Here is a 72,089-nt window from a genome sequence, read left to right as displayed (position 1 = left end):
AGTGGGGAGGTACTTCGTCAAGGCTTTAGCGCCTCTAAATTGTCCACTATGGACCAGTTTTTTCTTTTTCTTTGTAGGTTGAGGCAGGGATTTCCTGAGCAGGATCTTGCAACCCGTTTCCATGTATCACAGTCAACAGTAAGCAGGATCTGTGTGACCTGGGTAAATTTTTTGTATTTTATGTTGGGATCACTTCCAATGTAGCCTTCAAGGAAAACTGTGGATGAACTTATGCCAGATTGTTTTAAATGCACGTTCCCGGCTACTAGAGTTATATTGGATTGCACAGAAATTCATGTACAGAAACCTAGCTCCAAGGTCCTTAACTCAGCGATTTATTCACACTACAAAGGTAACACCACATTTAAGGGCCTAATAGGCATTGCTCCCTCAGGTGAAGTGACTTTTGTCAGTGATTTATATACAGGTTCAATATCTGACAAAGAAATGACCAAAAAATCAGGTATCCTTTCTGTTCTCGAAGAAGGAGATATGGTAATGGCAGATAAAGGCTTTCTCATCAAGGACCTTCTCTCTGAAAGACAGGTCCCCCTTGAAATCACTCCTTTTTTAGGCCCAAGTGGACACTTCACTGCAGACAAAGTACGAAAGACTCAAGCGATAGCAAGACTGCGGGTTTAGATGGGGGGTGGGGTCAAACTTTGAGACCGACCAACCCCTTTTTCGGACGTTGCCAAAGAGGGCGAGTCACGCGGGGGGCGGCGTGAGCTCGTTCGCTTTGGTGAAAAGATTCAGCGCAGCCGAGATTCGAACTCAGGTCTCTGACGTGAAAGTCTTAGAATCCACCACTGAGCCACAGGGGGTGATTGGCAGATAAGAGCTCTTATAGTACTTAGAATGGTGGCGTGGTTGATTCCAGGCATGAAAACCGCGCTGTTGTGTCTGAATCACAGAGAAGGTTCTGCGTGATGAACAGAACGGAAGGGAGCGGTAGCTCTCTTGTGTTGTAAAGAGATAGCCACGTGCACATCTGACCGCGTGCTTCTTCCGTCGCTGCTTAATGAGGGAAGGAAGCGGGCAAGCGCATGAGAGAGAACATTTTCAGAGAAAACGCGCTTCTGTGTGACATGCAAAACGGAGGGCGGGGTAGCTCTCTTGTGTCGTAAAGAGAGCTAGCCGCACGAACATCTACCTGTGCGCTTCTTCTGTCGAGGCTCGACGAGGGAAGAAACGGGGGGAGCGCGAGAGGCGGTTTGCCGTCCCAAAGGAGAGCTAGCCGTGAGCGAAGGATGTAAATAAGCCGATCCGCTGAGTGAGACAAGACCCGCCGCTCGAGGGAGGGGCCCAGGTCTGCCTGAGTGAACAAGACCAGCGAGTGAGACTGAGATGGGGAGAACGAGACACGCGGGGACTTGGCAGACGTGGGCTCGCTCACCTCCATTCTTCGGGCTGCGGCGCTTCTTTTTCGCGGTGTCACCATCGTGCAGAGAGCTAGCCGCATGCGCAGTCACAGAACAGGCATACTCTCAGAGAGAGCAGCCTCCGGCATAGAGTGCAGGTACAGCATGGGGGGTTCCCAGGCATGTGACGCACTTCGTGTGCCCGTATGCCTCGTGCAGATGGCATCCGCACGTGGCGCATGTAGAGTGAGGCATTTGTAACAACGCTCACGCTCCTTAAGCTGTGTGAACGCGGCGGCGAACACACAGGAGCAATTAGCAAAAAATAATGCAAAGGATATAGCGTTTGTCGTTGGATAGCGACAGCAGAGCGGCGACAGGGGAAGACGACTTCGGTTGGTGAAGGCGTAGTCCGCTGTAGAACTGCACGCTCTAACCGTGTGACGGCGAAGACTTGCAGAGGGTTCAGAGACGTGAAGTTGTCGCTGAAGGAGTAAAATCTGCTAAAATGGCGTTTTCAGGGACTAATATGGGCTAAGGCCACGCCCCCTTGGCGGGCTCTGACGTGTAATGGCGCGCTGCTAGCTCATTGGCGCACACGTCATTGGATATGCAGTTGACACAGCACAGCCAATAGGCTTGTTTGAGATGAGCAAAATCTGTGCAGAACCGATCATCGGTGATCAGCGCAAGATGCATGCCGGTTAGAAATGTGTCCGAGTATGGTCCGCCTTGCTCTGATGTCATGCTGACGTATGTTAAAAATCTCTCGCGAGCGCTAGGCGGATGTGTCGGATTCTGCAGTCGAGCGCAGTTGCTCTCCACCGACTGCACTGATCAAAAGCACGATGGGAAATTACTTGCTTGAAGACACATCTTAATGCTCATTGGTTTAAACAACTGTGATGTATTGTTCTCTTTTAAAATGTTTGATTTTAAAACTCTGATATCAAGTTTTATGTGTATATGTTATGTGTGAATATTCCCAACTTACAGTGCGATCTCTTTGGGTTATGCAATTTAATTTTTATAAAAAAAATAAATAATAATAATTAAAAAAAACATGTCTGTATTAAAGAAAAAATGATTGATAAACATGTATTTGGAATGGAATTAAATAACAAGTACTTTGGGTGTCTTGTTCATTTTATTTATTTTCATATAAAAGCGACAGATCTTGAATTACATCCAGTTTATTAGCAACACTGTGCACGAGCGTGAATCCCGCGATATCCATCTTTGATCTCGCAGCAGGTGTCCTGATCCACTACGAGAAGAGAGAATTGTCCGGCTTGCCTGCACTTTTTTCACTCCTCTCAATGCAGCCGCCTACTCTCGCATACATTTCAGGCAAGGCAAGGCGCATCTCAAACAAGCCTAATGAGTGAGCCAGACACTCACTGTGCTAGCTGTGCAGCTGCAAATGCGTTTTACATTTTAGGCTTCAGTAAATCGAGGAAAAGGAGTTTACCCACTGCGTATAGCTACGCAATACGAAGTGACCGTTCTCGAAAGGGAACTGGCTTTACCTTCACATTGTAGAGCACAGCATCTTCTCAACATGATGCTGTCCATTATCCACAGGAATCAGCTGTAGGTTTGAGGTTCAAGTTTTCCCTGGTGTCTGTGCACGCAATAAGTGGGTGGGCAATATGCTAATGTTTCATTTTGACGTCACAACGAAACGGCTTATGACTCGTTTGAAAAACAATTCATTTCAGTGACTCAGAGTCGACTCTTACTTTTGAAAGACAATAACTTTATATACGGTGCACTTTCAAATTTAAAACTTTGCAGGATGTTTTCATTCACTTAGAGCTGTGTTGCACACTACATGAAAGGTCATTTTCAAAAATCCATAATAGGGGCCCTATATAATAGAATAATATAACTCGCCTATAGGCTGCATTTGTTCAGATTCTTAAACTTACAGTGAAGTAATATGTTTTTTAATGTCATGTCAGCATCTCAGGCTCTCTTTGCGGCAAAAACCGAGTTACAAAAATACAAGAGTTGCATAAAATAAAAATAAAAGACAAAAAGTACAAAACAGCAATTATTAATATATAAGATGTTTTACATTACCTTATGATAAAGAAAAATCGCACTAAAAAAGTCCTTAAGTGAGCTTACTACATAAAAAAATGTTGTCTAAAAGTGGGACAGTCCACTAAAATAATGTTTAATGGAAAGGGGGGTCTTGCAGAAATACACAGAGTTGGTTCTTTACCGTTACACAAAAGTACATGAGTCAATCCTGTATGACCTGTATGTGACATCTAGTGAACACTTGATCAAATCTTGTTTTAAAGGAGATTAAAAGTGTGTTGTGGATTTCATGATGGTTTTCTTACAACTTCTAGACTGTATGTTTTAAAGCACGACGTTTACCTCTAACTAGCCAACTCATTGTCGAGAAGATCCTCCTGAACCTCCTTCACTGAAGCAGATCTCTTATTTTTATAAAGTTTTGCTCTTATGGTAGACTTAAAACATTGAATCACAGATTGACCAATAGGACAATAGGACAAGAGTGATTCAGCTAAAGATCTTCCACAGCTTACATATCACACCTAATAAATTCAGTTCATTCTCCACTCTTCTTCAAATGTAAGAAACAGGAGATTACACATGTTGTTTATGTAGCCCAGTGGTAAATTTGGGGTATTACAGTGTAGTGGAAACAGGGTAGGTTATGATTAATCTCTTACTCAAAAATGAGTCCCATGACTATAAAAAAAAAAAAAAGTAAACGTTTATTTACTTTAAATAAATAATAGGAAGCACTGATTTATAAAGATCAATATTTATGATTTTTATTTCATGACAGTGATTAAAATCAAAGTTTAAAGTTTATATTATTTAGCTAAATAATATTATCAGAGGTTTTATGCAGTAAGCGTTTTATTACTCTATTTTTATTGTTTTCATGTTATTATTTTTTATTGGTCATTTGGGTATTAACGCTGTATAGTCAGTGTTTGAGAAGGGATACACGTGACCGGAGGAGGAACCATGAGAGAGGGTGCGGGAAGTTTTTCTCTCTCTTCTCGTCGGACTGGGGATGAGCACAGGTCGCTGGCGCGTTTGAGAAAAAATTAGCCTAACGCTAGCAAGAGTGAGTAAAGCTGTTGAAACTGAACTGGGTGTTCAGATACGAGGATCGCAGACTCTGGGTGTTTTTTTTTTGCGAGAAACGAAGCTGGAGACCCGTCGGACGGAGCGGGAGAGAAGCAGCGGAAGCGTGATCGGGGGTAGCCGAGATAGCTATAGTTAGCCATGGTATGCGCTCATGTTGGCGGACATGTTGGTGAATCGCGCTGCACGTGAGCATCCGGACCGAATTTCCACGCTCTCAATGTGTTGCAAGTGTTTGTTCAGCGCACTCAATGTTTTGCACGACCAACACAGGCCTGCAGCGTGTTTTTCCTTCGTTCAAAGCAGTACTGTGAGTAAACTGAAACGTGTGTGTATGTGTGAGTGGGCCCACCACTGCATTTGCTAAGACTTGTTTCAGGACACGTGGCAACGTTTTTTGTTTATTGTAAAGATTTCTGTGTAATTTCAGTTGTTAGGAAAGAGGAGATAACTTTTAGATCAGTTATTCTGGTGTAACAAGTGTGATTGAAACTATTGAGGTTTCTAGCTAAATTTAACGAGGCTATCAGTTGAGTATTTGGGGAATTTTTTGGTTATTCATTTTGTATATTTGTTGATATTTTGTTTTGGGGAAAACTTTTATATTCTAGTTGCCAAATTCGTTTATGTAAATAAACCAGGGCATTAACCCTTTGTTTGCTAAACTAAAAACTATCTCTGGGTCTCATTATTTTAAATATTTTATTGTCAAAAGGTTTTACAACTTATTAGAAACTTATTAGGTGCACCTTCGTGGTATCCACCTGAACTACACCGAACCCAAGCACCCCCCATTCTCATGTAAGTAACGCTCAGAGTGGCTGTACGGGTGCTACATAAATAAAATGGAGGCACCGCTGGGATAAATTTAGTTCCAAAGTAGTTTTAAATCAGATTTAACTTTAGTTTGACCCAGAGATTTAAATAGTTTGTTTAAAAAATTGTTTCGAACCAAAAGCTGGCTAGCCGTTAAAATACATGTAAAACCATATTAAAGAGAATCTATGGTGAAGATTTTAACACTACAAAAGTAGAGTTCTACTAAGCATTGTAAGTAAAGAAAACGTAAATTAAGCTTTATTTGTGTTAAAATACAACTAAAACCTACCAAATTTAGTGCTGACAAGTGATCACTGTAAGCGCACAACCCGTGGGGATGGCTCAGTTGAAGAACTGGTGTTTTGGAGAAGGCATAGACCCGGTGAAAGCCTTGCTAGTTAAAGATGTACCTCCGGAAACTGAAGTTGGTTTCATTGAAGAAACAATACAGACTATAAAAGCACTTGGGAGAGTCAAGGTGAGAGGAAGAATGTATGATCCACAGTCTCAAAGTTTGACCGTGCTATGTGAGTGCAGGGAGAAGGTGAATACAGACGCCATTCCTCTTGATGTTGTTCCGGAGGGGTTTGCTATGACCTGGAGAATCTTTGGACCTTCTAGACAGGATGAGGAACCCCAAGCTCAGGCCGCCTGTGATGGTCAAAATGTGCCGCTGCCAGATTCCAGTCTTCTCTCCCCACTTCAAGCATCCACTCCTGAAGCTATCATTCGAGCAGTTGGTGAGGTCCTGCAAATGACAAGCAAGCCCACACACGGTGACAACAATCTTTACAGAAGACTGCGCACTTTCTCAGGGGTCATGCCCACACCCCTGGGAGAAGAACAGTTGGAAAACTGGGTTGAACAAGCCAGACTTATGATTGAAGAATATGATCGCCCTGAAAGAGAAAAGAAAATGAGAATAATGGAAAGTGTAAAGGGTCCTGCACTCGAAATCCTCCAAGCTGTCCGTTTCAACAACCCATCTGCAACTTCTATGGACTACATTGACATTCTCTAGACCACCTTTGGCAACCCCGAGAGCGGTGAAGAACTTTACTTTGTCTTCAGAATGTTGTGTCAACACCCCAACGAGAAACTCTCTGAGTTCCTGAGACGCCTTGAGAGAGTCCTAAATAAAGTTGTCCAAAAGGGTGGACTCCAGTCATCGGCGGCAGACAAAGCACGTCTTGACCAACTCATTAAAGGGGCCATCAGGTCTGACATGATGATACTAAATCTCGGATTGAGAGACCGCCGAGACAGTCCTCCTACTTTTCTGGAGCTGATGAATGAGATACGCCTGGAGGAGGAGCATGAAGCTTCACGTCGCAGACTCCATCCACCCAAAGCCGTCTACGCCAAAAGTGCTACTGTTACCTCTGACACAGAGTTAAATGAGTTGAAAACCGAAATACACCAACTCCGAGCACAAGTAAGTGAACTCTCTACTCCCGCCGCCATGTCAAGTCACCTTTCGACGAGCACACTGCTTTCCGTCACTCCGGCGGCAGAGAACGCAGAAGACAAGAACGTGCAGGCTTTAAAGAAAGAGGTTGTCAAGCTCCGAAAGCAAGTCTCTGTCATGTCAGTCAAGCCAAAGTACAGTCTTGCTACTGAGCCCTGCCCACAAGAGACCCAGTCAAGACCCTGGCAGCCAAGACCTTCTACAGCTAGAGACCCAAGTGATTTCTTCTGCTATCGCTGCGGTGAAGACGGCCATTTTGCCAACAAGTGCACTTCTCCCGAGAACTATCCCAAAGTTATTCAGAAACTGCTGCAAGCTCAAAGAAAGTCCAAGCAGAACCGCCATTCTGATAATGAAACCAGAACCAAGACCACAAATACAAGTGTCAAGAGAAGTGCGGTAAACGTACAGAGCAACAGTTTGCCCGAGGGACTCGTGGGACCACCCTCCACTGCTCAAGTCAGGATCAATGGCAATCCCTGTACAGCGCTGATGGACAGTGGATCTCAAGTTACCATCATTTTTGACAGCTGGTATGCAAAACACCTGTCACACATCCAGTTAAACTCTGTGACCGGTCTAGCCATCTGGGGCCTAAGTGAGTCAGAGAGCAGTTACCCGTACAAAGGTTACATCCAGGTTGAGTTGGAGCTGCCACAAAAGTCTAAGTCCTACAAAGTATAGTCTGTCCCTGTCCTGGCACTGGTGTGCCCCGATCCACGTTGCTCCGAGACTATACCTGTCCTGATCGGCACAAAAGTCAGGGGGGTTCAGCCTTTCAAGTCCAGAGGAAAGAAAGAAGACCTGGAGAACGTCAACTCAGTCAAAATCCAAGTTCAAGAGAAAAGACACTTACCCGTTCATGCAGGGATGACCACAAAAGGCAACAAAGACTCACCTGTGGCTGAAGTTAAGTGGTCTGGGCCTGGTCCTCTCAGCATTCCTCCTGGCAGGGAATACGTTGCTATCTGCAAAGTTAAAGGAAAACAAGACATTGGAGACAGTATACTCATCATTGAACGAGCCCACTCACCTGCTCTTCCTCCAAGTGTACTTGTCCAGCCAACTGTGTTGTTCTCCAAGATGCTAGATCCAAACAACTTCCTGGTGCTCCTGCGTAATGAGTCTCTAAAGCAAACTGCCATTCCAATGGGCACCGTGATCGCTCACCTTCACGTCGTTGACATGGTGACAGATGCACCAAACCTTAAAGTCGACTCAGTTCCAGCTATGGATCCTTCTTTGTTTGATTTCAGTGAGTCACCCATCAGCAAAGAGTGGAAAGAGAGGTTGAGTCAAAAGCTGGCCAAACACCCTCAGGTGTTCTCTATTGAAGAATGGGATGTCGGTTTGGCTAAAGGGGTAGAACATCACATCCGTCTGAATGACAACACTCCCTTCAGAGAGAGATCTCGACGGATTGCCCCTGCTGATTTGGATGACCTTCGGCGTCACTTGCAAGGTTTGTTGGCGGCTGGGATTATACAAGAATCAAGTAGTCCATATGCTTCACCGATTGTCCTTGCACGTAAAAAGAATGGTCAACTTCGTATGTGCGTTGACTACCGCACCCTGAACCGGAGAACTACCCCAGATCAGTACACTGTACCACGTATCGACGACGCTCTCGATTGCTTGTCCGGCAGTAAGTGGTTTTCAGTGTTGGATTTGCGCAGTGGCTATTATCAAATCCCAATGGCAGAGGAGGACAAAGAAAAAACGGCTTTCATCTGTCCTTTGGGGTTCTTCCAATTTGAGCGGATGCCGCAGGGGATCACCGGGGCCCCTGCGACCTTCCAACGGCTCATGGAGAAGGCAGTCGGCGACATGCACATGCTTGAAGTCATAGTCTATCTAGATGACCTCATTGTTTTCGGTAAGACTCTGGGAGAGCATGAGCAAAGACTCCTTAAAGTCATCGCTCGTCTTGAAGAAGCTGGACTCAAGTTGTCCCTCGACAAGTGCCAGTTCTGTCACTCGCAAGTCACCTATGTCGGGCACATCGTCTCTGAGAACGGCATCGCCACAGACCCAGACAAAGTTGAAGCAGTGACGCGGTGGAAGCAGCCAACCGACCTTCCTTCTCTGCAGTCATTCCTGGGGTTCTGCGGCTACTACCGCAGGTTTATAAAAAACTACTCCATCATCGTCCGACCCCTTACAGAGCTGTGCAAAGGGTATCCTCCCACCCAAAAGAATCGAAAGTCTGCCTTTTCATCAGACAAGACCTACTATAAAGTCAATGAGCCTTTTGATGACCGGTGGGACCAGTCATGTTCAGAGGCATTCCAAAAGATCATCCACTGCCTCACAAACGCTCCAGTGCTGGCATTTTCCGACCCCACCAAGCCTTACATACTTCACATTGATGCCAGTTATCATGGGCTTGGCGCTGTACTCAACCAAGAGTACCCCGAGGGTTTGAGACCTGTGGCTTTCGCCAGTCGCAAGCTGAGTGCATCCGAAAATAACTATCCAGTGCACCAGCTCGAATTTTTGGCACTTAAGTGGGCAGTGGTAGACAAGTTCCACGACTACTTATATGGAGCACAGTTTACCGTGAGAACTGATAACAACCCCCTAACTTATATTCTCACGACTGCCAAACTCAATGCGACAGGTCACCGCTGGCTCTCAGCACTCGCCACGTACCAATTTACACTGCAGTACAGGCCTGGCAGCAGCAACATCGACGCCGATGCCCTGTCACGCAACCCTCTTCCAACCACAGAAGAAGGCTGGCAAAACGTACCGACTGAAAGTGTTCAAGCTCTGTGTAAGCAGATCAAGTGCTGTGAAACTCTGACAGAGTCCACAACTATTGCTGAGTCACTCGGAGTGTCACCTGATGGTATACCAGAGTGTTTCGTCTCCCCAGTTCGGCTGGATCTGGGATCTTTGAGTCAGCTCAGTCACAAAGACCTGGTCACCGCTCAAGATGTTGATTCCACTATCGCTCCAGTCAAACAGTCACTTCATGGTGGTCCATCATTCACCAGCCCCGACAATCCAACTTCTGTCCTGTTGAACAAAGAAGCAAGCAAGCTGTTCATTCAAAACAATCTGCTCTACAGAAAGGTTGAGAAACATGGAACTGAGGTAAAGCAGCTGGTACTGCCCAGAGAGTATGTCCCGATGGTCCTGAGATCTCTGCATGATGAGTCTGGTCACTTGGGCATGGACAAGACCATCGAACTTATCAGAAATCGGTTCTATTGGCCGAAGATGGGAGTTGAGGTTGAGCAGTACATCAAAAACTGCGGCAGATGCATCACTCGCAAAGCCCTTCCTCAGAGAGCTGCTCCCTTAAAACAGATCACCAGCCAAGGCCCTCTAGACCTCGTCTGTATCGATTTTCTGTCACTTGAGCCAGACTCCCAAGGTTTCGCCACCATCCTGGTAGTGACAGACCATTTTACTCGATACGCCCAAGCTTTTCCAGCCAAAGATCAGAAGGCGGTCACTGTTGCCAAGATACTGTGTGAGCGCTACTTTGTACACTACGGACTCCCTGCGCGCATACATTCGGATCAAGGCCGTGATTTTGAAAGCAAACTGATCCAAGACCTTCTGATGATGTTGGGTATACGTAAGTCAAGAACATCGCCTTACCACCCTCAGGGAGATCCGCAACCAGAAAGATTTAACCGTACACTATTGTCAATGCTTGGCACCCTTGATCCAAAGCAAAAACAAAAATGGAGTCAAAAGATCAGTCAGTTGGTCCACGCCTATAACTGTTCTCAAAACGATGCAACTGGTTATTCGCCCTACCTGCTAATGTTCGGCAGGGAAGCTCGCTTACCGGTAGACATCTGTTTTGGCGTGACTGAGGACAACCAAAAGACAAAGTCATACCTTCAGTATGTTGCTAAGCTCAAGCAAGATCTCCAAAGAGCAGGGTTCGAATTATGATTTCATCTTTGTGGGGGTCTCTTAAAAAAAAAAAAAAAAAAAGAGTAGCCTATGAGCAGGATAATAATAGTAGCTTAATAATGTAATATAAAAATATAAAAATTTGTAAATATAATACAAATTTAATAAAAAAAAAAGCGTTGGTAACACAATTCAATTTAAATAGTACATTTGGTTTAATTTGTCGTTTAATGAGGTCTAAGATGTTGTGAGTTGTAGAATTTTCACGTGAGTAAATAAATAGATCCGTCAAGTTTAAACGTGTACTTAAGTGGTCCAGTGGTAGAACTTTTGCCAAGCGTGTAGGAGGTTCTGGGTTCGAATCCGTACTCATATAGTTTTTTTTTTCTTTTTATCAAATCCGATTATGTTTATCAGTGGTTGTATATCAGGCAGAGACACGTTTGTGTGCATTTTGTTTTGTAATTTCACTGGAACGAATAGAGAGTCTCCACAACGGATTGAAGCGAGTGAAGACTGTGCGCGAGCCACAAACAAACACAGTATCCGCGCCACTGATCGCAGCGGCAACGAGCACTTTGATCACTTGATTTAAGCATAAGGATGTAGTGTGATGACGATCCGAGATCCCGTGAGATCCATGTGTTTGGCATCTTGTCCTATCTTTTAAGTCACGCTACAGTAGTCCGAAGGAAAAAGTGCTTTATTTGTAATTTAAAATAATGGTGCTGATGATTTTTAGAGACCCCCACAGGTGTATGATTTTACTGCTTTCATGGGAGCACATCCTCTCTCTATGGGAGCTCAGCTCCCACTGGCTCCCACGTAATTCGAACCCTGCCAAAGAGCCTACAGTCTTGCAACAGAATCGTCGGACAAGAACCACCAAAGAAACAAAAAAGCACACGACAAGCACGTCAAAGAACAAGTCCTTGACAAAGGCGACAGGGTGCTACTGAGAAACTTTGGGGTCACAGGCAAGCACAAATTGAAATGCAAGTGGCGATCCTCACCATATATTGTTATGGAGAAGCTACCCAACTTACCTGTCTACAAGATCAAGCCAGAGAGAGGCATGGGAGCAGAAAAGACTATTCATCATAATCACCTGTTACCCATTGGTTATCTGGTGAGACTCCCTGTTGACGAAAGGGAAGTGGGGCCACAACGAAGACCTGTGACCAGAGCATTTCAGCAAAATACAAAAGAACCGGTACAGACAAACAACCACGATGAAGACGTGTCCTCAGAGTTAGAGTACGACGAAGTATACCTGCCAAGACCCGTTGAGTTAGACTGGGACAAGTTGCTGACATGCCCAGAACTGTCCACAAAGCAATCCAAGCCAGTCGTCACTGAACCTGAAAGACAAGCTCACGACCCGGCAGAGATAGAGCCAGTGGTCAATGATCTGCCAAATCTGCCTCCCAACGCTGATCCAGAAGTCAACGTTCTAGAAGAGGGAGCAGACGTCAACCCCTATCCAGACACTCAAGCTGAGATTGAACAAGTTGAGCGTTCAAAAAGAGTCACCCGTCCAGTAGTCAAGCTGAGCTACGATGAACTTGGCAAGCCTTGTGAATACCCTGTGACAGTACTAAGCCATGGAGTGTTGGTGGGAAGTGGACTCTACGGAGATTCCAGAAGCCGTCTATGTCGAACTTTCTGGTGCCACCCCATGTCGTTGTGTTTCACTTGTTCAAATCTGGCCTCTACCCTTGACGTTAAAACTATTAGAGTACTCTAAGGTTTATTTTGATGAGGACATCAAAACTGTCTAGAAGGGGGAGGATGTAGCCCAGTGGTAAATTTGGGGTATTACAGTGTAGTGGAAACAGGGTAGGTTATGATTAATCTCTTAATCAAAAATGAGTCCCATGACTATTAAAAAAAAAAAAGTAAACGTTTATTTACTTTAAATAAATAATAGGAAGCACTGATTTATAAAGATCAATATTTGTGATTTTTATTTCATGACAGTGATTAAAATCAAAGTTTAAAGTTTATATTATTTAGCTAAATAATATTATCAGAGGTTTTATGCAGTAAGCATTTTATTACTCTATTTTTATTGTTTTCATGTTATTATTTTTAGAGCCCGACCGATATGGATTTTTGGGGGCCGATGCCGATATTAACTCGAAAAGAGCCGATTTATAAGCCGATATTTAGATTTTGAAAATAAACTGGATATTAGACCCATTTCCTATAAACTGCACTTACACAACATTCAAAATATCTGCCTGTTCTATGTATGTGGGCTGTATAAATACAACCTTAAGATATGAAAAGTCCTTTGAACAAAAAAACAACAACAACAACCAAATCAAAGTTACCAGTTTTAAAAGACTTGGTTCATAAATATAACCTTGAATAGGACTGGAGACAAATTCTGTTAAGTTCTGATAAATAACAACAACAATCTCTCTCTCTCTCTCTCTCTCTCTCTCTCTCTCTCTCTGCGTCTCACGCACGCACGCACCTCTCTCTCTCTCCCTCTCCCTCTCCGTCTCGCGCGTGCACACCTCTCTCTCTCTCGCTCGTTCTGCGTCTCGCGCGCACCTCTCTCTCTCTCTCTCTCTCTCTCTCTCAGCGTCTCGTGCGCGCACCTCTCTCTCTCTCTCTCTCTTTCTCTCTCTCAGCGTCTCGCGCGCACCTCTCTCTCTCTCTCTCGCTCGCTCACTCTGCGTCTCAAATTGTAAAAAAAAAAAAAAAAAAAAAAATCACTTGTTACAGTCGGTATAGAGCTGGTAAGTCCCGCCCCTTCCGCTAATCCCCCTGGACCTCAAAGTTGAAAAACCGTCAATGCAAGTGAATGGGAGAAAATAATTATTTTCTGGTCCCGTTTGAATTTTGCCATGAATGTGAACATATGTTGTCTGTGAATTTTTTATAGAACTTTTCGTGTAAAGAATGCTACAGTTTAGCGGGTAGAAGTTTGATACGGTTAGACTTTGTGTGAAAGCACTTTGTGGACTACAACTCTTCGCTGCTTTCGACGCGTTTGAAACGCCACCACCACTAGCACACGGCTCTAGCTCACGGATCCCGCTAAACATGACTGTGTCTTTGGTGCACTTCACCGCCTTCTTTCAGGGAGAGGACAAAATCGTTGAGGTTGGTGAAAACCACGGGTAAGTCAACTTTATGGGGTGACGTCACATAGGCGACATGTAGTCTTTCTCGTTATGTCTTTTCCACAACTGCTAGCCGACGAATCATACCATATACTGTCAAACTTGTAACATGAAAGATTATATAAAAAATTCACAGACAACATATGTTCACATTCATGGCACAATTCAAACGGGACCAGAAAATAATTATTTTCTCCCATTCACTTGCATTGACGGTTTTTCAACTTTGAGGTCCAGCGGGGTTTTACGGAAGGGGCGGGACTTACCAGCTCTATAGTGCATAAATCAGACCTTTCAGGCTATAGCGAACGCAAATAAGCCTTATGCCAACATTATTATTCGCCTACAACTAAATTGTCGCCATTAAATAAGAAAACTAAATAATTGTGTAGATGCATCACACATCTACACATGCTTTGTGTAACCCGACATTAGGCCGAAGTATTTTTTGCACACAGTGCCGCGACCAATTCTGCTTCCTCACTCCTTTATGACTGCCTGCACATTCACTGTCCTCGCGGCGGCTGCAACTTGCGCTCTCTAAAATTAGCTTATCAATGCATATCTAAATTCGCGCCTTTCTGTATCTTTGAAAAAAGAAACAAAAAAGATGCCGCAGCCAATGAGCAGCCGGCGGGGGCTGGCTGCAGCACGACTCAATCTCCACGGACAGTTTTTAATATTTTATCAGACAATATGTACTCAATATTTTGCTTAAGTGTAATTTTCGGGACAATTAAGGCCGGATTCGGGACAACAGCTCAGATTTCGGGACTGTCCCGAATTTTTCGGGACTTCTGGTCACCCTACCATGAACTCACTTAACCGTTGTTCTCTCTGCGTGACTCTGGCTGGATCAGCCATGCGATGTGTGGCGCATTATACAGGAGTGTTGTCAATTGGGACGTTGTATAGCGCCCTCTGGACGACAAACTATATATCGCAAACACACATAACATGGTTGAAGGCTGTTTCGTCCGTTTTTTTTTTTTTTTTTTTTTTTTTTTTTAAATCGGCCGTTATAAATGCCGATACCGATAGATTGGAAAATGCCTAATATCGGCCGATAATATCGGCCTGCCGATATATCGGTCGGGCTCTAATTATTTTTTATTGGTCATTTGGGTATTAACGCTGTATAGTCAGTGTTTGAGAAGGGATACACGTGACCGGAGGAGGAACCATGAGAGAGGGTGCGGGAAGTTTTTCTCTCTCTTCTCGTCGGACTGGGGATGAGCACAGGTCGCTGGCGCGTTTGAGAAAAAATTAGCCTAATGCTAGCAAGAGTGAGTAAAGCTGTTGAAACTGAACTGGGTGTTCAGATACGAGGATCGCAGACTCTGGGTGTTTTTTTTTAGCGAGAAACGAAGCTGGAGACCCGTCGGACGGAGCGGGAGAGAAGCAGCGGAAGCGTGATCGGGGGTAGCCGAGATAGCTATAGTTAGCCATGGTGTGCGCTCATGTTGGCGGACATGTTGGTGAATCGCGCTGCACGTGAGCATCCGGACCGAATTTCCACGCTCTCAATGTGTTGCAAGTGTTTGTTCAGCGCACTCAATGTTTTGCACGACCAACACAGGCCTGCAGCGTGTTTTTCCTTCGTTCAAAGCAGTACTGTGAGTAAACTGAAACGTGTGTGTATGTGTGAGTGGGCCCACCACTGCATTTGCTAAGACTTGTTTCAGGACACGTGGCAACGTTTTTTGTTTATTGTAAAGATTTCTGTGTAATTTCAGTTGTTAGGAAAGAGGAGATAACTTTTAGATCAGTTATTCTGGTGTAACAAGTGTGATTGAAACTATTGAGGTTTCTAGCTAAATTTAACGAGGCTATCAGTTGAGTATTTGGGGAATTTTTTGGTTATTCATTTTGTATATTTGTTGATATTTTGTTTTGGGGAAAACTTTTATATTCTAGTTGCCAAATTCGTTTATGTAAATAAACCAGGGCATTAACCCTTTGTTTGCTAAACTAAAAACTATCTCTGGGTCTCATTATTTTAAATATTTTATTGTCAAAAGGTTTTACAACTTATTAGAAACTTATTAGGTGCACCTTCGTGGTATCCACCTGAACTACACCGAACCCAAGCACCCCCCATTCTCATGTAAGTAACGCTCAGAGTGGCTGTACGGGTGCTACATTTATAATGGGACTGTCACATATTAAAGCCTCTTGGTCCAAAGTTGTCCTTGAATTGAGTCACTTATTCCTTGTAAATTAATTTCCAACGAATGTACCAGATGACTTTTTAACTTGTTAACTATTTGGAAAAATATTTTGATGTCTTGGATTAGCGATTTCATTTAATCATATCAACTTATATTGTGTTTTCATACTTGATTTTGTTATTATTTATTTTCCCCCTTTGTCTCAGGCAATGTTTGCTGTGTTGTAATGTTTTGAACTTAAAATATATATATATTATTTAAAAAAATTAAATATTTTTGAGCATTGCATTGTGAATGTTATTTAATCTATGAGGTATTTCTTGAAGGGACATTATGTTCCTAGAACAAAAACCCTGTAATATGGAAGCAGATTAGTCTCAAATATAATTCACGCAAAAAACATGATTCACAAATGCGTAGACAATTTCACATGCATGAAACCTAATTCACGTGCGTGAAAAAAAAATACATTTCACAAATGCAAAACACAATTCTTAGATATACAACTGTGCACAAAAACCTTTGAATGTTTAAAATGTACGAGTGTATCCTTGCATTTGAATGTGCAAATCGTCATTCACGTATGAATCGCCTTAGATATGTGTGTGTGAGTTTTTGAGACTTTGCTGGCAGCATAACACTCGTAACACAGAACAGTCATACTCTTTAGCCAATCAGATTTAAGCTTATCAATCGACCAATCAGTATCACGTGAGGGCGGGCCTACCTACATGTTACGTCATCAGCTTTCGACCAGTTCATGGCTGAGCAGAGGTAAGTGCAGTTAATCGTTCATTTCTGTGTTAACTGAAGTTAAAGAAGTTTGAGATCAGTTGAAGCAATACTTTAAGAACTATTAACTGATGTAAGCAAGTGCTGTTGTAATCAGATGTCCCATATCGTGTCAAAAATGAAGAAGAATGATGCTTGTTTTGTTGTATTTTAGCTGAAGGTACAGACAGCTCTCACAGCTACAATCACGCTAATGATTGCAAAACCATCATCTGTGGTCAATACCCATCGAGATTGTTCTTTAAATAGTGAATAGACCTATTTTAATAAGCACCCAGTGTTTTTTGCCATTTGTGTATGATGTTAAATTATTATTAACACTTGTTTCCCTGCATTTTATCAGGATTACTCACCTTTGGTGTGACATCTGGATAGCAGTCACGAACATCTTAATTCATGTTGTTTCTTTATTCTCTTTTATACTTTTTTTTTGTATTTATGTCTTAATTGGTAACACTTTATTAAAACGTTTCATTAGTTAACATGAACTAATAATGAACTGCACGTGAACAGCCTTTATTATTTTTTGTTAATGTTAACATTTACTAATACTTCATTAAAATCTTGTTAACATTAGTAAATGCACTGTAAACTAACAATGAACAGCTGTAATTATTTAACTAACGTTGATAAAGATTAACAAACACAGCAACAAATGTATTGCTCATGGTTATTTAATACATGAACTAATGTTAACTAAGTTATTGTACCTTATTGTAGAGTGTTAGCAATATATTCAACATGCATTTCCTTATGTTTTGTGCTGTATTGTCATCGCAAGGTTTTTAAATAAGGTTTTTTATTGTCATCTTAAGGTCTCAGGACAATATTGTGAAGCATTAATTTTACTTTGCCTAGTAAAATAGGCAAATCTGATTTTATGCTGATGAGACAAAGGTACTTATCATAGAGAGGCAATTAAGATTATGCGACTAAGATTACTCAGTAAACTCTATTCAAATACCATCACTTAATTTCCCACGTCCTCTGTCTGCAACTCTTGTACTATAGGGTTTTAGTACTTTAAATATCAGGACAAAATCTTATATGTCCTAACAGAGAGGTCTACTGATGACCGGACTGAACACAATTCATTTTTTAACTTTTTACTTGATGTATTGCACTTCTATTTATATACTTATATAAAAGCAAAGTACACTCTGACTGGATCTCACAACTCCTGAAGAAACGTATATTTCTCTGTACTGAATATTGTGCTTCACAGTTTAGACTGTCAGTTCATGATCTTCATATGTAACAGGAACATTAATCATGATCAAGTCATTTTATATATTTTATTCCCAAAGGATTCAGAAACTTCAAATTGAACTATGTCTGAATCTTTTAATTCTTACAAGAACATTTAATAATGCATGCATAGCAAGGCTTTATTCCTAAAGCGTGTACATATAGTCCGCAGGAGACAAATTAATACAGTAACAATGCATCACTTTCAACCACTTGTTGAAACAACTGTCAAAATGGATGGCTTGCAACATGACTGTTTTCAAAGAATTACAGTAGAAATGGTAAAATCACAGTACTGGTTGTCTGCAACTTCATACATCATCTGTCTTGGAAATCTGAAACAATAAAACTACATAATATATGCAGATCAAAACATGTCTCCTATATATGCACGTCATTACATACATTATCATAGGTTGAATGTGTGGTGGACAGGACATGAAAATCCATCAATACTAAAAATAAATGTTTATATTCACATGTGGACTAAACAGCAGTTAATAAACTATTGCTTCAACTGATCTCAAACTTCTTTAACTTAAGTTAACACAGAAATGAACGATTAACTGCACTTACCTCTGCTCAGCCATGAACTGGTCGAAAGCTGATGACGTAACATGTAGGTAGGCCCGCCCTCACGTGATACTGATTGGTCGATTGATAAGCTTAAATCTGATTGGCTAAAGAGTACGACTGCTCTGACTGCTCTGTGTTACGAGTGTTATGCTGCCAGGAAAGTCTCAAAAACACACACACACATATCTAAGGCGATTCGTACGTGAATGACGATTTGCACATTCAAATGCAAGGATACACTCGTACATTTTAAACATTCAAAGGTTTTTGTGCACAGTTGTATATCTAAGAATTGTGTTTTGCATTTGTGAAATGTATTTTATGAGTATATATAATTTTATTTTGCGCATGTGAATTGCTTTTTGTGAATATATTTTTTTTTCACGCACGTGGATTTTTTTTGTGTGCACGTGAATTAGGTTTCATGCATGTGAAATTGTCTACGCATTTGTGAATCATGTTTTTTGCGTGAATTATATTTGAGACTAATCTGGCTCCATACTGTAAAACCTGTTATTATGTGGATTCAGAACTGAGACTTTCATGGTGGCTGTTTTCAGTTTCTCAGTATCTTTTTCTCAGTATCTCAATATCTCAGTATCACTATATTTTTCTTGGGAGTTGCATTTGCTGGTTGTCTATAGTAAAACCAGACCAAAAGCATGCACATCTACAGCAAAACAATGTTTTGCTCAAATTGGGTGCTCAATAATAAATTATTATTTATAATAATGGGGAAATAATAAAAAGCAGAAAAAAGTCGGCACACCACGGCTCATGTCAAAAATGTAATAGTAGACTCTCACACAGATGGTAACGTTTCGAGCACGTAGGCTCTTCGTCAGACTCTATTGACTGGTTGTCTAGTGCCACGCCTGGTGGATTTCTAACTGTTTCAGAACTGTTTCTGGAGAAACTTCACTGAAGCGCAGCCCACACAAATTGTGAAATATATGTGTCAAAGCGTTTTTGTTTTGTTCTCCTGGGAAAACGAGAAAACTTCATGACAGTATCTAAACATTTTGATGTATATTTGAATATATATATATTACTAAATGGTGAATTATTTAGTAATATACTAAATGGTAAATTATCAAAATCCTTAGTCCTAATCTCAAGTGATCATCAAAAAAAATGTTTTCTCCTTTTTTTTCAAACTATTACAGTTTTTCTCAGTTGCTTTGGCACATTTCTCTTCTTATTCTCTAAACTGTAAGTTCGATTGTCACAACGGTTTGCTGGAACATCAGAAATCTATTGTGTGTCTGCAAAACGTAGTAACTCACCCAAAAGTTGTACAGGTTACAGGACTGCAGTGTGTGAGACCACGTACGGGCCAGAATTAACTAAATAATGTTTACAACATTGATAATAATCAGAAATGTTTCTGAAGAAATGACACTGAAGACTGGAGTAATGATGCTGAAAATTCAGCTTAAATCGCAGGAATAAATTATATTTTACAATATATTCACACAGAAAACAGTTAATATAAATTGTATTTTGGATCAAATAAACACACACACACACACACACACATATATATATATATATTTATATATGTGTGTGTGAGAGAGAGAGGGATTATTAATATAATATGTATTATTAGCAGTTATTTTTTTATGCTTTTGTGGGTCCATTTTAAAGAGATAGTAAATTCAAAAATTACAATTTGTTCACCATCGTGTTGTTAGTTGTGTAGCTCATTCTTCTTTGGAACATGTTTGAAAAATGTCTCAATTGTGTTTTTTTGTACATACAATGGAAGTCAATCAGCACCAATATCAGTTCTACTGTTCCAAAGTTCTTCAGAATATCTTATTTTGTGTTCCACAGAAGTAAAGAAGTCATACTGAGGGTTGTTCCATAAAAGACGCTTAGAAAAGTGGGGATTCAACTCCAAAACCGGACTTGAATGAGCCTAACAAATAAGTTGGGGCTAAAGTGGTTCCATAAAAGGTAATTGAAGTTCATGCAATCTCACTAATTTGATCCAGGTTTATCAAGTCTAGATAATTGCGTGTGCACGCGTTTTTGAAGCAGCCCTAGAGGTCGATCGTGGATCAAATCGATCCACCATCAAACACAGCATATATTTTGTGCTGTTTTATGCGTTTGTGATATGTTTTTTCCCCCCTCAGTGCAAAACTTTAATTTTACAGTTATATTATCCATCTGTAAATGTTAGAAAGTCATGCAAATGTATCCATTTTGCTGCTAATCTTCATATTGAACGAGCGCTGCTGCGCGCATGCGCGCCAAATGAGCGCAATAATTCTGACTAAAATATACATTTTGCTTGGAAAATTAATATGCGATATTTTATAACACTAGAAATATCTTCTAATTATAATAATTTATCTTTAGGATGTTGGATAAGTTGCAGTGAACTTCTAGCGAACAGAAGTACTTCAGTGAACAGAAGTAGCCTAATTCAGGGAAGTTTATTTTAAGAAACTAAATCAGGGCCGGTTCTAGACATTAGGAGGCCCTAGGCAAAATTCATGTTGGAGGCCCCCCACCCCCAATAAAAAAACACTTGAAACAAATATGATTCCTAACCTTTTTATTTATACAACATTTAATTTTAAATTTAGTATATTTTTACTTACACAGTACATAAGTTTGGACAAATTACTATTTTTAATGTTTTTGAAAGAAGTCTCTTATGCTCATCAAGCCTGGATTTATTTGATCAAAAATACAGAAAAATAATATAGTAAAATATTATTAAAATTTAAAATAATGGTTTTCTATTTTACTATACTTTCAAATATATTTCTGTGATGCAAAGCTGAATTTAGTGTCACGTGATCCTTCAGAAAACTTTATAATATTCTGATTTATTATCAAATGTTAGAAATGGTGCTTAATATTTTTTTTAGGACATGTGATACTTTTTTTCAGGATTTTTTTATTATTAAAAAGTTGTTTTAAAAAAGTCTTCACTATCACTTTTATATATTTAACACATCCTCGCTGAATATTCCTGTTTTTTTTTTTCTGTATTTTTGATCAAATAAATGCAGGCTTGTAGAGCATAATAAGAAACTTCTTTCAAAAACATTAAAAATAGTAATGGGTCCAGACTTTTTACTGGTACTATTATGTACATATTAATCAAACTTTATCTAAGGTAATCTCTTTTTTGTTTAATGAAGATGTTATTGTTGTTGTTGTTATTTTGCTGTTTTATTCAGTTTATTCACAGTTCCAGAATACCACTTCAGTAGATGAACATGAACGTGCTTTTATAATTGTTTTCATAGCTGCGGTATGGGCAGGATTTTTCCCTCCCATTTAATCAATATTGACTGCAGATATTGTCATATTATTCATATCAGTAATATGATATTATGTATTGCATTGCTACCTTAAATATGCTATACACAAATCAAGTGGAAGAGAAAGATACGATTCTAAAAAATTCTAAACTGATATTCGTATAGGCTATGATGTCAGGGTATTATCTAATCATCAGCATCAGAATTTAGAAGATAGACCCATAGATATGAGATCCTTTATTTGAAACATTTAAAAATGTTGCAGTGTGTTGGCTTTTTAACTTTGAATACAAACGTCTTGTCTTTTACTTTTGTAGCTTTTTTACTAGTCAGCTCCCAACGCGATGTTATTCATTGTACGCGCAAATTCAAAGCGTCGCGTCTGGGCACGTTAATGACGCTCGCGCTCTTTTAAACTCGTAGACTAACAAAGCGGTGAATGATTTTTCCAGAAATGACGCTGATCTACAGTAGCCCACAAGTTTATATTTAAAATACATTGCAATCACTCCAAAATCGATGACCTGTCCTGCATTACGAGCTGTGCTTCTTTGCGTGCCTATTTAGGCTTTTGCTTCGCACTCGCAGCACTGGATGCGTTCGTTATGTATAGGGGATGTTACGGTTATGGAGGCCCCTCCTCAAAGCCCGAGGCCCTAGGCAATCGCCTGCTCTGCCTATAGCTAGCGACGGCCCTGAACTAAATATATAAAGATACAAATATAGTTTTGGGTATAGGACCTATGCTACTTAATAAAGATGATGTATACTTATTTAGAATGCTGAGAATTACAGCTTTTAATGCAATACTTTTTTGGAGAAAGCAAGAATCCCCAGTTTTAAATGAGTAGATTTAGTTTCTAAAGTACACTATGGAGAGGATAACATGAAATTAAGAGCAAATGTATACATTTTGAAAAGATATGTGCAACTCTAAAATAAAAAAATATTCCATAAAATAAAGGAATATATATTAGCCTACATTAACTACATTTTTATATAACCCTCCCTCCCTTTTATTTCTAGTTATTTTTTTTATATTTTTTTATACATTTTTATTAATATTTATTTATTGTTTTTTTTTTTTGTCTTTTCCCCCTTAAATCATATGTAAAGTGTCTAACTATGTACTTTGGTTATTGTTCTAATCATGTGTGTTTTTTAGGCTATGTGTTGGTGGGTATTATCACAAAAGAAAAAAAAAGTAGAAGGAAAAATAAATAATAAATGAATATTTATTGGGGGAAAATATGATGTCTTTAAAGGAATGTCCGTTTGTATAATTGTGTTAAATGTGTTTGAATTGAAAGTCACAAAAAAGTACATAAAATATATATATATGCTAAAATATTTGTTATTTGGACATTAGATGTGACTTATTTAGAATCTTAAACCTACAAGTGTATTTTTATGATAGCAATAACTGTAAAGGGACTATTGCAATGGGGTAAATCAAATGTAGGCTAATATACTGTCAATTACTAAGCTCAGATTCATCTTACCAGGTAAAATTTATACTGTGCTTTTGTAATTATTTATTTTAAATTTTGTGATTTTAACTTCTGCATTAAAAAGCTTTTTTTATATTGTGTTCTAATGTTCTTCTAATAATCATAAACATGTAATACAGCTGCCAAACAAAACCAGAGAGAAATGTATTCATAAATCTTTAAAACAATCTAATAAAATCTTGGGCACAAAACATTCAGCCAGAAAAAAAAAGAAAACCTGTAGTATATATATTGTATTTATCTATCTATCTATCTATCTATCTATCTATCTATCTATAGTGTCTAATTTATAATTGTAGCCTTATTTAAGTTGATTTTCTGTATACTGTGTATTTATTTTTGGACTAATAGTGGTTAATCAAGTCCAATAATGGTATGAGAGAGTGTCAGTGGTAATATCATTGTGTTCTTGTCGGTCAGTGTTAGAGGATCTGTCTAACAGCTGAGGCTTAGCCTGACAGTTAGCCTGCCCTGGACCAGGCTAGTTTCCCAGCATAAGTTGCCAGGGTAACTGAGTTTGAACTATTTTAAGTTTGCTTTATGAAACAGAATCCACCGACAATAAGTCTGACTAACCGAAATAAGCCTGGCTTGTATTCTAATCTTGTTTTATGGAACAACCCTCTGGTTTCAAACGGGTGAGTAAATGATGATAGAGTTTTCAGTTTTGGGTGAACTGTACCTTTAATCTGTTAGTTCTTGGAGAGTGATTCCGGTGTATGTGACAGGTGTATTGCTTTATATATACAGTGGTGGAAAGAATTAATGGCACCCCTGGTAAATATGATCAGAAATGGCTGTAAAAAAATAAATTGGCATTGTTTATCCTTTTGATCTTTCATTCAAAAAATTTGCAAAAACCTAACCTTTCATTTAAATAAAAGAATTGAAAGTGGGGGGGAAATCACATTATGAAATAAATGTTTTTCTCCAAAACACGTCGGCCACAATTATTGGCACCCCTAGAATTTTTTACAAGTAAAATATCTCTGAAGTATATTCCCATTAATATTTACCTATAGCACACCAGGGTGACTAGGAACATGAAATTGTCCAGCTATGACTTCTTGTTTCACAGGAGTTTAAATATGAGGAAACACAAAGGCCAAATTTCTTGAATCATCCATCACAATGAGTAAAACCAAAGAATATAGTTCTGATGTGCATCAAAAGATTGTTGAGCATCACAAAATAGAGAGTGACTCTAAGAAAATAGCTAAAGAATTGAAAATCCCCATTATGACCATCAGGGCAATAATTAAGAAGTTCCCATCAACTAAAGATGTTACGAATCTGCCAGGAAGAGGATGTGTGTCTATATTGTCTTAATGGACGGTGAGGAGGAAAGTTTGAGTGGCCAAAGACTCTTCAAGGATCACAGATGGAGAAGACTTAGTTGAGTCTTGGGGTCAGAAAGCCTGAAAAAAATTTATCAATCAGCCCTTACACAACCACATGTTGTTTGGGAGGGTTTCAAGAAAAATCCTCCTCGCTCCTCCAAAAATAAACTCCAGCATTGTCAGACATGACTGGAACTTCAAAAGGGACCGGATTCTGTGGTCAGATGAGACAAAAAAAAATGACTCTTTTGGCAGCAAACCCACCAGATGTGTTTGGTGCAAACAGGGATAAAAAGTATTCCATGATACGGTTACAGTTTGTACACATCGTAAACTAAACTCCAACACTAATTTTCAAAATACAATAATACACTAGCACAATACTCCACCAAAATATTACAGTTTTTTTCAATCGCTAACAAGTGCTTACCCATACTTCACATACTTTTTCTAAACTCTTAACACAGACTCAAACCTACAAAACACAATTGGCCAAATGGAGAATTTTCTTCTCAAAAACACATTTTGTTAAATATAGTCTAGGTCCTGGGTAAGATTTGTATGCACTTCATTTAGCAGAGAATATCTCAGCTGTTATAGACTAATATGACCCCATTGAACAACGTGGGATGTGTGCCAAAATCTCTACCCGGGACGAAAGTCCTGAAAATGACCACAACCTGTGACACTATTACAGTTTTTTTCAGTCGCTAACAAGCGTTTGTCCAATCAGTGTTCACATTTTCAAAACTCTAAACACAATTAGCACAGCATCGGTCTTTTGTGGCCATACCATTCACACATTTGAGGATGGCGCCGGTGGTCATGGCATGCCGTCTACCTGCTCCGTTTGTTTTTGTTTTGTTCCTGTTGTTGTTAACCTGCTGCACTCAATATGCATCTTCATTATTTATTTATGATCGGAATCAACTGCTAACGATCCAGATGACTGTGGATGCTGCTTTTAAAAATGATTTTGAGGGATCTGGCTTTATCCCTCCGTACCTGCTGGAGAAAATCCCTCTGCACCTGTGCCGCACCTCCTCCGGTGCTCTTCGAAGACGCCGCTGGAGAAAGCGAGGAAAACGCGGCGGTGTTATTGTTAAACTGAAACGGGCCATGGACGGCAGAGATTTCAGTGCTGCATTTCGGCCAGATTCAACGCACGTGGATAGGAGAAGTGTAAACCGAATACTATGTCGGCGTTTTGCGACTGGCATGAGTGGTTGGATTCACCCGATAGTCCCTGATGGTCCGGCCTTTGCGAGACAAACAGGATGGTCACGAGTCTGTTCGAGAGGCATTGAGCTGCAAAATCTTCGTCCCATTCGCTGCGAGCGGCAAATGACCAAAGAAAAAGCCACAGTGCAGATGGCTTTGCTCAATGCTCGCTCTGTGGGAAATAAAACCTTCATGCTCAACGACTTTATTACGAACAAAAAGTTGGACTTCCTTTTTCTGTTGGAAACTTGGCTAAAGGTAGGAGATCTTACTCCGATGTCCGAACTTTTACCATTGGGTTACTCCTATTATAATTCCCCTCGGTTAACTGGTCGTGGTGGGGGCCTTATGTCTATTTTTAAAGATGAAATCGGATGTCGGTCGATCTCAACTGAACTTTACAATAGTTTTGAGCTACAAACGTTTCAGACAATGTTTACAAATCCTGTGTTGGTGGCTCTTGTGTATCGTCCTCCAAAGCCAAATAAGGACTTTGTGAACGAATTTTCTGATTTTGTGAGTAACCTGATTACACAATTCGACAGTTTTTTAATTATTGGGGATTTTAATGTACATTTGTGCTGTGGGCAGGATGTGGTCTCCAGAGAGTTTGCAAATATGATTGACTCTTATGATTTGACACAGTGGGTCAAAGGACCAACTCATAAGTTGGGCCATACGTTAGATTTGGTTTTATCTTTTAATTTACACATTCAGGACATTATGATTGACGAAGTAGTGTTTTCGGACCATAAACCAGTGTTCTTTAATGTATGTTTTTACAAGAATGTGGAAAAGTCACTGCCAGAAAAAATATGGTCTCGAAAATTCAATTCTTCTACTAATGCTGAATTCTCTGTTCTTTATAAAGATTATGGTGAATCTATTTTATCGGACACATCTTTGATGAACTTAAGTGTTGATGAGTTGCTGGAACGGTTTACTTCAGCTTGTGCAGATATTTTGGATAATGTTGCTCCTCTTAGAGCTAAAAGGGGTAAAATTAAACATTTGCCATGGGATAATGAACCCCTACGGGCACTTAGACAACATGCTCGACAAGCTGAAAGGAGGTGGAAAAAACATAAATTGCAGGTCCACTACGAGATTTTTAGAGAATCGCTACAATCATTTCAGAAGGCCTCTAGAGATGCTAAACACAAGTATTACTCAGATGTTATCACTCAACATGTGAATGATCCTAAAATTTTATTTGAGATAATAAATTCTGTTGTTAATCCTAGGCAAACTAGGTATCCAGATCCTTCAATCTTAAACTGTGAAGATTTTTTGAATTTTTTTAATGATAAAATTGCTGGTATACACTCTACAATACTAAAAGTACAGATGACTCCGATTTTTGATCTGGCTGTGCCTTGTAGCACGGAATGGAGTGAATTCCATCTTATTAACCTTCCAGCTTTGGTGGATATTGTTGTACATCTTAAGCCTTCTTCATCTGTTAAATGACATCTTTGTTTCATTGGATAATGGGGAAAGTGTTATTCTGATTTTGCTTGACCTTAGTGCAGCGTTTGATATGGTTGACCATGAGATTTTAATCAATCGCTTAGAACATTGTGTTGGCCTAAAAGGTACTGTTCTCAAATGGTTTAAATCCTATCTTACTGACAGATTTTTTTCTGTTAGCTTTGGGGGCTGTGATTCCTCACGATTACGTCTGCCTTGGGGGGTCCCACAAGGATCAATTCTTGCCCCAATTCTTTTCTCCCTCTATATGTTACCATTGGGGGAAATCTTTAGGAAACATAAAGTGTCATTTCACTGCTACGCTGATGATACGCAGATTTATCTGCCCGTGAGAGAATTAAATTCAAATTCACTTGATACTTTATTGGCATGCTTACATGATGTTAAGGAGTGGATGGCTGCAAACTTTTTGAAGCTTAATGAAAATAAAACTGATGTCATCGTGTTTGGCCCAAAAAAACATGATGTGCTGCAGTACTTGAATACAACTTCTTTGAATGGTTCTGTCAAATCGAGTGTAAAGAATTTGGGATTTGTTCTGGATAGTGATTTAAAGCTGGACAGGCAAATTAGCTCTGTGGTGCGATCCTGTTTTCTTAGCCTACGTCTGTTAGCTAAGACTAAACCATTTCTATCTATTACAGATTTTGAGAAAGCTATTACGTCCATTGTTTTTTCTAGAATGGACTATTGTAATTCCCTTTTTTATGGTGTTGATGCGGGAGCAATTGTGCGTTTACAGAAAATCCAAAATGCTGCAGCTAAAATGATAAAGTCGGCAAAGAAATATGATTCTGTGACTCCACTATTAATTTCACTAAAGTGGCTGCCAGTAAGATGTAGAATTATTTATAAGATTCTCATACTAGTTTTTAAGGCCTTGCACAACTTAGCCCCAGTGTATTTATCTAGCCTGGTGGCAATTTACACTCCCTCTAGATCCCTGAGATCTGAAGATAAACAGTTGCTTTGTACTACCAGGACTAAATATAAACATAGGGGTGACAGAGCATTTTCTCGAGCAGGTCCAAAACTATGGAATGACCTTCCTCAATCGATTAGATCTGCCAAAACCTTATCTATGTTCAAAGCCATGCTAAAACAACATCTCTTAAATTCTAATGGAGAGCTTTCTTAACTGGTTTACTGTCTATGTGTCCTTTTTATGTGATATGTTTATTTATTCTATTGTTCTGTGTTTTTTTACTTTGTTTTTTGTGAAGCACTTTGGGCAACGCGAGTTGTATTAAACTGTGCTATATAAATTAATAAACAAACAAACAAACAAACATTTCTTGTCGTTTTCACACAATATGCAGTCAGTGAACACATTTCCATAATGCTTACATTTTCTTAACAGACAAGCTATACCTCCCAACAAAATGATGGATTGTTTTTGTAGTATTTACAAATGTTAACACACAACATCCCACAATAGCAAAAACAATATTCCAAACCTTAGATACAGTATGGACTGCATTTATTTATTTACCATTTACATTAACTTTTACCATTTTTGTACATTTCATGATTTTAGCAAAATGTGATTTTGATTGCTAGCAAAATGTGTTGCTTTTGAACAATGTCATGAAGAAACAAGCTTTTCGAGTCCATATGCATCTTCCTGGAGTAATGATGCTGAAAATTCAGCTTTTCATCACAGGAATAAATTACATTTTACACAATTTATTACATGACATACATATTTTTAAACAGAAATCAGTTATTTCAAATTGTACTAATATTTCACAATATGAAAGTTTATAAAAACCTCTGCTTCTGCAATGATATCAGTTCAAAAACAATATATCAGTGAGAGTCAAGGAGCTACGACGACAATATGTCCAGGTATAGTGTACTGTATATTCAATTCAATGTCCAGTTCTATAAGCTTTGCACTTTGCAAGTAGGTAACCTACACAGTAATAGGTTACAGTATAGTATACAGTAATGACATGATTTACATAAACTTTGTTTTGAGAGTTATGGAATTGGAGGCCAGCCAGGCCCCTCATAAATTCATATACATATAGATGAGGCAGGATTCAATCTGGCCAAAAGGCGTCAACCTGGACAAAATGTAATGTGAAGGTGGAAGGTTTACTGTATGACCATCAGCCACATGACCAGATGTCCCTCTTTGAAGCCATGGATGCTGGCTCCAAGGGTGGATCCGACATACCAAGCAGTTTTATCCCAGGTGCATCGCCTTGGATGATATCAGATGTGATCTTGATGAAAACATGTGGCCTAACCCTAAAGATCGCAGAGATTAGATACAGTAATTTTGTGGGGGGTTTTGTCCTCCCCCCCCCCCCTCTTGTGTGTTTCATGGATATTTTGTTCACTGTAAGCAATACTGTAAAACTTTTTCTGTTCTATCAAACCGTGTTTCTACTGTACCTCCTGTAGTAAACAGTAAAGGAATAAAAACTGATTTGCTTTTTACTGGAATGCTTATAGTAAACAGTAAAGGAATAAAAACTGATTTGCTTTTTACTGGAATGCTTATGAATGTGAACAGTACTGTACATGTGGACAGTTCCCAACCAAGAATTTAGTGTAAAACGGTGGATTGCACGTTTTGCATGCAAATACCTGTAAAACTGAAACATAAAAGTCTATGCAGTTTTAGTAATGTCAACAGTAGCCAGTATTTTGAAACCTGGTGTACTTTGATTGAGTGCATGTACCTTGTGAAGTGAAAACAAGTGTTATTCTTTGACAGAAAAATTTCATTTTGAGTCAGATTTCCAGTGTTTTGGTAAAGTTAGTGTGTGCAGAGAAACATGTGTTCTGTTTTGAAATGAAGAGTTAGTATATATTTAACTAAATGTGTTTTTGAGAAGACAATTAACCATTTGGCCAATTGTGTTTTGTAGGTGTGAGTCTGTGTTAAGAGTTTAGAAAAAGTATCTGAAGTATGGATAAGCGCTTGTTAGCGATTGAAAAAAACTGTATCACATTACAGGTGAATGGGACTTTTTCTTCCCTTTATAGATATCCTCATACATTTCTACCAGTTTAGTCTTCATATTAAGACAAATACTTTTTGTATTACACTTTGTCTTAAAAATAAAATAATAATAAAATATGCAAATTAGGCAATATCTTATTTAATGTATACATATAGTGGGGAGAACAAGTATTTGATACACTGCCGATTTTGCAGGTTGACAAGTCTATCATTTTTATCATAGGTACACTTCAATAGGAGAGATGGAATCTAATCCAGAAAATCACATTGTATGATTTTTAAATAATTAATTTGCATTTTATTGCATGACATAAGTATTTGATCACTTACCAACCAGTAAGAATTCCGGCTCTCACAGACCTGTTAGTTTTTTCTTTAAGAAGCCCTCCTGTTCTCCACTCATTACCTGTATTAACTGCACCTGTTTGAACTCGTTACCTGTATAAAAGACACCTGTCCACACACTCAATCAAACAGACTCCAACCTCTCCACAATGGCCAAGATCAGAGAGCTGTGTAAGGACATCAGGGATAAAATTGTAGACCTGCACAAGGCTGGGATGGGCTACAGGACAATAGGCAAGCAGCTTGGTGAGAAGGCAACAACTGTTGGCGCAATTATTAGAAAATGGAAGAAGTTCAAGATGACGGTCAATCTCCCTCGGTCTGGGGCACCATGCAAGATCTCACCTCGTGGGGCATCAATGATCATGAGGAAGGTGAGGGATCAGCCCAAAACTACACGGCAGGACCTGGTCAACTCAGAGCTGGGACCACAGTCTCAAAGAAAACCATTAGTAACACACTACACTGTCATGGATTTGAATCCTGCAGCGCACACAAGGTCCCCCTGCTCAAGCCAGCGCATGGATGATCCAGAGGAGGAATGGGAGAAGGTCATATGGTCTGATGAGACAAAAATAGAGCTTTTTGGTCTAAACTCCACTCGCCTTATTTGGAGGAAGAAGAAGGATGAGTACAACCCCAAGAACACCATACCAACCGTGAAGCATGGAGGTGGAAAAATCATTCTTTGGGGATGCTTTTCTGCAAAGGGGACATGACGACTGCACCATATTGAGGGAAGGATGGATGGGGCCATGTATCGCGAGATCTTGGCCAACAACCTCCTTTCCTCAGTAAGAGCATTGAAGATGGGTCGTGGCTGGGTCTTCCAGCATGACAACGACCCGAAACACACAGCCAGGGCAACTAAGGAGTGGCTCTGTAAGAAGTATCTCAAGGTCCTGGAGAGGCCTAGCCAGTCTCCAGACCTGAACCCAATAGAAAATCTTTGGAGGGAGCTGAAAGTCTGTATTGCCCAGTGACAGCCCCGAAACCTGGAGGATCTGGAGAAGGTCTGTATGGAGGAGTGAGCCAGAATCCCTGGTGCAGTGTGTGCAAACCTGGTCAAGAACTTCAGGAAACGTATGATCTCTGTAATTGCAAACAAAGGTTTCTGTACCAAATATTAAGTTTTGCTTTTCTGATGTATCAAATACTTATGTCATGCAATAAAATGCAAATTAATTACTTAAAACTCATACAATGTGATTTTCTGGATTTGTAACAGTTGAAGAGTACCTATGATAAAAATTACAGACTTCTACATGCTTTGTAAGTGGGAAAACCTGCAAAATCGGCAGTGTATCAAATACTATCTGAAGTTAGTCACTTCAGAGCGAGAGATGGCGCCCCTGTGTGTGGCTAGCCGTCTGCCTCTGCTACCTGTGCTGTGTATTGTTTTATTTTTATTGTTTTTGATTTGTGATGTGTCGCCGCTACTGGTGTATGATCTCACCCTTTTAAATCTACGTGATTTTGCGGAAAAACTGCCAATCCAGGGCTTTAGCGGACGATCAAACACACCGCCGCCTCTGCTGGCGTCCATACCTCCCCACCTGTGGCATTTTCCTAGCGGGTCGTTGCACAACAGCCGCTGCAGAAGACGAGGAAGGAGAGGTGGATTAAGTCACAGATTGAGAGCTCATGGCTTCGTCCTTCATTCATCGTTTGGGCTTTCCAGGGAGTGCGTCAGCTATTATATACGAGGATCGACCGATCCCTGCTACCGATGGCTGATACCGGCTATTCCCGAGACCGGGTACCCACGTCCGTGCTGCCGGCCAATGAGGATCTGCAGACGGGGCTGCGTACCGGAGAATCTTCGTCCGGTCGTTTATACCTCCGAATGGACGGACCAGAGTTTAATTCGCACGGCTTTGATCAATACTCGGTCCGTTGTGAATAAGACTTTCATCCTCAATGACTTTTTTATTTCTCAATCCCTGGATTTTCTCCTGCTGACGGAAACCTGGCTGAAACCAGGTGAAAATAGCGCTTTTTCAGAGCTCCTCCCACCTGGCTGTTCCTACTTCAACTCCCCACGATCATCTGGTCGTTGAGGGGGTCTTGCTGCTGTTTTTAATGACAGGTTTAAATGCCGGCTTCTTCCCACAAATGCTTACTCCTGCTTTGAGATGCAATTGTTTGTGATGGAGCTTACGAGTCCTGTTTTATGTGCCGTTGTCTATCGCCCACCTAAATATAATAAGGACTTCATTCATGAGTTCTCTGAGTTTTTGGCAGACATTTTTCCAAAATATGATAAATTCTTGATTTGTGGGGATTTTAATGTTCATGTTTGTTGTCCGTCCGACCAATTAGCCACTGATTTTAAAAGACTTTTAGAAACTTTTAACTTAATTCAATCAGTGGATAAACCCACACACTATCTCGGGCACACCCTGGATCTCATCATCTCTCTTGGGCTTTCAATTTCTCTTAAAGAGATCTCTGAGACTGCCATCTCAGATCATTTCCCTATTGTTTTTGAATTTACAGCCCCCTCTCCAGCTAGAAGGTCTTTTGCTCCATCGTGCCAGCGTCGCATCATCACTTCCACCACAGCAGATGAATTTACTGCTGCTTTCAGGGACTCACAGTTTTTTGCCTTGAATGGCATGGTTTCTCCTATCTGTCCTGACAATATTCTTTCTTCCTTCCACTCCACCTGCTCCGGGATTCTGGACTCTATTGCCCCTTTTCGGCATAAATTGGCTAAACTAAGAACGGATCCCTGGATTAATGACAATACTCGTACCATTAGGCAACGTTGCAGGCAGGCTGAAAGGAGATGGAAAAAGGATAAACTGCATGTCTCTCTAGACATTTTGCGGGCCTGTCGTGCCGATTACCAGAAGGCCCTACGGGAGGCAAAATCTAAGTATCTCTCTGATATAATTTCTCGCAGCAGTCACTGTCCCAGGGTCCTGTTCACTACAATTAATTATTTTGTAAATCCACCTATCTGCTCTGGCTAATGTCTCAACTATCACCTGTGAAAATTTTCTTCACTTTTTTGTTGACAAGGTTGACTCTGTCAGACAGAGTACTAGGAAAGGTTTTAATAGGGATTTTTCTGTTGCCCCAGCTCATTCAGCTGTGTTTGAGGAATTTGAGTTAGTTTCTTTCTCTTCTCTTGGCGACACAGTGAAATCTTTGAAGCCTACAAATTGTCCACTGGATATTGTTCCTGCTAGAGTGCTGAAATTGGTTTTTAACGCTGTAGGGCCTGGGCTTGTGGTTTTAATCTGTAATGGCAATTTTGAGAAGTTAATATCAAACAGCATCAGAGGTGTAAGAAAACTTTCAAGAGACAAAACTGTAATAAAGAGAAAAGGTTTATTTCAATGAGGATTCTTTTCACAAAAGCCGCAGCCACCCAGCTTTGAAATAGAATACCTATTAGACATAATAAAACATAGACATTTTATACAGTTTCTTGGCAAAAAACTCCTCCTTCCAGGTTTCTTGTAAATTTCCAGAAAGATACCCCCTATCTTCAGCTAGTTCGGACTGGTTTCTACCCCCTGGTGCAGGTCACACTGTTCTTTGTCCCTGAGACACCCAAAGGCCTTCATCTACGACCTAAATTGCCTCTCGCTTCCCTGTCCCTCCTCAGCTGCTAGAAAACCTCACAGAAACATGTGATTAAACAGTTTGGAAACGAATGATTATAAGAAATGCTGAATTTTCCAAAACAATTCCTCCTCTTTATCATTCTCTGATAAACGTATTTTAGGAAAATTTACCCTTGTCTTTTAATTTCTTGATCAAAATCATTACATCATTACATTTCAAGAACAGAATTGATTCAAGTCTTTACATCACAGTTGTACTCTTCATGTCTGACTTTTATATACCTGATCATTTTACTTGAACCTTCATTAAAATTTAGAATGAAAAAGCTTAGGCTGTTTTTGTAAGGATAGGCCCTCTATGTTATAGCAAGCAAGTAAAGGTTTATTCTGAAACCGGGCTAGATGAATAAGCACTGTTATTGCATCCCCAACACTATAGATCGGACCCTCAGTCACCTCAGTATAAACAAGAAATAGTATAGATCACATTAGTATGGAAAAAACATATCAATTCATAAAACACTGGTTGATTTGACTCTTAAAAAGATGCAAAGAAATAGTATACATAAAAATCCCTCATTTCAAACCCTTCCACTTTTACGCCACCTCGTAACACGGATGACCGCTGTTTTTAACCCTCTGAACATATCATCATTCTTACAATGGAAAAAGAAATAAAAATAATAAAAAATAATAATAAAAGAATAGTAAATAGTACAGTCAATCAATGATATCAAAACCTAAACAATCAAAGTTTAGAAAAACCCTTTCATGGTCCCAGAAAGGCAAAAAAAAAAAGAAAACACATTTAACTCATGTCTGCATACATGTCATCGCTGTCATAACCATCACATTGCTCTCCATCAGTTATTGGGTACAGAGTCAGTTTCACTGCTTGGACTGACGTGCTAACCGTCCCTGCCCTGATCAATCTCTGCACTAAGCTGGAAAGGCACTTCATAATGCATGGTAAACAAAACAGAATTAATAATCCCATACCCACAATTGGCAAGACAGTTTGAATTATTCTGAAAAACCACCCTGACCATGCAGACATCAGCCACCCCACCCACTCACTACCAGTAGCTTGAGGCGGCTCTTTTACAGCTTTCCTCATGTGCTCGATGATATTGGTTATGTTGTCACTGTAATCAGGAATATTAAAACAACATGATACCCCCAACATTTTACAAACTCCACATTTCTTTGAAGTCAAAGCTTCAGAGCACAGCTGCTTACAGCGTTTGCTCTCCTCTTTTCACTGTTTGTTTCAGGACTCTTCACAAAGTATAAAAATTTGTACTATATGCCATCAATTTCATTAAAACTGTGTTGAAACAGTATTCCTCTATCAAGTGGTTAGTCTTCAGATTCAACTTAATGTTATCAATATTTTGTCAGTCCCACTTATCTCTGCTGTTTCACAAAAAACAAAATATCATATTACTCATCTCTCAATCCCTAAATCGCACAGGCTCAGTTAACAGCTTTTAGCTGACATTGAATGAGAGAGACTCTTAGGCATTTAGGACTGGCACACTGTACTCTCATAAACTTCTAAAATCAAACTTTATCTACCACTTAAAATTTTAACTCTAGCCCGGCAGTAAGGCATCTTTGCCAGAATTTACATCTATTTTCAAATAAACATAATTTTTAGATTTGTCTTTTGCCCACATCAGGGAAGTTAGACATTACATTACCACTAAAATACAATTCTTCCCCATTCTGCTTAATGAAACCTTTGTTCATTCCTCATCTTTATGTCACTTAACTTGACATAAATAGTTCCATAAATTCTATCAGAAATTTTATTTTCATAACATACATTTCACTATATTTCTTCTCATCTTTCCCTACATGCTAGTTCCTTCTGCATCCTCCAATCTTCTTACGACTTCCATCTATTAACTTTCCTTTAAACTTTCTTTTCTCCCTTATTTACTTGCACATTCTTTTCACTTTCTTTAGCACTGCATTCACATTCTTAGTTCTTTCTCAGACGAAAACTTTAATATCGTCATTTAAATACTGTTCTACTTAAAAAAAAAAAACACATTAATACACGTCACTTTCACGTTATATCTTTCTTTTCTGAGTGTCCATTTACAATTACAGGCTAAATATAGTGAACCTCCTTCACTGAAGCAGATCTCTTGTTTTCATAAAGCTTTATGCTCTTATGGTAGAGTTAAAACACTGAAGCACAGATTGGCTGGGAGAGGGAGTTTTGGATGGACATTTCAGGAGAGGAACGGGAGAAGGTTTGGACTCTCTCTATGCAATAGGACAAGAGTGATTCAGCTAAAGATCTTCCACATCTTTCATATCACACCTAATAAATTCAGTTCATTCTCCACTCTTCTTCAAATGTAAGAAACAGGAGATTACACCTGTTTTTTTTATAATGGGACTGTCACATATTAAAGCCCCTTGGACCAAAGTTGTCCTTGAATTGAGTCAGATATTCCATATAAATGAATTTCCAATAAATGTACCAGACGACTTTTTAACTTGTTAAATATTTGGAAAAATGGGGGACTTCCGGCGGCAAGATGAGGTGGTAGTCGCTTTTCGTTTGCGCTCTCACATAATCTCATTTTATTTGCACTAAGATAAGTTTAAATATACTTTGGAAAGGGATAACTTTGTTTCTAAAAACAACCTGCATCTACGGTCAACCGAGTTATTCCAAAATGACAAGCAAAAACGTGAAAAAATCGACGACAAGACAGACACGGCTCGACAGTCCCAACTTAAAGCAAGCTAACATGGAGGCCGCCGCTAGCAACAACACAAGTCACAGCCGCGCGGAGCAATCTTTGACGCCAGAGGACAATACACTTCTTCAGTTAGTTAAAACTGAACTGATATCCTCCCGCAGTCAGATGGCAGATACTATCAAAACAGAGATGGCTAGCTTTCGTTCAGAGATTGGACTGATTGTCGAATCCTTTCGATCGGAGGTCAAAACCAAAATGGATGCTCTTCAACTGGAGGTAACGGGCCAAGTTCATTCCATTCAGACTAAGCAAACCATTATATCTGATTCCATAGAGAATATAGAAACGACGCTCAATTCACACCATGACTCGCTAGAAACAATGGAAACCACAGTTTCAAATTTGAAAGATCAAATACAGAAGTTACAAGAGCAACAACAAGATCTCGAGAATAGGAGCCGTCGCCAAAACCTGCGGATAATTGGCATACCTGAAGACGTGGAGAATGGCCGGCCTACTGACTTCATGTCTGGTTTCTTCTCGGAGGTTCTGGGTGAGGATTTGTCTGGTCTTCAGTCAGTGGTGTTAGATCGCGCTCATCGTGCCCTCGCTCCGAAGCCCAGCCCCGGCGGCAGACCCAGAGCAATGATCGTTCGTCTGCACTACTTCTCCGACAAGGCCAAGATTCTACAGGCCTCCAGGAAGCGCGGTGAGCTTACATTTCGCGGCGCGCGTATCCATATCTTCCCAGATATGAGTGCCGAACTGAGTCGTAAAAGAGCCGCCTTTAACTCCGTGAAACAAAAGCTTAAGCAGGCTGGGATTTCCTACGGCATTCACCATCCGGCAGATTTACGATTCACTTTTGAAAACACTAGACTTTCTTTCAAATCACCATCCGAGGCGGAGGATTACTTTGAACTACACATCAAACCAAAAAGGGACACACGCGTTTCTGAATAGTTTTTCTGAATCATCCGGTGATGTCTGCCTCCAGCATGTTTGGTGTTTATTCGGGAAATAAACGTTAGCAATGCTTGTTCACTGGGACACCCTTTGGGGTGTATGAGTATAAAGCACATTATACTCGCTGTCATTGCATAATTTTTTTTTTTTTTTTTTTTTTTTTTTTTTTTTACCTCGACAGTGGGGTCGTCTGGTTAAAGACTAGAATGTCTTTTGTATCTCTTTTCAACAAGATGAAAAAACAATTGCGTTAAAGGATATTTTGGACGTTGAGCGTTTAGAAGAAGTCCAATGCGTTTGGGAACGTTGAAGGTTAATTACATGTGGGATGTTTGCTTGCTTCTCAGTTGGGAGGCTGCGGGGTGGGTGGGTTTGGGTCAAGGTGTTTGTTGGTCATTCAAATTCGTTCATGTATACATGTGCTATTGTGTTCAACTGATAAGTAAATTTCAGAAAGGGGTTGATACATCAGTTTTTTGCCTATTAAACAATACTGTAAAACCTGGGGTATAGCAGATCACTAACAGTGAACTTTGTAAGTTGGAATGTAAAAGGGGTTAACCATTTTATAAAGCGCAATAAGATCCTTACCCATTTAAAGAGGCTGGAGGCAAATATAGCATTTCTCCAAGAAACTCACTTATTATCAGCTGATCACTATAAACTTAAAAAATCCTGGGTGGGACAAATTTATCACTCTGATTTCCAGTCAAAATCCCGGGGGACCGCGATTGTTATTAATAAGAACACCCCATTCTACGTGAGTAATGTTCAAACTGATAAAGGGGGAAGATATGTTATAATAACTGGTACATTATATAATGTTCCCCTGATATTAGCGAATATTTATGCACCCAACTGGGACGATGTATCGTTTATAAAATCTATCTTAACCAATCTCCCCAATTTGACCACACATAAATTAATACTAGGAGGAGACTTTAACTGTGTACTCCACCCCACTATGGATCGGTCTTCAAAAACACCCTACAAATTAACCAAATCGGCCATGTTTATTAATACTTTTTTAGAGACATACAAATTCTCAGATCCCTGGCGTTTTTTATATCCAAATATTAAACAGTTCTCTTTTTTTTCCCCAGTGCATCGTTCATATTCACGAATCGACTACTTTATAATAGATGATAAACTTTTAACTTCTCTAACTGACTGTAAATATGAATCTATTGTAATCTCGGATCACAGTCCAGTGGTTTTAAAATTAGCTTTTCCCAAATTGCCAATTCGGAAGACATGGCGCTTTAATAATTTAATTCTTTCTGATTCATCCTTTGTAGATTTTATTAACAATAGAATTGATCTTTTCTTATCTATCAATGATACCCCAGATATCAGCAAAGCCACACTTTGGGAGTCCTTAAAAGCCTATATTAGGGGGGAAATAATATCTTTTTCATCGTGGGAAAGGAAAAAAAGAAGCCAGCAACTGAATGACCTCATTAATCAGATTAAACAATTGGACTTGAAATTTGCAATCAACCCCTTACCCGAAGTTTTAAGGGAAAGAACAAAGCTGCAGACAGAGATTGATCTAATAACATCCGAACAGGCAGAAAAATTTCTGCTTCAATCTCACTCTAAGTTATATGAACACTCAGATAAATCTGGGAAAATTCTTGCACAACAAATAAGGCAATATTCAACTACAAACATTATAACATCTATTCGTAGAGATGATGGCAGGGTCACAAAGGATGAATTAGAAATCAATTCGGCCTTCGAACAATTCTATACAGCCCTATATTCATCCGAAATTGATTATAACCCTTCTGAACTTAACTCTTTTTTTAATTCCATTAAAATGCCACAAATCCCCTTTAACGATAATGCTGAATTGGAGAAAATTCTAAACTTAGAAGAACTTAATGCAGCTCTCTCAAACATGCAAAACTCAAAAGCTCCAGGGCCAGATGGCTTTACGGTAGAATTTTTTAAAATGTTTAAAGGGAAACTAATGCCTCTGCTACTTGCTGTATTTGAGGAATCATTCTCCATAGGCCGCCTCCCGCACACGTTTTATCAAGCGACAATTTCGGTTTTACCTAAGAAAGGAAAAGACCCTCTAAGCTGTAGCTCATTTCGGCCTATATCTTTACTCAATGTGTACTGTAAAATATTGGCAAAGATTCTAGCCCGAAGACTGGAGAACATCCTCCCTACTATTTTGGCTCCAGATCAGACTGGCTTCATTAAAAAACGCTTCTCTTTCTTTAATATACGCAGAGTATTCGATATTATTTATTCTCCTGACTCAAATAAGCATATACCTGAAATTTTAATATCTTTAGATGCTGAAAAAGCATTCGATCGAGTGGAGTGGAGCTATCTTTTCAGTTGTTTAGAGAGATTTGGTGTGGGTCCAAATTTTTTGTCCTGGATACAACTTTTATATACTTCTCCCTTTTCTTCCGTTATTACAAATAACACTAGCTCACAATATTTTCCATTGTATAGAGGAACTAGACAGGGTTGCCCTCTGTCCCCCTTATTATTTGCAGTGGCGATTGAACCTCTGGCCATCTTGCTAAGGTCAACTTCAGTTATCCAGGGTATATCCAGGGGGGGCAGTGAGCACAAATTGTCGCTCTATGCAGATGATCTGCTACTATTTATCGCAGACCCACATAACTCTCTCCCTCATGTCATGATGGCACTTGAGCGTTTCAGTCGCATTTCGGGATATAAACTCAACCTCTCTAAAAGTGAACTATTTCCTATTAATTGTGTAGCAAAAAAGTATTCTTTTTCTGCTTATCCATTTACAGTAGCTCCTGATAAATTTACATATTTAGGTGTGGTTGTTTCGAGAAATATTTCTGAACTGTTTAAGCTCAACTTTACTCCCCTCTTGGAACAAACTAGGATATCCCTCGAGAAATGGTCTAAGCTTCCCATCTCTCTGATTGGTAGGATCAACGCAATTAAAATGAACACACTCCCTAAATTTTTATATTTGTTCCAAACTATTCCTATTTATATTAAGAAATCTTTTTTTACTCATTTAAATAAGATAATCTCATCTTTTCTTTGGAACAAGAAACCCCCTAGAATACGTCTGTGTTTTCTGCAAAACCCTAAAGAACAAGGGGGGATGGCTCTCCCAAATTTTCAATTATATTATTGGGCTTGTAACCTAAGAGCTCTTACTTACTGGCAAGGGTCACATCATATAAATCACTTACCAGACTGGGTCCAGATGGAATCCTCGGCCTGCCTTCCTTCCTCACTTCCTGCCCTCCTTTTCTCACCCTTACCACTTGGTCTAGAATCTCACATGTTGCACCCTATGGTTTGGAACTCCATCCAGATTTGGGCCCAAATTCGCAAATTTTTTGGATGGCAGAGAGGTTCAACTTGTGCCCCAGTTGCCAGAAACCATCGATTCACTCAGCCTATAAATGATCAGGCATTCTTGCTATGGCAAGAAAAAGGAATCTTAACATTCAAAGATCTTTTCGCTGACGGTTCCTTCTTATCTTTTGTGCAATTGGAATCTCGTTTTGAATTACCTAAAACACACTTTTTCAGATATCTACAGGCACGTGATTTCACACGCAAGAATTTCATCTCTTTTCCTTCCCATCCCGATCCAAACCCTATTGACCTACTCTTTCCTGATGACCCGGAGCAAAGGGGAACTATTTCTAGCTTATATATAAAACTTATATCATTACTATCCACTTCTGTTAATGCACAAAGAGATTCCTGGCAACTGGATCTCAATATTTGTCTGACAGACAAGGAATGGAATGAGGCTAAATATAGAATTCATGGCTCTTCTATCTGTGCTAGACACAGCCTTATTCAATTCAAAGTGGTACACAGGCTTCATTTATCCAAGGCCAAGCTGGCAAAGATGTATTCCTCTGTTGACCCTACCTGTACAAGATGTAAGCAGTCCCCTGCTACCTTAGCTCATATGTTCTGGTTATGTCCTAGGCTGTCTTTTTTTTGGTCGCAGATTTTTGTATCTTATTCTAGAATTTTTAGTAAAGATGTTTGTGCAAATCCTTTAACTGCCATCTTTGGTATTGTGTGTGAAAAAAACGCTTTGTCAAAAAGCGAATTGGACTGTATAGCCTTTACTTCCCTACTGGCAAGGCGCTTAATTTTGATTAATTGGAAACAGTCCTTCCCCCCTTCTTTTAAACAGTGGACCAGAGATGTGTTACATTTCCTGAGTTTGGAAAAAATAAGACTTAATTTAAGGGGCTCCGGGCCTAAGTTCACTGTCATATGGCGTCCTTTCATAAATTATCTCCAAAACCAATTATAACTATAACTGGACGAATTGATGCTGTCGTCAGGTTTTGCCTTTGATCTACTGATGTTATTATTTCTCCTTACTGTTTTCTTTATATACACGATGTAAAAGCACAATGTATGTCTGGATGCATGTTGTGTTGTTGGTTGTGTTGTTATGTGAGTATGTATGTTGATTGTTGTTTAAATAAAAATGTAAAAAAAAAAAAAAAAAAAAAAAAAAAAAATATTTGGAAAAATATTTTGATGTCTTGGAATAGCGATTTCATTTTAATCATATCAACATATATTGTGTTATCATATTTGATTTTGATATTATGTATAAAACATTTTTTTTTTTTATTAAAATCTATGTTTTAGTAAATTGAACATTTAAGGATCTGCTTGAAGATTGGGACAAAATGTCCCAAATTGTATTAAAAAAACTGTAAAACCTGTGATTTTGTGGATTCAGAACTGCTCATGAGACCATGGCTGTTTTCAGTTTATCATCTTTTTCTCAGTATCTCAATATCTCAGTATCACTATATTTTTCTTGGGAGTTGCATTTGCTGGTTGTCTATAATAAAACCAGACCCAAAGCATGCACATCTACAGCAAAACAATGTTTTGCTCAACAAGGGAAATAATAAAAGTCGGCACACCACGGCTCCAAAAAATGTCAAAAATGTAATAGTAGACTCTCACACAGATGGTAACGTTTCGAGCACGTAGGCTCTTCGTCAGACACTATAGACTGGTTGTCTAGTGTCACGCCTGGTGGATTTCTAACTGTTTCAGAACTGTTTCTGGAGAAACTTCACTGAAGCGCAGCCCACACAAATTGCGAAATTGTGAAATACAAAAAAAAAAAAACTGTATATCTCAAAGCGTTTTTGTTTTGTTCTCCTGGAAAAACGAGAAAACCTGTGGATGAACTTCATGACATATAGTATCTATACATTTTGATGTAGGCCTATATTTGTATATATATTACACTAAATGGTGAATTATTTAGTAATATTATACTAAATGGTAAATTATTAAAATCCTCAGTCCTAATCTCAAGTGATCATCAAAAAAAATTTTTTTTTCCTTTTTTTTTTTCAGACTATTACAGTTTTTCTCAGTTGCTTTGGCACATTTCTCTTCTTATTCTCTAAACTGTAAGTTTGATTGTCACAACGGTTTGCTGGAACATCAGAACTCTATTGCGTGTCTTCAAAACGTAGTAACTCACCCAAAAGTTATTACAGGTTACAGGACTGCAGTGTGTGAGGCCACGTAAGGGCCAGAATATGATATAGTCTGGAAATAAAACGAAACAAAAGAATCATGTTGTGTATATATCATTTGTAACGTTTATTGTTAAAAATACATACTGTTTCATTCTGTTTGAATGCTGTGTGTGTCGCCATCCATGATTCACACTGATAATACTGTTTGTATAATTTTTACATTGATTATTTATTCTACAGTAACAACAACATAGTCATCTGTGTGTAAACAGTTTCTATAAAATGAAGTCATGACAAAGAAATTAAATGGAGCTATAAGGTTCAGAGTGTCTTTCCCACACATTATTATGACGATGAGACTCAAACACTTATAACTTTGAGAAGAACTCTGCTTTCAAAACAAGTTTTTCCAGTAAAAATCTACTTTTCCACAATGATTTCTATTTCAGATAAATGCTGTTCTTTTGAACTTTCTATTCATCAAATAATCCTGAAAAAAAGTAGGCTATACACAACTGTTTTCAACATTGATAATAATAATGTTTCTTGAGCATCAAATCATATTAGAATGATTTCTGAAGGATCATGTGACACTGAAGACTGGAGTAATGATGCTGAATATTCAGCTTTGATCACAGGAATAAAATACACTTTACTATTCACATAGAAAACAGTTAATATAAATTGTATTTTGGATAAAATAAATGCACACACACACGCGCGCACACACTCTCATATATTATATAAATATATTTATTTATGTGCGTGTGTGAGAGAGAGAGAGGTTATTAATATAATAATTATTATTAGCAGTAGTTCTTTATCTCAGATTCTCTAAACTGTTAAACATTACTATGTATTTGCCAATACAATAAGAAAAAACATTATGCTTTTTTGGGTCCATTTTAAAGAGATAGTTAATTCAAAAATAACAATTATGTCGCCATTGTGTTGTTTCAAAGTTGTGTGACTCATTCTTCTGTGGAACATGTTTTGAAAAATGTGTCAATTGTGTTTTTTTGTACATACAATGGAAGTCAATCAGCACCAATATTGGTTCTACTGGTTCCCAAAGTTCTTCAGAATATCTTATTTTGTGTTCCACTGAAGTAAAGAAGTCATACTGGTTTCAAACGGTTGAGTAAATGATGACAGAGTTTTCAGTTTTGGGTGAACTGTACCTTTAATCTGTTATTTATTGGAGAGTGATTCCCAAACAGGTGTATGTGGCAGGTGTATATGTTGCTTTATATATGTGACAGATCCAAGTAAATGTACATTTACTTGTGTGACTTTAATGATAATTCTACATGATATCCATATAATGTGAGAAAACAGGAAACCGTGAAGTTTGGCGTTTATAAAGGGAACTTGAGCCTTCAACACCGGCTGTATACAGAATAACCAAGACATTAGGAATAACACAGAATATTCACACCAAGCTAGCTTATATACATTTTATTAGGCCACAGATACATTTGTAGAGCTTTATTTCATGCATTGTTGCAGTACTGTAGTAACCTTTAACTAGATGAAAAAGTTTGTAGACAAACTTTAAGTTGGCATTAAAAAGCCTTGCCAGAAAGTTTGAAGGTATTTAGTTTTAATTAGTTTAAGTTTTAGTTTTAGTTTAGTAGTTTTAAAAGTTTGAATGTTTTCAGTTTTAATTAGTTTAAGTTTTAGTTTAGTAGTTTTAAATGTTTGTAGAAGTTTGAAGGTTTTCAGTTTAGAAATATTAGATAGAATGGAAGCTTAAATGAGTCTTGATTGATTAGAAATAGTACATAGAACGGCAGCTGATGGAGTCTAATGAGCCTCTCCAACTGTCAAAATTTGAATTTAGTTTGGAGTTAGAATGAAAGAAAGCAAGATTAGAAAGAAAGAAAGAAAGAAAGAAAGAAAGAAAGAAAGAAAGAAAAAAAGAAAGAGAAAGGAAAGAATGATTAGTTAATAACTAATATTATTTTATTGCATTTATATTAGTTGTTTGAAGAGTTACAAAAAAGCGGTCGGTCTTAACACAAGTTTCAGCCGGCAAGTCGGTCGGACTAAAAGGGGGAAAAAATAAATAATTGGGTCGGTAGGCTACTAAACTGACAGGGTCGGTCGGGTTACGGCAAACAAGAATATTTTTAAGGATGGCCTTAGACTATTGTAACTCACTTTATTTTGGGCTATCTCAGGCCTCTCTCTCTCGTCTACAGCTAGTTCAAAACGCAGCGGCTAGACTTCTCACCGGGACACGCAAATATGAGTCGATCACCCCTATTTTATTCAAACTCCACTGGCTACCTGTCACATTCAGGATTGATTTAAAATTTTTACTATTTGTGTATAAAGCTCTTAACAAACCGGCCCCCCAATATCTGACCAATCTCCTCTGCCCGTACAGTCCATCTCGTACTTTGAGATCCAGTGATCACTGTCTTCTCATCGTGCCCAGATCCAGACTTAAAAAACGAGGCGACTGCACTTTTGCGACTGCAGGCCCAAAACTTTGGAACAGTCTACCCCTCTATATCAGACTAGCTCCCTCAATTTCCATCTTCAAAACATCCTTGAAAACTTTTAATACCCCTTGACACAACTATTGTTTTTTTTTTTAATTGTCCTGTTTCTGCCCTGCATTTTATCTATTGCCCTGTACAGCACTTTGGTCAGCCTTGGCTGTTTTTAATTTTGCATTATAAATAAATATTGTATTTTTTTTAGAATTAAGTTAATAAAGTTCACAGCATTTGTAAAGCTCACAGCAGTCTCATTTACATGTTAATGCATTAGAGGGAGGGGGGTCACGGGGCAAGCAAGTCCCACGTCAATTTCCGACAATTTCCGACAGTTTGCAGTGTTGTTTGTAAATTGCCGTTTGCAGTCGTAAACCTGAACTTCCACGACAATCTACAGCGCCGGTAACTGTCGAAAATCCCACTTTTCATGCAGTGATTGTTCCTGGACAGTCTGTCTGGTCCTACATTCAAGTGACCTGGCACATGCGCTGCTCTCAGCGAGCGCAGATTGTGCTGAGCCCAGATCAGAAGGCGTTCCGTCAGCCTGTGAAGGGTTCTGGATCTGATACCTCCTTGATGATTTATATAAGCCACCACCGACATGTTGTCCGAGCGGACCAAGACGTGGTGTCCTTTTATCTGGGGACAAAAACGCCTCAGCGCATTGTCGACTGCCAGCATTTCCAGGCAGCTTATGTGTAGAAGCTTTTCCCGTTCTGACCACTGGCCAAAGAACGGTCTGCCCTCGAGCAGCGCTCCCCATCCCAAAGTTGAGGCGTCCGTAGACACCACCTTCACACTCGAGGAAGTCCCCAGGTTTACACCTGACCGGTACCAGTCGGTCGCTGTCCAAGGTTTCTGAGCTGATATGCACTTCTGATCGACCTTGAGAAGTAAGAGACCGGAGGTCCACGCTCGGCGTGGTACACGCGCTCTTAGCCAGAACTGCAGCGGGCGCATGTGAAGCAGACCCAGCTGAAGCACTGAAGATGCTGAAGCCATGAGACCCAGCATCTTCTGAAACTTTTTGAGCGGGACTAAAGTGCCGTGGTGAAAAATTTTCGTCATGCGCTGAATATTCAGTCTGCACTGTGGCGATAGCTGTGCTGTCATAGACAGCGAGTCCAGTTCTATATCCAAAAAGGATATTGTCTGACTGGGAGACAGCAAACTCTTCGTCCAATTGACTCTGAGACCTAGATTCTCGAGGTGATCGAGTAATATGGTCCTGTGTTCTATGAGCTCTGAGTGTGATCGAGCTAGAACCAGCCAATCATCCAAATAATTCAGAATACGCATGCCCCGGAGTTTCAGGTGTGCAAGCTCTGCATCCATGCACATCGTGAAATGTACGAGGTGCCAAGGACAAGTCAAACGGCAGGTCGAAGGCGAATCTCAAAAATCGCCTGTGATGTGATGGAGATAAGCGTCTTTCAGATCTATTGACATAAACCAGTCCCCTTGGCGAATTTGCGAGAGGATTTTCCTGGTTGTGAGCATTCTGAACTGTCATTTCAGAAGTGCTTTGTTCAGCTGTCTTAGATCTAAAAAGGGTCTGAGACCCCCGTCTTTTTTATTTTTTTGGTACCAGAAAATATCTGCTGTACATGCCCCCTTCGCTCTGAGCTTGTGATAAGGGTTCTATAGCCCATTTGCTCAATAGTTTCGCTATTTCAGCTCGAAGTAGGTGTGCTACCTCCTTTTCCACCGTAGTTTCGGTTCGCGCTGTGTGACGTTGCGGGCGTCGAACGAACTGTAGCTAATAGCCTCTTTTTATAATGTTCAGCACCCACTCTGATATCCCGGGGAGCTTTGCCCATGCGTTCGCGTGGGTAGCTAGGGGTAGAATGATATCTGGGCTCTGGTTGCGACCTAGTGGCGAGCGAAAAGCACCGGTGTGCTGTAACATAAACGCCGTGCTTGCAGCGTGTGAGGAGGCTGGGGGCGCGCTGATAACAGCGGGCAGCCTGCCCGCGCTCTGCTCTCCTATAGCGGTGAGCTGAGAGAGAGAGAGCGGGGCGAACCCCGTAGGGTTTATCATGTCTGTGAGCGAATGAGGGCGCGGGACAGCGGCCCATTCATAACGCTGAAAACACCGTCTGCTTGGGCAGACTGTATGTGCATTGGTTTCGTTTTACAGAAACCGTGAGACATGCAGTGTGTAGTGTTTGTGGGCACTGGGTCGTAGGGACATTCACAACATCTAGTGCACAATCGACGTGAGTCGATTTTATTTGTGCGGGCTGTGCCTGTGTGTAGGAATGAGCACTGGGCAGTGGGCATTTTTACTACACTCATAACACCATCGGCCATGGCCTGAATACCAGAAAATACACTCTTTATGGGATTTATCTGGGTCGCCGTAAAAACGGCGTTTGTGTGCAGGCAAGCGGGCTGTGTTACCGACTTGTTTAGTGCAGAATACACTGGAACAGTCGCATTTACTGGAACTGAACGAGCGAGAAGTTTTGGTGGAAGTCCGGCCGCAGCAGGACTTGAACACCGTCGTTTCTCTAGACTGGCTAGGAAGGCTTTGAGTTGCCATAGAAACGGTGTTTGGGTGCAGGTGAGCAGGTTGTACAACGCGCTCGTTGGCTGCAAAATACACATCTGCAGTCGCCTTTTTAAGGGAACTGACAGAACGAAAGCATAATTTTATCTCGTATAATTTACCCAGGATTCCAACATGGGTCTCTCGCGCAAAAGCCTAAGATTCCGCCACTGAGCCACAGCGGCGGGACACATAAGCTTTCAGTTAGCGCGAGCATATAAGAGAGCGTCAACATGTCTTGTGACGACGTTTGTTTGGAGGCTTGCAAGTATTACAACAGGCTCGTTTACTGCAATATTGACATTTCCAGTCGCCTGAACTTCAAAGGGGAATGAGAAATGTGTGAGAAATGGAGGTTAGTCCGGCCTCAGCGGGACTAAGAGCACTCTTTTTTCTCCTTTCGCCAGCGACGCACGCGACGAGGGCGGGGTAGCTTTCTTGTACGTAAAGAAACTAGCCCAGTGACCATCCGTTTCTGACATTCTCTGTGAACGGCGCACTTTGCATGGCATGAGCAAGGGAGAGAGAACGGGAATAGAGAGAGCGTCATCATGTTTTGCTTCGGCGTTTGTTTGCAGGCGTGCGTGTATTGTAACAGGCTCGTTTGCTGCAATATTGATATTTCCAGTCGCCTGAGCTTAAGAGGGGACTGAGAAATGTGTGAGAAATTGAGGTTAGTCCGGCCTCAGCGGGACTTAAAACACTCTTTTCTCCTTTCATCAGGTGAGTGACGCGTGAATGGGGCGCAACTAGGGCGGGGTAGCTTTTCTTGTAACGTAAAGAAAAAACTAACCCCGTGACCGTCCGCTTCCGGCCTCCCTTGTGAACGGCGCAGTTTGCGCGGCTCGAACAGAGGGAGAAAGAAAGCTAGCCCCGTGACCGTCCGCTCCTGACATCCACTGTGAACGGCGCGGTTTGCGCGGCTCCAACAGAGGGAGAGCAGGTATCATCCCCACAGATGTGGCTTCTTGGTCGATATCCACGACGGAAGCGGCGGCAGACGGCGGCCACTGTCCATCAGGAAGAGACTCTAGAGAAGCAGGCAAAGCAGGCGGGCGCACCGGCGAGCTTTGCAGGCTGGGGGAGGTTCCGGGACCCGTTGAGCACGGCGCTTTTTACGGCGTGGTACCGCGGCGGGCGGAGGTGCAGTCTCGGAGAAGAATGCCAGGCGAGTCCTCAGAGTCACCATAGGCAGTAATTAGCTCGCAGTGAGGGCAGTCGCTGTCAGAGAGCGCGAGAGCTGCGTGATCCTCAACCAGGAGAGGGGCGTCTTGAAAAAGACGCCCGGCTCTTTTAGTGCAATGAGAGTGTGTGTCGCGGCGGCGAACACACACACACACACAAACACACAGTAGCAGAGAAAAGGATATAACGCCGGATAATGTTAGCAGGAACGGCGACTGAAGGCGGCGCGGCCAGCGGCTTCAGGTGCAGTGGCTCGTCCCGCTGAAGAGCTTTTTCAGATGGTGCGGCTTCTTCCTCTCGGCATCCAGCGATGCGTGAGCTTTTACCCTAGCGTAAAGCTATTTACGCAGTACGAGAGAACCTCTCGTAAGAGAACTACATGTCACCTATGTGATGTCACCCCATAACACATTTTCCCTCCACTTGTCAAATCACGGTGCTAATGCTGCGATAAACTATGGAGGCAGATCGAGATGCCTGTGTGTTTTGTACCCAAATGTCACCATTCAAACCAAATGGGCTGTTCTTTCTTCAGATTCCCGTCGAAAGCTGCGAAGAGTTGTAGTCCACAAAGTGCTCTCACTCAAAGTCTAACCGTATCAAACTTTTACCCGCTAAATTGTAGCATTCTTCACATTGTTCACATTCATGGCAAAATTCAAACGGCACCAGAAAATAATTATTTTCTCACATTCACTTGCATTGACGATTTTTCAACCTAGAGGTCCAGTGGGGTTAGCGGAAGGGGCAGAAGACTTACTAGCTCTATAGAGACAGAGTGCTTTTATTATCCACTTTTATGTCCTAAACACTCGTTTTTTGGGGTCGAGAGCTAATAAAAACTTATTTCTGGGTTTTTTAGCTTGTTTGCTGTACACCTTGTCACATAGCAGCTTTTAGGCATTTTTCTGTCTTCTGTTAGAAGCACAAAATGACAAGGAGGCAGCCTCTCACAATGCAAAGTCAATGGAGACGGTTGGATTGTTTCCCCCCCCCGGTGTGGGTGTGGCCTAAATACGCTCTGTCTCTATAAGAAAGGTTTTACATTAGGCTTCAGTAAATCGAGGAAAAGGATTTTCCCCTTTTCACGCAACATCTGTATCCACATAAAAATGCATTGAAACTTTAATTAAACTAGAGATATTTCAATTGGGTGATTATAATTTAATGTTTTGTGAGGTCTTTTTCATTTTTGTGATTATTTTGCGGTTAATTTAGGAATTATGCAGGATCGCAAAAAAAAATGCGACATTTTGTTGATTTTGCGTTGTATTCAACTGGAGGGACTGATTACTGTTTCTACATAAATGTTTCCTGTAGGCAGATCTGAATTACAATTTTAGAATAGAACCTTTAGTTTGCAGGACCTCTGATTTTGATATCTCTGATGAATAAATTATTTTACATTTATCACCTCTGAATAAGATATATAATATCTTATAGATAGATGATGAAAATATAGATGCAAAAGCATGCAGATGTTTAACATGGAATGTTGAATTCTTCTGAATCATGTACATCAATCATCTGGATAATTGCAACAATATGTCCCTCAACTAGCACACCCAAAACTCAAAAAATCAAAACTTATTCAGTTTGAATTATTGTTCTGTTGACTTCTAAGTGACATGCTTAGCATGTGTCAAGGTCGAGCATCATATGTAATCAGGGATGAGGGCAGGACAGTTAGGGCAGTGGCCAAGGACTTCGCCATCTGTCACACCACCTTATTCCGATTCAACAAAAAAAAAAGAGAGAAACTTACAGGCAAGGGATCGAATAAGTTACAGAGAGCAGGGTACTGGACCAGAAGAAACGTGTTCTCAGAGGACCAAGAGAAGAGCCTCAGAGAGTATTTAAAAAGGTCAGCTGACTTACTGTGGGTTAAATCCCAAAGAGGTAAGATACATATGTGAGAAAAACAAATTTTAACAAGAGAATTATGTAGCTATATAAGAGAGAGAGAAAGAAAGAGAGAGAGGGGCAGGAAGAGAGACAGATAGATAGACAATATTCACTATTTACATTTTATTTCAGGTTCGGAAGTTTGCCTTTCAACTAGCCTCTCACTACAGCTGCAACTTTCCCCCAAAGTGGAGTGAGACCAGTATGGCTGGTGTTGACTGGTTCACTGGCTTTCTAAAGAGGCACTCCACTCTCTCGATAAGGCGTCCCCAAGCAACGAGCCTTTCGAGGGCAACCAGCTTTAATCGAACGAATCTAACTCTGAAGAGGATGAAGACATTTGCATTGTGTGCCTGGAAAGCTACTCGAATTCCAGGGAAGTATGGCTGGATGTGCAAGTCCTATGCACATAAAGATTGCACAGGTGGAGGAGATTCTTACACATGCCACAACTGTGACTCCGAATGACTGAATTTCCTTTCTTTCTTTTTTTTTATTGTTGATGGAATGGCTTTCCGGGAGGCAGCAGAATTGTTGTGGGGAGGGGAGTGTTGTTCGTTTACTTATGAATCCTTTTTGACGGGGGAAGGGTTGGGGGGGTTAAATCAGTTTTTAAAAAAGTTGCAGTTTTGTACAATTAAAACTTGTTTAAAAAAGTTTGTTGCATTGCAAATTGTTCAATTCTTCCTGTCTGACACTGAAATATAGAGAGATTGAATAGCATCTGTAACACCTGCACACTGAATACATGTAGGTCTATGTTTTACATATAAACAAACACAACTCAATAACTGTTATTTAATAAATATGACTAAATAAATAAATAATAAAATAATATTTTTGTATAAATAAAAACTACAATATTATAGTAAAACAATTACTATTTTCAGAAATCTATGCTCATGGAGACAAAAAGCTAAAGTTAATTAGTGAAATTGTGAGAAATTCCAAGGACGCATTCTCACTGAAATAAATGGAACTTCATAAATTACGGATTTGCTGGATATCTTTTGAATCAACCTTTGCTTCGCCTATGATGCCTTAAAATGTTTCCAGTGTATGCAGCTCTGAATTAGAGTTTGAGAACAGAACCTTTAGTTTGCAACAATTCTGATTTTAATATCTTCTTATGATGAATAATGCCTTGTTTTCTCTGAATAAAGATGGCTAAACAAGTAATCCTGCACTTTAGACAATAAAATGTTGGAGGTGGTAATAATGAGAAAAAAGTGTCAGTAAATACAAAGCCATAACCATGTATTTAATATGGGGGTGGGGCAGACAACATTCTTTTTTTTTCTTGACTTGAATTTACACGCTCAAGTTCTAAGTAAATTACATGGAAGTAATGTCAATCATTTTCTTGTCTCTACATGTTTTTATACATTTATGGGAACCATCTCCACCCCTAATGATGCAGTTTAGTTTCAGAGCCCTATAAAAGGGCATCTTTTGCATTGTCAGAGAGAAAACAAATTCTGTGTTGCTGGAGAAGTCTCAGGATTTTACAAGACTATACAAGAATAGTGAGTATACAATTTAAAGTTTTATGTAGTTTATATATTTTCAGAAATATTGGGGCAATTAAAAGGCTTATTACTGGAATGTAACAGCAGTAGATTGAATGAATTATTGCAGACTTTTTCTGTAATAGATTTAATACCAGTTAAATAACATAATGATTTGCACACTAAACAAAACGTGTATAAATACACCATCAGTATGAGGGTGGAAAATGTTAAAGGGGAATTTATTTTCAGGATGAGAAAGTTTTCACATTTCCAGACATCAACATCTGTACAATGTTACTATTTTATACTATATACTATAGTAACTGTATGTCCGTAACATACTGCTGCAATTTTTAACCAATAATCTGAAAAATCAGTCAAAGAGTTTTTAAAATGCAGGCTATTTATCTGACTCTATTAAAGACTACAATTAAATTACATCACGACTGAACAGCTCTATTATGGCCATTTAATATATTTGTATTGCAATCTACAGAGATTTCAATCTCATACTAATTTTCCCTGTTTAGTAAATCTGGCCTTTTAACTTTTAAACTAAAACAATTATATTTAGCTTAATGTCATTTTCAATTACTTTTGGCCATTAGTCTAGGTGTGCATTCACTTGTACTTGTTGACATGTATGACATGTACTGATTTGCTATTTAAAAAAAGAAAAGAAAAAAAGATCAAATTAACATTTTAGATGTACACTAATTTTTGTGGCATTCAGGACTCTTGGTGATTTTCAAAAGTAATATCCACTCTACTGTTTTATAGATGAGTGCATCCAAAGTCCTGGAAAGGTATGTAATCTTGTTTACGACAAAATGGATCATTAGATTTTTTTTTTATCAAATCAAGAATATATGAAATCGAAATATTTTTAATAGCAGTGTGTGACGATGTTCATGGTCTGCCTGTCTGTCGCTGCAACAGTGATGTGAGAATCAATCATTCTCTGGATAAGAATGAGGAGGACTTTAGAGTCAGCAGGAGAACAACTGTTCAACAAAGCCTGCAGAACCATGAGATACACTGCAGTAGGGTAAAACATCTCATAATTTATATATCTGCCTGGCTATACCTTCTTGAACCTACAAAAATGATTTTTAGCTACTGAACATTAAATGCTTGAAAATCAAACTGTTTTTTTTTTTTTGTCGTTTTTATTTTTTCAGGATGAGGTGCCAAACATTGCATTACTGGGTTCCGGAGGAGGAGAAAGAGCCATGGTGGGTTTGCTGGGATCCCTGGTTCAGCTCCATAAAGCAGGTCTTCTGGACTGTGTCCTTTATCTGAGCGGAGTCTCTGGATCCACCTGGTATGAACCCTGAGAACAAACACACACACACACACACACACACACACACACACACACACACACACACACACACACACACACACACACACACACACACACACACACACACACACACACACACACACACACACACACACACGGGTTGAATGTCATAAATTACAGCAGTATGTTGTTCTTCTGAAGGTGTATGGCCTCCTTATATCAGGAACCAGACTGGTCCACCAAACTAGAGGCTGTGAAAGACAAGATCGTCCAGAGACTCAGCGGTCCTAAAGTCAGCTGGGGAGATGCATTTGCCAAACTGAAGAAATATTACTATGAGAAAGACATCTTCAGCTTGACTGACTTCTGGGCAGCGATGGTCGTCACGACATTTGTGAAAGAGGTCTGTAACTATTCATAACACAGCTTTCATGACTTACGTGATTTGTGAGATGGTCACATTCAGATTGTTTTAAATAGTTTGTAAAATATTTAATAGTATCAATATTGTAATATTGTTCAAAGTACTACAAATCTACCTGCCATCCTCAAATACCTGTATACATGCATAAAAATGAAAATATGGGATTCATTCACCTGGAAATAAACAAAGTTTTCACGGGGTGGTGGTGGCGCAATGGATAAGACACATGCCTTTGGTGTGAGAGTCCTGGGTTCGAATCCACTGTGAGACACCAATGTGTCCCTGAGCAAGACACTTAACCCCTAGTTGCTCCAGAGGCATGCGACCTCTGACAAATATAGCAATTGTAAGTCCCTTTGGATAAAAGCGTCAGCTAAATGAATAAATATAAAAATAAATATGTAAAGTAATATAAGATTAAACATTTTAGATTGTGCACTTCTAGGTTGCTAATCAAAGTAATTTCTTTATAAAGTAAAGTCAATTTTGTTTCAGACAGAACCCCCAATATCCTGTTATGAACTCAATGAACTTCAGTATATTACAAGTGTCTCAAAGCCTTTTTCTTTATCATGTGGTCACTGGAGTAACTGTTGACAGTCTTTAGAGCTCTTGCAGGAACATATGGACATTTTATTAGAGATGTTCCCCTTCAGAGGGTATCACCAGTGTGGCTATCTGAGTGAGCTATATAGTTTACAGTGAGAGCCTTTACTTTAAACACTTTTCTTAATATAGATAACTTGTTGAGTAAGTTTTATCACTTGGAATTATTTGTGATTGAAGAAATTGTTCTAATTATCCACGGTCTCCTCTAAAATAACACACAAGAAATGCGTTCTCTATAGATCGATGAACACACACTCTCAGAGCAGTGGAACCAGCAGAGTAAAGACCCGCTTCCCATCTACACAGTGATCGACAAGCAATGCAAACAGCAAAAGGAAGGAGGTCTGTGTGTTTGTGTGAAAGAAGAGAGAGAGTTGATGTGTTTGTGTCAGCTGTTATATGGACGTGTTTCTGTCTGCAGACCCCTGGTTCGAGATCACTCCACATGAAGCAGGTTATTCCCTCACTGGAGCATTTGTGAGAGACTCCAACTTTGGCAGTCAGTTTGACAAAGGCTCTATGATCAAGAAGCAGCCTGAAATTGACATGCTGTACCTGCAAGGTAACAAACGAATAGATTGATAGTTTATGTGATGTAATGATCCGGCGATCAGGTCTGTAGCCTAATTACTCATTTCCAAGTCAAAACTAAAATGTAAATAATAACATTATGACAAGAAATATTCAAAAATTGTTTACACATCAATTTCTACAGCACATTTAGTATTTGGAGATGAGTTTAACATGTCCAATATATTATTAAGGGAAATAAATAAAAACATTTGCTAAGGGGAAAACCTATATCCACCTAGGGCAAGAAGCCACCTAGGGAAAACTTATCCCAGTTATTTTTATAGAATATGTCAAATACATACAGGTGAAACTCGAAAAATTTGAATATCGTACAAAAGTTTATTTCTTTCAGTAATTCTACTTAAAAGGTGAAACTAATATATTATATAGACTCGTTACATGCAAAGTGAGATATTTCAAACTTTTTTTTTTTTTTTATAATTTTGATGATTATGGCGTACAGCTTATGAAAACCCCAAATTCAAAATATCAGAAAATTAGAATATTAGGCTACATCAGTGGTTCTCAAACTTTTTTGGTAATTCCACACTTTGGACAAGGGGGAATTTTCAAGCCCCACCTGCCCCCATCGCCACAACATGCCAAAAAAATAAAATGTTCAAATTTATTGAATTAACAAGTAGTATCAGTATAGTAACAAGTTATATCTAAATACAAACTAACTATCTACATCAAATAACAGCAAGTTCAAAAATAAATAAAATAAAAGTGCAGCTGTGTCATAATTTGCATGGAATTCAAAAATAGAGAAAATAAAAGTGCAGCCGTGTCAAAATTTGTATCAAGTTCAAAAATAGAAAAGCAATAAAAGTGCCACTTTGCAATCTGTTAAAAAAGAAAAGAAGATAAATCCATTTGGCAAGACAGGTCTATTTATCCTGGAATGAGCCTGTTTTGCATTGCACAATTTATTTATTGCCCACACTAGCCTGCTACCCATCGGCGTGAAACATAGATATAGCTAGTAGCTACTAAGGGTGTCACGATTCTCCAAATCCTCGATTCGATTACATTTTAGATTCTAAAGTCACGGTTCGATTCGATTCTCGATTTAAAAAAAAGAAAAAAGAAATTGAAAGCACAAGCTATGCCATTTTTAGACTTTTATGCAATATAATAATATCTGACCTTTGTTCGCAATGTACCACACACTACATTGTCAAATTTAACACGTTTATTAACAACATAATGTAACAATAACTTAGCCTATATCTTAAGTCAATTGGAAACTTAAACAATATAACCTATTTACCTATTATAGTCCCGGGGCTCCCTGGACTCCTCAGAGCAGTCACAGGCCAATAGCACGGCGTTTTAAATTGGGTTCCCACAGCGTTTGCAACGCAGTACGAGAGAACGTTCTCGTAAGGGAACGTACTTGGTTACTTGCGTAACCTCGGTTCCCTTAGAGATAAGGTAACGAATAGTGCGTTGCCTTGCCGTGCTATTTCGCTCATATCAGGTACTTCGCTTCAGTCGATTTAGACCTAAAGTCCTTTGGACGAGTTTTCTCTGAATTTACACACTTCAGCCGCGTCCAAATTGGCGCGCTCGAGGTTGGCAGGGCGCCAAGCGCTCCCATTGGACCGCACGCCACTGCTAGCTCGCCATAGATTCGTGCAGTTGCCGCAGCACAGCCAGCTCGCTCAGACGAGCTATGATGCTCTCGCTGTGCAGCTGCAATGCGTTTTAAAATAAAGGCTTCAATATTCTCGAGAAAAGGAGTTTTGCCTATTACAGGCAAGCCAAGCTGACATGACATATGGTTCGTGGCAGCATCGACGATTCCATTTTTTGATTCGATGATCGAGATTGAGCATTAATTTCGATCGATTTCGATTTAAAATCGAAATCGTGACACCCTTAGTAGCTACACATATATCTATGGGCGCGAAAGTTTGTTCCGCTAATATTAATATGCCTTTTATAGTCACACAAACACACACACACACGAGTGCGCAGTCACTCTCTAGTGCGCGATTCCGGGAGATTGGATCTCATTTGCGGGCGTCAAGGAGGAGCCGCTATCAATATGTGGTAGACTCCCGGAACTTCTGGGACAGTTGGGATGTCTGGATAAAGATATAAAGGCATAAAAAGGAAAATTTCCTCCCGTTTGGCGCGCCCCACCTGTCACGTCTCTATTCCCCACCAGTGGGGCGCGCCCCACACTTTGAGAACCACTGGGCTACATGAAATAAATAATTATTTTTTTTTACAATTTTTATTAATGTAAATCAAATATTCGTATGTGAAATATGAAGGTGTTGGCAAAGCCAGATATAAAACTTAAGCAGTTCAAACAAGCTCTCATTTAGAGAAGCAGTTGACGAACAGAAGTGGAAAACATAGTTTTGTCATTTGATTCTAGCGTGTCGTTGCTAGATAACTTTGTTCGTTTACTGTGTTTACTGTGTTTACTGTGCTGAAAGGGGCGTTGCTGAAATCACGTTTTTCTCTCACTTGTTGTCATGGTTTGTCAGTTTCGTTCTGTGAAATACGAAGGCGGGGGGCCAGCTGAAATCAGTAACGACGTATCAGGCGGGTATATAATCAATTAGTATACCGTGGACGCAGTAGCCCTTGTGTGAAGCCCTCATCGTGTGAAGACCATTGAGTGTCAGTGACTCTACCTGCATGACTCCAGCGAGCAAGGAAACAAAGCACTTGACTATTCATTTTTTTTCCTTCCTTCCTCTTTTTTTCAGCTTGTTCTCATCTGTTTGTTTTTGTGAGCCGTTTTCAATATGTGCTTCCTAATCCCTACTATTACTAACACCCGTAAATCACGTATCACATGTTGGAGGCAGTGCAATCCTAAAAACCTGAATACTTTCCCTGTGTCTCCTAGAACATTACTTTCTTTTCCTGTTGGTCTCTGGAATTGCCAGTCTGCTGTGAACAAAGCAGACTTCCTTACATCTATTCCTAGTCATTCAGGTCTCAACCTCATGGCCCTGACTGAGACCTGGATCAGACCAGAGGACACCTGCCGCCCTCTCCACAAATAAAATTTTTTCACACACCCCTCGCCTTTCTGGATGGGGTGGAGTACTGGTCTGCTCATCTCCAATGAATGGAAATTTTATCCTTTACCATCTCTGTGTGACAACAGCTCATTTGAATCACATGCAATTACTATCACCAGCCCTATTAAAATCCATTTTGTGGTCGTTTATCGTCCCCCAGATCAGCTTGGCATTTTTTTTTGAGGAGTTGGATGTGTTACTCTCATCCTTCCCTGAGGATGGTGGTAATCGGATAATTCTTGGAGACTTAAACATCCACCTAGAAAAACCTCTGGCTGCTTACTTCCAAACTCTGCTTGCCTCGTTTGACTTCAAACGAGTATCTACTGCGGCTACTCACAAATCATTAACAATTGGATCTTATTTACATGCACAACTGCTCCACTGACCCTACGCTGGTCACTCCACTGCACACCTCAGATCACTTCCTCCTCACTCTTAAACTCAATTAGCACAATTTGGCACCCGCACCCAGACCTCTGGAATCTCCACGTGCCTATGCCCTGAAGTGAAGTCTGTTCGCTACCTGGTGTGCTTTCCGAGGGGAATACCCACAGAGATGCACAGTCACCAGGTGCTTTCCTTCCTGCAGGAAAAGAGGGTCGGCTGCCCCCTTTGACTCTGAAAGTGTATGTAGCCGCTATAGCAACATGATGCAATGAATCGTAAGTCCTTAGGGAAGCACGATCTGATCATCAGGATCCTCAGAGGCGCCTGGAGATTGAATCCTCCTAGGCCACACCTCAATTCCTCATGGGACCTCTCTGTGGTCTTGCTGGCATTTTGGTTACAGAGAGCCCCATTTGGACTTGATGCCCTCTCTTTGAAGACGGTGCTCCTGACTGCGTTCACTTCCATCAAAGGTTTTGGGACCTGTAGGCATTCTCTGTCAGCGAAACGTGCCTTGAGTTTGGTCCTGCATACTCAAGTAATACTGAGACCCCAAACTGGGCTACGAGCCCAAAGTTTCCACCACCCCTTTCAGGGTAATTTGTCATCTCTGTAAGGGGCCGCTCACATATCGTGTCTAAAAATGCGTAGAAAGCCGCTGTCTTCTTCTTTCCACAAGTGCTTGCGCTCCCATGGCATCTGTCGTTGCTATGCAACCATGAACTGCGCTCTTCATGATGAAGAAGTATCAGCAAAGGATTCATTGATTTCTAGCCCTTGCATTAGCTTCACTACTAGATATATTTATGGAGATGAGAAATAAAAACCCACCCTGGGTTTAATAAAAACAGCTATAATTAGCTGTTCGGCCGAGCTTTCGATGATGTTACGGAAAGGGCCGAAGCTGATCGGTTGGTCTTTGTCATATGACCTGCGGTGCGCTTGCGACATTCTGAAAAGTTAAGATGTTTTCATCTCGCCAAGGCATCGGCCAAGGCAAAACTAGTGCACCGCACCGTATGTGCGTCGCGACCGCTTCGCTTCCTTTATGAGCGCGCTTGCCACGCGCCTACATTTGAAATAACTTAATAAGTAGAGCGCGCAAAAGACGCAAGATGTGAACGGCCCCTAAAAGCGGACATTGCGTCTGAAATGAAAGGCAAGAACAGTTATTTATTTGGCTTTACTCTGTGACATGATAATTGAAACATGTAATGTCATAATTATAATGTTCTGAGAGTTTACTTATGTAATGGTTGCATTAGACTATTAATTAATAAATATTTATTGATAAGAACTTTTTTTATGTCTTCTCATTTACAGTAGCATGAATCAATCACGAATAGTCAAGTAACTCGAGTTGTTTTGATAAGGAATCGACTTGCAGAAATCAGTAGTCGTGCACATATATTTGGTCCCCACACAGAGCTTCAGATGCTCTGAGCAGCTCTTTGTCTGTTTCGGAGGGCAGCAAAAGGTGAAGGCTGTCTCTAAACAGAGGTTGGCCGACTGATAGTGGATGCTATAGCCTTGGCATATCAAACACAGGATGTGCCCTGTCCCTTTGGAGTACGAGCACACTCCACTAAGAGTATTGCATCGTGTTGGGCTTTAGCCAACAGCGACTCTTTAGCAGACATCTGTAGAACAGCGAGCTGGGCGTCATCTAACACCTTTGTGAGATCTCAGGGTTGGGCCAGTTTCGTAAGAAGTAAAACTGCGACTGCAACTGGCTGGATGTTCCACTTGCACACAGCACCTTTCCCCTCCCTGAGGTGATAACGTGCGCATCTCTGTCTATGTGAGTTCTCTAGAGCGGTGAACCCTAGATATATATTTTGGTTAGCACACTGTGGCATTCGTATTCAGCGGAGGAATATGATGCCATGCTACTCATGAAGCATGCCGCTCGGGTCAGCCTGTATACGGAGCTAGGTGCCCCATATGTAGTGGTTCCCTGTTGGTAATCCCATATGAAGTATTTCCACGAGACATTTTCCTTAACGGTAAACCCGTGTCTTCCTCTAGTCAGAGCTCCGTCCCTGTCACCAGTTGTCGCATTTGTAGTAGCTCCCCCCACTCAGGTATGTGTGGTGTATCCACACATTATCCATGTGAGGTGTATCCACACATTAAACCTCCCAATGGGTAGGATGTGGTCTCCGTAGTGCTCTATCTGCACTTTTTCAGCACTGTGGTCTGTGCAGCTGTAGATGTATTCCTTAAAAAAACAAGAACAGAAAAGGTAAAAGGAAATACAGCTGAAGCAACCTGTTTCCATTGTAATCTCTTCTTGATCACTGTGTGACACATGCAAATTATTCTACATTGTACTATTCCGCCATGTCGTGGAGACGCTGTTTTTCGTTGCGAAAGCCAAACTACTTTTGGCCTTCCAAAAGAGGACACAGTTAGAAAAGAGTGGTTAAGTTTTATTTACAACACAGTTCCAGAACAGTACAACCAAAATATTCGACTGTGCTGCGCATTTTTCGGAGCTAACTGTTTCAAGAACCTGTGAGAGTACAAGGCCAGCTGTGCACAAAAAAGTGGGCAATACATCTTTGCAAGTACAGTCTGGTGCTTCTGACTCACAAACACAGCCTGCAAGTATGTTTTCATATTTTAAGAGTTTGCTACTGTACTGACTATTCAAACGCGAGTTTTGAGCAGTATAGAGTAGCGCTTGTTTGTCATTTCTACCATCACAAATGCAGACATGTTTTTTTTTACAGTGTTCTCCCCCCGTAATGCGGCACGACACGTAAAAAGACAGTAGGTGTGTTCGACATCAACTGTGGCTGGATATAATCGATCGGTGAGAGTTGCCGCATGCAGGCGGGAGGAGCTGCAAACGGAGACCTGAAGTCAGACACTTTCTGGTTCCCATAGTGACCGCTCACGTGGTGTTTGCATACTTTATCACAGCTGAAGTGAAATAAATGCAATATTTGCCAAATACACAGATATTTCAGAGACATTTTCATTCAATACTTTATGTATTACTTCATACGGCGTAGAACCGCTCCCTCGGGTTTCACATGCTCCCTCTGCATTTGTAATTGCGCGTCAACACAGACAACGACACAGAAGTATAAATGAAAACCAATGCATAGCCTACAGCGTAGAGGCTCTGGCATAGGTCCGATGCAGAAGTATAAATCAGCCTTAAGTTATTTTAATCAGTAATTATGTCCCCCAATGAAATAAAACCTTACCACTCTGATACGTTCTGGTCCAGTCGCGCTGGCCAAGTTGATCGATCATCTTGGTCATATGTATTTTCCAGATCAGATTCGGGCTCGAATTGATCAGGCAGTACGAGTATCGACATTATCACCTGTCACTGCTTTGGGAGTTGATGTTTCAAATATGGTAAGGGGAAATCACCAATCACAATGCACTGGATCGCGGGCCAATCAGAGCACACTGTGCTTTTCAGAAAGATAAGCTTTGTAAAAATCGACGCGTTTCAGAAAGGTGGGGCATAGAGGAGCGACAATAAATTTACGGTATGTGTAAAATAATGACTTTTTTTAACCTAAAACTGCGTAAACACATTGCATTAAACCAAGTACACAAAATAATGTTCTTTTTTAGAGCCGGCATATGACCCCTTTAACCTCAAAATTCGATTAAATGTCACTAATGTTCAGATGAAAAGACAAGCAGAATTATTCAATTAATGTGTGTATATATATATAAATGCAAGTATAGCCTACATGAATCTATTTTTATTTATTTATTTAAAAAAAAAGCTTTTGTTCCATTTATCTTAAACTTCCTGTTTGTTGATATTGTGTGTTTTCTGCAGCTCTGTGTGGCAGCGCTTTAGCTGATGGAGACGAGATTGAGAAATTCCTCTGGAAATTGATACATGGTACAGTTGCATTTGTTCTAAAGATTCACTTCTGCCTAAAACTGCCAGTCAATTCATCAAGTGTGTAGAATTTATAGGGACACTAGGGACACCAATCCCTACCAATATTCAGGGACTACTGAATTGTCCCAAGCAATCATTTTGATCAAACAATTAAAATACTGTATATTTATTTGCAACCACTGTTGTTGTAATTTGCCTGCATCTGAAATGGGTCTTACCATTCACATTACGTGAGAGGTCAAAGAAAATACATAGGCCTACGTTAGAAAACTGCATGCGCTCTTTCAAGGACATGCATTTAAAGCATGTAATTGAGAACACAAGGTAATTTTAACTTTAACTTAATGTTGTAAAACAATATACGAAGCAAACTGTTAGCTGAAATATCCACAAAAGTAAAAACAACATAGAAATAAGAGTTTTAGCGGCTGTAAAGTGCAATTCATTGTCTTCATATGAACTCTGTTCTTTTATTTTTTTATTTTTAGATTTATTTGAGAAAATGGGGAAAGGTAAAGCATTTCTTATTGCTTTTATTTATTGATAAGTTACATGTAGTAAAATATTTGAGAAAACATTTTCAGTGTGTTCATGTTTGTTCAATCAATGTGTGTTTTCTTCAGAAGATCCAGACCCATCTATAGACGAGTGTTTACAGGTGCTATTGAAACTTGTGGACATGAATCTCTGTGTTTTGGATGGCAAAGATCCTTCTGCTTATGATACACACATCAGAACAACACTGACCGGTAAACCTTTTCTTGGGGTTCCTTGTTTTAAAATCTATTTTTGAAGAGACACAAAGAAACAAAAAAAGTTATTGAACATTCCACTGTTATTGCCCAACAAATATATTTAATTTTGATTCCAATGAAAAATCTGTTCAGTGGTTTATACTTTCAGATTTTCACAGTGCATGTTTTCTTGAGTTTTTGTCCTCTTGTTTTGTCAGCTAAATGACTGACACTATTACTATTTATACTATTTCAATTCAAATCTCAAGGCTCTATTTCACCTCATATCTGTGTTTAAAATATATTACATTTACTGTTTTTTTTCAGCAGAATTTAAACATACTTTTTTTTTATAAAAAAAACAAACAAACTGTTTATGCAACAGTGAAAATGCAAATGGCAACATGAAAAAATATCAAACCTGTGAGTGAAGTTTTAATTTGAGCAAAAAAATAAAAAGACGGGTTGATTTGAACCCCTGCAGACAGTTGGTCAGAACTGTGTAAAAACATGAAGTTGAGAAAATTCACTCTGCAGAATCTAGAATCGTTTACTGATGATAATTCAAATGCAAATAAGTTTGATTTTTATATGCACGCACACTATATTACATTAATAAGGTCAGGGTGCTGCCAACAAACATGAGATGAAGCTGAATAATCCAGAAAACAGTTCACTTTCACTGCGTCTGCTCAGCACCCCTGTGCTACTTCCTAAATCTGTGGTGGCGTTGAATATTTTGATTGGTCAAACAGAAATATTATTTTTCACAAAACCAATGTTTTGGCCAACAAAAATTAAAGTAATTTGTAAATTATGTTTGTAGTTACACAAACTAGAATTATATGTTGTCAGATAAGAAGAACTCAGTTATGTTCTCCTCTTTTTACAGAACTCGCTGAAGGCAAAAGTCAGCTGATCTTTCCAGTGGGGAAGCTGGATCTCACTGACAAAGAAGCTGCAAAACTGTATATGGAGCGTTACACCATGGATGTATGCAACTATTTGAGTGTTTGGTTCAGTTTCTGGCCGTTCGGTAAGTTGAACTGATATAACAATGTACTTCACTTTTGATTTTTAAGTCAGATTAATGCAGAAAGCACTTTACTCAACTAAACATTTTCAGATTTTAAATATAGCCATAACTGAGCTTCCAGATGTAACCAGTGTGATTTAATGCCTAATGCCTAAACTTTCTCATACTAGGACCCTAGAAAGGTAGAATTTATCGTGAGAACCGCTAAACATGTTTTAGTGAAATATGAGGAGAAAACCCATTTGTTATTTTTTAGTCATTTTTTCCCCCTCATCATATTATGAGATTGAGAATGGCTACTTGTCAATTTCATTGCATTAGCATAAGGATTGTCAGGGTTTTTCCTGGGTCAAAAATAGTCTTTTAAACACACACACACACACACACACACACACACACACACACACACACACACACACACACACACACACACACACACACACACACACACACACACACACACACACACACACACACACACACACACACACACACACACACACACACAGTACAAAGTCCCCTACCCATGTGAACTGAGAGCCCCATACTGACAATAAATCCCCAAATACATGCAAAGAAACAGTTTATCACTGTCAGGACAGATATAGTAACAAAAAACAAAGTAACAATTGCAATCAGCAATTGTCGACCGTTGCCATGGTCATAACTATCAAACGCATTCAATCACATATTTAAATATGTGTCAATCCAGAAACTTTACAATGTGTAGTTAGCAGCATGAAAAATATATATTAGCTATACACAGAAAACGAGCAAGATCGCTGCCATCATAAACACTTAAGCTGTCAATTACAATGAAAGGTTCACAAAGCTGCACTCTTGTTTCAATCTATTGTTGTTTGTAGGATAAAGGATTTGCGAGCACACAGAACTCGCTCTGAACAAACACTACACCGTGAGTGGATTTTGACTAAAGCCTGGGACACACTTAACGACTGTAAGGCCGATTATGAATGTAATTTTAATTTTTTTTTATTATTCGTTTTATTTGTATAGGGACAGATACAATAAACATAGATAAAACTGTGACAACAGCCATCCAATGCGTGTATCATAGTGCTTGTAGCTAAAGCTAATTTGCAACACTTGTCCCTAGAAGGGCTTTTATAAAGTTACATTTATATTTTAGAAACTTACAACAGCAAAAAAAATAAAAAAAATAAAAATAAAAATAAACATGAGTACTAGTTTGTTGCTGAATTAACCAAGGCTTGGTGGCTTTTAAAAATAAATAAATATTGAAACTAGATTTTAAATAATCAGGTAATGAATTCCATAATTTTACACCTTTCACTGAGAGGACAGTCTGAGGAAAAGATGTTTTACAAAATAAAATTTTACAATTTCCAATAGAAGCCGCTCTAGTGGATCTGCTGCACCCGTGCAATCTCTCAAAAAATTACATAAGGGCTGAGGTGCAAGACCATTTAAACATTTAAAAACAAAACTTTACATAGTGGAGAAAGACAAAATGAGCATTAAAAAGCTTAAAATCTTTAAACAAACAAACAAACAAACAAACAAACAAACAAAACATTAAAAATCTTGTATTTACTTAATATCTGACAATGATGGTGTCTTATTTGCTTTCTATCTAAAATTTTCAAGGCTGTGTTGTAAAGACATTCGATCTGATTAATTACAGACTGATTTGTCTGCGACCAAATAACTAATCCATAGGACATGTGGGATATCATCGAGTTTAAAAACAAAAGGGCATGATCATATGTTAAACAGTTTCTTATTATTCTGAAGCTATAAGATTTGCCTCAATTGTTTATATCTTTTTCACATGATTTTTAAAATTTAACTGATCATCTAAAATCATGCCACGGTATTTTTCTTCTGATACCTGGTCAATTACCAGGTTAAGGATTCTGCTATAGCTAATTATTTTTATTTTTATTTATTTATGGAAAAACATAGATGTTGTCTTTTTAATATTTAAGGTTTAAAATGAATTATACAATTGATGACCATTTGCTCAGAATGTGATCAACCCAAATGGTGCAAAAACAATACAACTGTTGACTTTGTTCTTCTCTGTGATAATTAAGCCGTTTTGGGGATGAGCTCATTCTAAAACATATTTTGGAGTAGAAATCTGGGTCGAGGAAAACTACAATTTCTTACAAACCTTTGATGCTCTTCACAGAGCGCTTACACAAAAACTCACGGGAGCATATTAAAGGATTTTTTTTCTTTTTTTGGTGCTTTGCAATGATCATCAGTAAAGGAATCGTCAGACTTGATTAATTTCGCTGAGGTTCTTTAGAAAACCAGCTATGTACAAGTTCTTTAAAGCTAAAACAAAAACAAAACACTGATTCGAAGAACCTATAGTGAAACATCAACTTTTTTAATCTCCAAAGAGAATTATAGTCAACCCTATATGTGCAAAGACTGTCCTAAGAACCATTTAGGGAACCAAAGAACCACCAAAGAAACTATTTTAAAGAGTGTATTTGTTGAACAGATCTTTACTACAGCATTTTGAGATGCATGGCTCAGTGGATTTGGGGCAGGAAATATAACTTTCTCTACAACATGACAGGTGAGAACAGACATGCTGATTACTGGCAATTCAATATGAATATAAAAAACAGACTGATTTCACGCTGTGATCTCTCACTTAAATATTGCCAGCTGAAGCAGTGCCCGCCCCTCTACTGAAAAGTAAGACGAGAGACTTTGAAGACGCTGGACTGTTGCTCAACTCACCCTATTTCTCAGTGCTGAGAGAAGAGAGAGACATTGACCTCATCATTTCCCTGGATTTCAGTGAGGGTGATCCTTTCATGGTATTATTCTCTTTCATATAAAAGTGCACATATTCTCATACAAGGTCTGCATTCTGCATTACTGCATTCATAAATGAATAATTCACCTAGAAATGGAAATTCAGTCATAATTTACTCAGCCTCATTTTGTTCCACCCCTTCACAAAAGGAGATTTTTTTGAAGAATATTGCTGAAAACCATTTAAATATGTTTTAATTTAACCATCTTCATGGTTGATGAGAGAGTTATACGTTAGCAGTCCCATTCATCCCAGTGGCAGTTTCTCGGCTGACTACCACTTTTAATAGAGTGATGCTGCAATTCTTTTAATAAAGTGAAGCTGCAATGCTTTTCCACTGCAGACAGTGACAGAAGCTGCCAAGATGTGCAGGGAACTAAACATCCCTTTCCCTGAGGTCAACATTCCCAGTGAGGACTCAGAGAACCCGAAGGACTTCTATGTGTTCAAAGGCCAAAACGTTCCAACCGTGATTCACATCCCTCTCTTTAATGTGGTCAACTGTGGAGGCAAGTTATGATCTTACAATATCCTGAATAAGACAGAAATATCGACTGTGTTCTGATTTAAGTGTGTCACTGTTTCTTCAGATGATATTGAGGCCTGGAGGAAGAAATATGGCACGTTTCAAGGTGCTTACAGCGCTGAGATGATCACTGATCTTATGGAGGTCGCTGGAAAAAACATCACTCAAAATAAAGCAAAAGTGGTGGAAGAGATTCAGGAGATCATTGAGAAAAAGCGTTAACATGATCCAGGATCCAGCCAATTACATGACTAAATTTAACACTGTGTTACTTAATACTGAACTAATGGCAATCTAAATACAGACTGATCTGCATATAGTTGATTTAACAATAAATAGTGTTTCATTTCTTTTTCCATCTTTAATAATAACTTAACATTTAATCAGCATTATTACCTTTTCTGCAAACTGTGATTGTGTGCCATTATAAGATCATAAGAGGTTGATAAGGTTTGCGCTTCATTTGTGTTTAATGTTAAAAATGTTTCTGCATGTTTCAATCTGTTTCTTCATGATTAATCTTTATTAAATAGTTGATTATTAATAACAGCAATAACAGATTGGATTACAAGTATGATTATAAAAAAAGATTGTATTAATTTTACAAATATTGTATTCTTGTCCATTATTGTTTCTTTTACAATGAATTAATAAAGTGCTTTTAAAAAATAAGGTTTTGTCCTGGTCATTTGATATCATTTACCAAACTACACAAATGCTCATTATTGCAAAATTGATAGTTGTGGTCCTGGATGCTGATTGGTCAATTTGTTGTTTCTTAAACCTTTTCTTACAAAACCCATAACCCAATCAGTACGAACATAGTCTCAAAGTCTTAATAATTCACAAGATTTAACAAGATGTCAAATTTGTACGATACTCGTACATATTTCTATGTAATCCTGCAGCTTTTACTCGTACTGCCATTGGCTACTGCCTCAATTCCTATACATATTTATCACAATAATTGTAAATCAGTTGCGCCCCTTCTTGGAAAGTAGTCATGATGTCCCACACACTGTCAGAAAGTTTATATTAATTGCATTGTATTCTATAAAATGATTACAAATTGGACCCTGTCTGTTCATGTTCCAGTGATGCATGATGTCTCTCCACACCTCACAACCTTCCTCTGTTTGCAAGAGTGGAAAAGCTCATTTGACTTGTCACATGATGATTATTCATTATTCAGAATAAACGATTATTCGATTATTTTGTCATAATCAGATCAGTTACACTGCTGAAAACTGTTAGCAGTGCATGTAAATCATGTTATTTTTTAAATTAATTCATATAAATATTGTTTGCTATTAAATACATACTTTTAATCATGGAAATGCACACATATCAGTGAACTTATTACATAAAAATGCATTTAACATTTAATTATGAAACACTTTTTACAGAAATAAATCCTACAGTTATATATAAACTGACTACTTGCAAGTAATGTAATGCAATTACCTTCCTTTCTGTCTTGCAGGATTACTTAATCATGTTTTAAAGATATCTACAATATCAAACTCAACAGCTCTTTTAACAGCCAACCCTCACAAGAGCTACTAGTGAGCCGCAGCGAATCTTGCCGTGATCAGCCCTTCCCAGGTAAAGTTTCTAGAATATTTCTATCAGTATTTACTCATCAAATGCTCTCTTCTGAATCATATGGAAAACTAACTTAATTATAACCTTCTTAATTTACATGTTTCAAGAACAATAGTAATTGCACATAGAGTAAATAAAGACTTTGTTGTTTTACAGAAGAGAAGATAAGAGATATACCTATGTGCAGTGCAGACGTTCAATAATTTCACTCAAACTTAAATTTTTTTATTAAAAACAGTGACGTTGTCTCGATGAACTTTCGATTCATTTTACTAACCACCTGTACTAAAAGAAAAGAGAGAGAGAAAAAAAAAATCACTCAGTGTCTCTTTATGAGAAATGATCTACTCTATGAACCCACCGTCTCCATTCAACACAGCTGATCTGGACAACTTAAAAGGGTTAGAATGCCGACTATCGGCTCAATTCTGTTCGATGCACATTTTTAGGCGGGCAAGATCCATCCACAGGAGCAATTGTATACACCGCTTTAGAGTAATCTGGCTGAGCAAACACTTTGAAAGGTGTGGGCATCCACAAATTCTAGATCTTATGTCTTCCTGAAAAATTATGATTTTTTCGATATTGATATTTTCAGAATAGTGAGGGTATATGGATGTATATGCATTTATATGGATAGAAGTGTGTATGTGTGTATTTGCGTGCATGTACAGTATAGGTATATATTATAATGAAAGTAGTTTATTTACAAATTAGGCAAAAGAAAAAGGGGTATCAGATTCAAGTCAAGTCATCTTCATTTACATAGCGCTTTTAACAATGATTGTTTTGGCTTCTTTTCTAGAATAAAGTTATTGTCCAGCTAAAGTAAGTTTTGATTGATTCACTTCCGTCACAACGATCATTAGTTATTAACTTAGGGGGCGCTAACACGACACCGTTTTAACAGAAAACTCTTAAATTCTTTCTGCACAAAATTAAAAAAATTCAAAAACGTGAACCAGTGAGAACGCTGATGGCGTGCACATGCGTATTACGAGTTCAGTCTATAGGTATGTGTGTTTGAATATATGTGCGCAGGCGTGTAGTCCTTCCCACAAACTAACCCTCAATAAACTACTTGTCTGGCCTTAAAATTTATAATACCGAATTTTTATTGCTTCCGCGTAGCCACGCAAACCGGAATTATCCCGACAACACTTTATCTGTACAGAGGTAAAGGGAGGGGAGGGAGGCCTTCACAGGGAAGAGACTAGTTGACATTTCATGACTGCGTTGCCGTCGTGTCCAGGCGCAGGTCCTTCATCAGATCTGGATGCGGCCTGGATCCGGCGGACTGAGGTAAACCTCGGGATAAACAGAGAGACTAATATTAGCATAGATGCCATTCTTCTTATGATGTAACGAGTTCATCAGGATTTATGGGAAGTGTTCCCGGTTCCGGCTTACCTAATCTATGTATCCTAACATTGATTTATAAAAGTCTATAATATGTTATGTGTATGCTAGGCCAAAGAAATATGTTTTTAGTCTAGATTTGAACTGACAGAGTGTGTCTGCTTCCCGGACAATGTTAGGAAAACTGTTCCAAAGTTTTGGTGCTAAATAGGAAAAGGATCTACCGCCAGCAGTTGATTTTGATATTCTAGGTATTATCAACTGGCCGGAATTTTGAGATCGCAATAGACATGAAGGACTATAATATGCGTTAAGAGCTTGCTTAAGTACTGCGGAGCTAAACCATTTAGTGCTTTATTTTAAAATGTATACAATGTTTAATAAGGAGCCAATGCAGTGTTGACAGAACAGGGCTAATATGGTCATACTTCCTGGTTCTGGTAAGAACTCGAGCTGCTGCGTTTTGGACCAGCTGTGATTTGTTTATTAAGCGTGCAGGGCATCCACCCGTAATAGCAATGGCAATGGCAACAATGGCAGCTATCTTGACTTCTAGGTCTAACTTGTCCTTGGCCAACACATTTACCAAGA

The 72,089-nt window shown here is 39.4% G+C and overlaps 3 protein-coding genes across 3 annotated transcripts; all 3 read left to right on the top strand.

The window, feature by feature from the left end:
* Nucleotides 1-5,655: 5,655 nt before the first annotated feature.
* Nucleotides 5,656-6,339, top strand: LOC311293783 (paraneoplastic antigen Ma2-like; the record flags this gene model as incomplete). Its single annotated transcript, XM_084414269.1, has 1 exon — nt 5,656-6,339. The coding sequence occupies one exon, from the start codon at nt 5,656-5,658 to the stop codon at nt 6,337-6,339; it is 684 nt and encodes a 227-aa protein (XP_084270395.1).
* A 1,317-nt stretch (nt 6,340-7,656) lies between these two features.
* On the top strand, nt 7,657-10,701 carry LOC311293782 (retrovirus-related Pol polyprotein from transposon 412; the record flags this gene model as incomplete). Its single annotated transcript, XM_084414268.1, has 1 exon — nt 7,657-10,701. The coding sequence occupies one exon, from the start codon at nt 7,657-7,659 to the stop codon at nt 10,699-10,701; it is 3,045 nt and encodes a 1,014-aa protein (XP_084270394.1).
* Nucleotides 10,702-53,962: 43,261 nt separating this feature from the next.
* LOC311293781 (cytosolic phospholipase A2 gamma-like) lies at nt 53,963-68,893 on the top strand (the record flags this gene model as incomplete). The annotated part of the gene is made up of 14 exons (XM_084414267.1): nt 53,963-53,988; nt 54,122-54,230; nt 54,364-54,506; nt 54,690-54,891; nt 55,761-55,863; nt 55,943-56,083; nt 63,349-63,414; nt 63,906-63,929; nt 64,041-64,166; nt 65,044-65,187; nt 67,685-67,762; nt 67,855-68,009; nt 68,352-68,517; nt 68,599-68,893. 14 exons carry the CDS (start codon nt 53,963-53,965, stop codon nt 68,754-68,756), a joined length of 1,641 nt encoding a protein of 546 aa, XP_084270393.1. The 3' UTR covers nt 68,757-68,893.
* Between the last annotated feature and the right edge of the window lie 3,196 nt (nt 68,894-72,089).

The sequence above is a fragment of the Rutilus rutilus genome (assembly GCF_951802725.1).
Source record: "Rutilus rutilus genome assembly, chromosome: 7".
NCBI classification, from domain to species: domain Eukaryota; kingdom Metazoa; phylum Chordata; class Actinopteri; order Cypriniformes; family Leuciscidae; genus Rutilus; species Rutilus rutilus.
This window is presented reverse-complemented; position numbering and strand designations above follow the sequence as displayed.